General features: G+C 32.1%; 1 protein-coding gene across 2 annotated transcripts; it reads right to left on the reverse strand.

The window, feature by feature from the left end:
- Positions 1 to 9,702: 9,702 nt before the first annotated feature.
- LOC143068385 (muscarinic acetylcholine receptor M2-like) lies at positions 9,703 to 46,231 on the reverse strand. Of its 2 annotated transcripts, XM_076242393.1 has the most exons (4): positions 45,867 to 46,231; positions 31,719 to 31,871; positions 21,356 to 23,446; positions 9,703 to 10,257 (listed from the first exon to the last, which is right to left on the reverse strand). In XM_076242393.1, exons 3-4 carry the CDS (start codon positions 23,157 to 23,159, stop codon positions 10,091 to 10,093), a joined length of 1,971 nt encoding a protein of 656 aa, XP_076098508.1. In that variant the 5' UTR covers positions 23,160 to 23,446; positions 31,719 to 31,871; positions 45,867 to 46,231; the 3' UTR covers positions 9,703 to 10,090. The 2 variants fall into 2 exon arrangements, with proteins under 2 accessions (XP_076098508.1, XP_076098507.1); XM_076242392.1 differs by lacking the exon at positions 31,719 to 31,871.
- Positions 46,232 to 72,089: the final 25,858 nt, after the last annotated feature.

Raw genomic sequence — 72,089 nt, forward strand, 5'->3', positions numbered from 1 at the left:
CATTAAAAAGGTAATTAAACATATCAACAGACCACCAACCTCCAACCACCAATAGCCGATTCCGTCGACAACCTCGGCACATAAACCAACAAATATCAAATGAAAGAAGTATAACCAAAAGTATTGAAAACTTGATGTATGATAAGTTCTAATGAGCATCCACATATCGGTTTTCCTGTTTTTTTTTCCACTGCATCAGTTATAACGCTGAATAAAACTTAAACACTTAATTACGCAGAAATATTCTAAGAATAAAAAGCTAATTAACAAAAGACGAAAGTAACCAAATACAAAACCAAAGTTCATTTTTTCGAAAAGAAACCGAAAAAAATATGACAAAAAAGACTAAAACATATAAACGGACAAAACAAAAAACAAGCATCAATTTTCAGAACACTAGAAAACGAAAGACTTAGTAGTACGGACCCCCCTGAAAACCAACAGTGATCTCAGGTACCCTGGAAGTGAAGGTAGATACAGCTGAATATGTACAACCCGAGGTGTTGATCATGGTTAGTACATGTCAGTCATATATCTTATTCGGGGATGTCACATAGTTGGAAAGAAATCCGGATTAAGGTTTCGACAATAAGAAAATATCAGTGATCATATGTGACACAGAAAGGTTGTAGAGATTGGCCGAATATTGATGGCGTCTGTAAAACATTTAAAAGCATGGCAAGAACCAATGGTTCATTAGTTTTACATGTAATCAGCAACGCTTTATATGAGAAATCACGGAGATATATTCTCTATGTGCAAGCTCTGCTATAATGATTCTATACAGAAAGAAAAAATAACCATTCGGAACCTACAATTATTTCCTTTGTGGTAAAGATTGATCTTGGTTAAACTACACGGTCTATATTTCTATATAACTTATATCAACTGCTTTTTTTGTTTGAACTGTCACAGTGGAGAAAAATCGCGAAAAGCGTTTTGGACGTCTGAAATTAATAAAGTGTTTCTTTGAAATTGCTTCCATGCTAGCAGGCTAACTAAACCCTTCCCCTCTTGATTTACAAACATACAGTAACAAAAACACCATTCAATTGATAAATAAGATATTTTCTAGCATTTCATGAGACGTTTGTTTCATTTATTTTCAAATGGAGATAGAGGGCTATGGTTCTTTTTCCAGCCACGAATGAACCAAAAGTGTATATGATTCAAATATACGCAGATGCTCGCTTCACTATTTTTATGATAATTTACCTGTATGTTTAAAAAAGAATACGTATTCCCCAAATAAACCTGCAAAGTTTAAGTCACATTTCGAAAGCAGTTAACATTTACTCTCCAAAGTCAATAAGACATGTGTCCTTTTTCATCAAATCATTTATTTGGTTGAGTGAAATCTGTTATATAATTTATTTTTTTATTCACTCACCTAACACTCTGTTATCTATACAGACAAAGATAAAAGGTTGAATTGAAAGATTGCTAATTGTTCAAGGTGTCAGCACAATTTTTGACTTTTTACCAATTTAATGATACACAAAAACATACAGAACTCCCGGAACATCTAGCAACAATTTCTTATAAAAAGTACTTGATATTTGAAAAAAGATTCACTTCTGTGTTTAACGAATAACAAAAATGTGTAAAAACTAAAATTATTCTCTATGGAACAATTGTAAACGATTGTCACGTAAACAGCCAATTATGATCTGCAAAACTATTGTTATTATCATTTCCATGTGACCGAAATTATCATATCAGTTAAAAACTCGACAAAAACTGGTAATTAAATAAATTACTAATAGTACGACTGAACAATACGTGCATCTGTTCTCACGTGTTCGTCCTTAATGTGTTAGGCCAGATGCACTACGTCAGTTTAAATGTTGCAAATACCAGAAGAAAAGAAAATCACCAGAGTTTTCATATCTTTGGTGATTTTTTACCATTAATTCATGATTTTTAAGGTAACAAAAAAAAAAGAATAAGTTAAAAAAATTGAATAAATAATTCAAACTTGCCAGTAACATGTTTGAACACACTTGTATCAAACTGTACATTATAAATAAAATTTTTCGACAGCTATAAAGCTAATGAAAACCGATCAAGTAGTTACCTCCATGTATATTTTTTGATCCTCTGAAAAATGTCTAATCTTATGAAATTGATTTGTAAGTCATCAATTAAACTATGAATCAAAATATTATCATTATGTCATTATTGTTACTGACATATTGGTTTTAATTTTTCATAAATTGAGATATAACAAAATTGATATTCGATACATTTAGATTTTGGCATTGCTTTAGATGATGCTTTTTTACTGTTGATAATGTCTTAAGACTTGATCCGCTGATCAAATTTTCCGTCTATGTAAACAGGGTTATTCAATAGCTGAAATCGGTTTTGAAATAGATTTCAGAAACTGAATTTACTTTAAGATCGGTAGTTTGTGTCTCTTGTTGTTTTGGTTTTTTTTTGTGTGTGTGTCGACCTGATAAATTAAACCCTTTTCAGCTCATTCAACAGGGAATTCTTATATTGTGCTGTTACGTCACTGTTAAAAGTTTTTGAAAAAATGATCGTTTATGAAAAAATGTGTATTCTCTATGTACTTGTGCGAATGTATTTTGTTGATTCAAGATTTGTTATTATTTGTTTCGTTTCTATGCATTGATATATTTAATTCCCTACCTGAATCAATAAGTGTCACATTAAAGAAACAATAGAAGAGGATGTACTCACATTTAAATTACCACTGAAAGTCATTTCCTGAATTGACTGTAAAATTTTGTTGTTATGTCTTTTAAGTGGGAGTGGGGTGAATTTTTAGTACATGTTCGATACAACATTTGAACCACAGTGATAAGTAATGATGGTCTGGTAATTAGAATATGATATTTGGCTAGTATAACAATTTTACATTTAAACTTCGATAAAACTCGGATATAAAGTTGGAAATAATTATTGAATTCAGGACATAATGTGTACTTGCAATAAGTGCTGAACTATCTCCGAATAACACCAAACAAGCACTCATTCATACAAAAGAAAAGAAAATCACATAAGATTATAATTAAATTCAAATCAGAATTCAAACAACACGATAAAAACTACTGCATACACATTACATCTTTGCATTGTGATAAAAGAAGAAATATGTATAATGCGTACTAATTGCAAAACGTTCATTAAAAATACTTCTACAGACATAGTGCTGAATTATTTGACCACAAAGTTTTCGACAAGATGAAAGAAAGGAAAAATTCAAAAAAGCAACACACTTCTCAGGCTCTTGTATGTGCAACTGTTTCGAAGGTGTAATTAACTTTGTTTCAATAAAGAAATTATAGTTAAATAACATGTCTAATGTATGCTGCAAGTCCATTATATATTATAACGTATATTCGGGGTCAATAAAATCAAATTAACAAATGCTTATTTAACGATTAAAACATAGTATGACCATTGACGTCACTGACACGTTTATGTTAGGCTCTTAAAGGAATGGAGGAATCAAAGGAAGTCTTGTTCTTTAAGTACAAAATTATGAATCAGAATTGTAGCAGACGTATCTTAAATACCTTTTATGTCTTCCAAATGCACTCCTTAATACTCTTCAAAACTGAAATTTAAAATTAGTAATTGTACAATAGTTTCACTTCAAATGTAACATATCATCAAACAATTTGTTGTCCACCAAAATTCATTTATTCTGATGCGAATGAGTTTAATTGAATATAAATGGTTGTTAAAAATCCTGGAACAGTTTAAGAAGTCAGACATATAAACTACTTACTACGTTAAACGCATCTATCACATCCCAGAGGATACAATAAGTACACTTAAGTCGATCTCATATCTTAGAAACAAGACAAAGAGATGATTTTTTTATATCCCAATTATGAACTTTTCAATTCTAAGAAGCACCATTACAGTTGTCAGTTTATTTTCAATATCTGAGTTTGACTGCCCCTCATGTATATTTCGCCCCTCTTTTACAGCAGTGTGGAGAATATATCTCCCAGTTGATACGATATTTCAGGGCTTGTATTTCCTATCATGTTTCTACCTGATAGAAGATTTCTGTTCACAAGTAGGGTATTAAACCAGTAGTTTTTAGTGGCGAGGTTGAAATCGTATTTTTTACGAACGATATCATGATGATTGACCGTTATGAAATATCTGTGTCACAGGTGACGACGGAAATGTTCCAATTGTCGTAACTGAAATACCGCCCTCTTTCCCCGATCGTATTCTACCGAATAAGACTCAAAACAGCTAGTATCGTTACATGAGTAAAACGACGGGTGCCAAATGTGAAATAATACCTTCTTATCCTTCCGAAGCGTCTGAGATCACACTCAGTTTTAGATGGGGTTCATTAAACTTAGATATTTACTCTTGTTAATGTTGTGTGTTGTGTGCTTTTGTTTATCTTTTGATCGATATCTTTTGCCATACCGTTGTCAGTTTATTCTTAGTTTATGAGTTTTACTATCCCTTTGATATTTTTCGCCGTTCTTTCACTAGAAACGCCGAAAATACTTTATCTATTACATGACTTATACCAAAATGGTGACCCATAGTTGTTTAAATTCGCTTCAATTGTGATCTCTTTTGAACAGTAGTGTCAATGCTTATCATATAACATATCTTCTCTTCATATATATATTTAGTTGTAAATTATTAAAATGTAAGGGTTAATATCCGGCTGTCACCCGTACAGCTGATTTACTAGATTTAAGGAAAAAACCCATAGGCAAAGGTAATTGAAGAACCATATAATTTTAAACAATACAAAAGCATGTAATTGATTCTGCAGAAATGCTGTGGTTATGTGAAACGAGATCTTAGATACACGCTATTAATTACATAAACAGAATTCTAAATCTATTGGACAGTGACCAAGTGAGGAAAATTAATTAATTATAGGAATTTCAAAGACTTTTTGACTACATGAAAACATTAATACAAAACAACAATTAAAATGCAAATATTATGTAAGCAAAATTGAGTTCACATGCGTAAGGAACAAACTACCTTCTTTTTAAAATGACGATACGCCATATTGTTTTTTATTAAGAGTAAAGTTTTCAGAAATAAATTATAACATCTTATTAGAATTGTGAAAACACTTTTAAATCCTTTGCACATATCATATAAAAAAAATAATAAATCTTTTCTTTGTATGATATCAAATTATTGTATCATACCAATGTGTTTTGTAATTCATTAAAACATGACATATTCAATGAAAAATTATTTTCCGTTGTAATGAATTGATTTTAAATTCCTAAGAATGGACAGCAGAAAAGTGATCAGGGAATCGTACAAAAAAACTGGTGAGAAAATACTTGATTTGCGTTTTTGGAGGGAACCTTTTTTCGTTAATAAGATAAATTCTAATCTATGAAAGATATCGTTTAAAGTTTATAAAATATCTTATGAAATATTAGGGCTATCTGAATTTGATATCGTATATGTACATTATTTTTTTATTATACAGCGCCAATGATAATAATAAATTCGCCACAAGCTCATTTATTGTTAGCTCGCATTTGAGTAACTCGGTTTTTACCAAAATTATGTACGTAAAAATACGTGACGTGTGTCTATTTTCTGTGTTGGTCTTCAATGTATTATGTATTCGGGTTTTGATTTCTGTAATTAGTTAAGACGTCAGTTTTATCATGTAAATCTTTTATATTCATTTGATAAAATTTACTGTTTGCAATAGCATAAATTGTTCTATATAATAAGGAAAAAGCAAAAACCCTAGCCGTATTTGGCACAACCTTTTTCAACTTTTGATCCTCAGAGCTGTACTACTTTGTACCTTTTTTGACTTTCGAACTTTTATATCTGGGGGTCACTGGTAAGTCTTGTTTGGACGAGGCGCGTTTTTGACGTAATAAATTTTAAACCTGTTGCCTTTTGTTATCTATTATTCATGTGTTTCTTTGCCAAATACGATCTGCTATTTATTTGTATTGTAGTCCTGTATTATTATGTTGTCATTTTAATGTTATAATTAACAATGCCATCAAAGTGCGAGGTTTGGCATGCCACAAAGCCAGGTTCAACCCAGCATTTTTTTCTTTAAAAATGTCCTGTACCAAGTCAGGAAAATGGCCATTGTTATATCATAGTTTGTTTCTGTGTGTGTAACATTTTTACGTTGTGTTTCCGTTGTGTCGTTTGTTTTCTCCTATTTTTGAGTGTGAATTCTCATTACTATAAGACGTGTCACGGTACTTTTCTATCCCAAATTCATGTATTTGGTTTTGATGTTATATTGGTTATTCTCATCGGATTTTGTCTAATGCTTAGTCCGTTGCTGTGTGACTTACATTTTAATGTTGTGTCGTTGTTTTCCTCTAATATTTAATGCGTTTCCCTCAGTTTTAGTTTGTTACGCCGAATTTGTTTTTTGTCCATAGATTTATGAGTTTTGAACAGCAGTATACTACTGTTGCCTTTATTTTGCGCAGTGCATATGCTTTATCTGTAGGTGAATTTGTTCATTTTTTAAAACCCCATGCATAATGAAAAACCTCCTTATCTTTTATCAATATGGAATAACAACTAATATTGAAATCTCACACGTTATTTATTCTGTTAGTATACATAACCTCCAAATCATACAAATTGACGTGTACAATGATAAAACAATAACCATATTAAAGACTGGTTACAACTTCTTCAATAATATCCAATGCAAAAAAGAGGGACGAAAGATACCAGAGGGACAGATAAACTCATAAATCTAAAATAAACTGACAACGCCATTTCTAAAAATATAAACGACAACAGACAAACAATAGTACACAAGACACAACATATAAAACTGAAGAATAAGCAACACAACCCCACCAGAAACTTAGAGTGATCTCAGGTGCTCCGGAAGGGTAAGAAGATCCTGCTCCACACATGGCACCATACAAAGAGTTCCTACAGCCAAAAATGGCCTTAGATGTATATGGCTTTTATATATTAGGGAATTTTGGTCACATGGCTCTTCAATTATTTCGGTTCCAATATTTAGCTTCGAGCGATCCTGATGAAGGTGAATTCATAAAAGCGCTTCGGACGCCTAAAATTTTTATAACGTGTTGTTTTAATTTTTTTAAACACTTATTTGAACATATTTTTGCTAATAAACAGATTTATAGAGTTGGGATTTAAAACTCTACGTGCCAAGTTCAGTGTTTGTGCTTTTACTTTTTGTTTGCTCTCATAGTTAATGAGTGTTTCCTTCAGTTTTGGTTTGTGACCGGGATTTGTTGCAGTTAAATCGATATATGACTTTTGAACAGCGGTATACTATTATTGCATTTATCAAGCTAGTTCAAAGCCAACTACAACTCATAGATCGACCAAATAAATGTGAACCCTTTATCACATCTTTGATCCTAAGTATTTTGACCACAACTTCTTACTGGCTCACCTGACAAAACACCACTTGAAAGATGTTTAATGTTTGTTTTATTTTTTTTTTAGTCAGTTGTGTTGCATGTCTGTGGTGTATGTTTACAGTTTTGATAGTTCGATCGCTATTAAAGTTTAATTTACCAGTTATGTTTGTTTTGGTTGTTCAACAAATTTGTCAATATAACGGAACTATAAACAACTGTCATACCATTAAGATGACATAAAACCAGGTTTTACCTTCCAGTTACATCGGACATCGCCTGTAACATACAGTTATGATTATTGTTTTCTATTCGTTAAGTTTGTTGATATAGCACATCGTTTGATTTATTCAGTTATTTATGGATTTCTCTCTTTTTGCATTTATCTTGAAGTTTGGTGTTTTTGAACAATAAGTGCTGATATTGACTCGTCATATTCACTGAAAATAATCAAGAGGTTATAAACCTACAAATTGAATATGTCTACTTTAACTTATCTTAATGTGATTCAACTTTAATATCAATCGTTGTCCTTTTATACCGTGATGAATGGGATAATTTGCTTATCCGATTGTTAATTTTCCCTTTCTTTTCGATCACATTCCAGTCGCTACCTCTTATGGATTGTACTTGTTACAACTTGTTCGATATGACAGTGTTTGCATTGGCGTTAAATTATTGAATGGGCGTAATGTGTATACAAGTATTAAGAGGAATACATATATAAGAACCTTACCGAAATGTGTAATTAGTTTTATCATAAATATGCCGTGTAAGATTCTTCATGCAGATATTAGATAAAATTGGTATTTTACATACAACTTTGTAAGGTTAAATTACCTTATTATATTATATTATATTAGGATTTGTACTTTAAAATTTCTTTCTGGTTTAATAATATATTTCTATATAAAGGCAACAGTTGTATACTGGTATTCGAAAATCATAAATCGATTGAGAGAAAACAAATCCGGGTTACATCCTGCTTTATGACAATGCTGAAATTATATTGCTAAAATGACAAACACTACGTGACAGAAATACAGTACAAACGCACGTTAGAACATTCATCACAGAGAAACGTACAACCAGATAACATAATACTAGTAGTCGACCAATATGCAAACTGCAGATCAACAACGAATATATAATATAAACCACAAACACCAGAGAATATAAAAAACAGTGACGCATTTACGTAAATTACATGCAATCTCGTAAAATTTCTTTAAATGTCTTGTGTGTTTTCCCTTTGGAATGAAAAAAAAAACTAAATTGTAATATGTCTTGTTTGAATCAAGACTAATTGAAATTTTTCACATGATGTCACCATTGCCTTTATGTAGAAACTTATTTTGGGCATATCCCTACTATTCATGGCAAATCTTCTCCAAAGTACACCAACCAATTGCAGAGTGCAGGAAGACATATTAGAAGTTTTAGATTGATTTCAATAACTAAGTGTATTCTTATTATTATCTATTATTTTTGTTTGTTATTTTTATAGACATAAAACCTCGTAAGTTGTTGTCTTTTGTTAATTGTTTATATTTTTCTGCAATAGACAAGTGTCTGTTTAGTATTATATTTTCAACAGTTTCTTTAAATTTGTGATAGTGTTTGTATTTTATGGTTGTTTCCTTACTTGTCTATTGGTTTTTGGTATTATTCTTTGTTTTTGTCTCTCTGTAGTTTTTGATTTGAGTTATATCTCTACTAGCCTCTTTTCTTTCCGTCTGCTATTAGCTCCTTTTTAATTTTCTGTGTCACAGTCTACGTATGTACTTCTCATAACAGGTTAAGACTTTCTTGTTGTCCTTAATATAGTCTCTAAATTTAGTGTTTTTTTTTCGACATTTTGATCTTGATTTTTGATTTACTTTGTTCCTAACACATGCTTGTGAGGCCTCAGAATACTAACTGTATTATCACTTATGCCACTTATCGTGTGTTCCGAAGTTTTAATTATAATCAACACTTATTCTAACTATTCTGTATAAACAGATGTTTCAATTGGTCGTCTGATCTGGATTCTATAAAGAATATATATCCACAGGAATGTGAATGTTAATTAAATCTGAATTAATTTCAAGAGATATGATAATATGAAATATGTATCCAAAACCAAGCGAGAAACAAATTTTTCTGGCCTCACTAGTCTCAAGTACGAAGTGGCTTTTTATGTTTGACTAAAAATATGGTATGAAAAATCTAAAGATCCGACAAGGACTGCTGCTATTATGTTGTTTGAGTCTTTGCTTTTCCTTAATTGTTAGTAATAATTTGGTGGATGATTTACAGTAACTAGACATGCAATCAACACAAGAATAGTTTACTTTTATTTCGTGACAACACATTCAAATATTGATGTACGTCATAGTAATTCACACAAATGGAAACACAATAAATATTCTCCTGCTGTTGACGTTAATATTGGCAATATTATTACGTCTGCTAATGTTTTATGTTGATGATGACTCAAAGATTCGAATTATGTGTTTTTTATTTGAAATGTGTTAAAAAATAACAATCACTTATCCATGTTATCTGTAATCTTTTTCTTTCATCTCTAGCATATGTCAGCTTCAATATATAAAAAATAAAATGACTGTCGTTTCCTTACAACTCCTTGCATATGCACTTCTTGCATCAGCTTTAAATCTAAGCTGCTAAATGCAAATAAATCGACGTCATCAATCAAACTTGATTTCCTTTCATCGATGACCACAATTAAACGAGTACGATGACACCATATGGTTCTTTCGGTTTCTTTTGTTGGAACTACACTTTAGTATCCTTAAAAAAGTTTGTCTGAAGTTGGCGTTGCAAAGTGCATAACACATAGGGTTTACAGTGCTGTTGATGTAGCAAAACCAGTAAGCTGGAAAAGAAAATATTAATTTTAAATATGTATTTAAAAAAATGATGAAATCGAATGTAGCTTGAATACCATATGATATTCTTGAAAAGTCCAAGACAAAAATTGTATTGACTGTCATAAATGTGAGAGGTTTAGCTAGCAACAACACCCCATTTTTACATAAATAAACGCATGTACCAAGTCAGGAATATGACAGTTGTTATTCATTCGTAAGATGTGTTTGAGTTTTTGATTTGGCCTTTTGATTAGGGAATAACCGTTTTGAATTTTTCTCGGCGTTCTGTATTTTTGTGATTTTACTTTTTATTCTAGGCATCAATTGAACATGAATCATGATCTAAATATTCGAGAAAATTTCTGTACAACCACACACGCATTACCAGAGTTTGTTTTCCTGTCTGTGAATATTTTCGGTTGTTCTTAAGAAAGATTATAAAAATTCTTAAAATAAACGTTAGAAAAAGATAAGGTGTTATGCAAAAATAACAAACAATTGTATATATCAGTCATTGAAATACTGATAGAAAACTAAATATTTTAAAAACATTTGGACAACTTAACTCAGCAAACATGATAACAGGAATATATGACTAAAGTAATTTTTCTGCAAAACACTGTAAATTAAGAATTTAGATTGATTATATCATATTTTGTCAATCAAAAATGATAAGAACCATATCGTTAATATAATGTCAAGTTTAGCTCAAATAATCTAAGAGCAAGTCATATTTCAATCGGTTATTAAATTCCGTACTGACATAAATAAATTTTGGAAGACAGCAAGTTTTGATTAAAAGACGGCAGGATCAAAAGTTCTTGTGGTTTATTAAGAAATCAACTGGATGTAAAAGTAGAAAATTGTAAAATATGAGCAACAGTATAATTCAACGAAAAACAGATCACAAACAAACATAAAGTATTATAGATTTAATAAGGGCTGACTTGCACTATATGGCATTCCGTGGATGAGAGCCCAAGACAATCAATGATTTATGTATGCAAAGTTTTGTCCCTGTTATGTAATCACAATCATAATAACTATTTTGCAGTGCATAATGGACAAATTTAAGAACAGAATTAATTGTATGATGGTGCTCTCGAGAATATTCAAATGTTTATTTTATACAGCAAAAAGATATATAGCTATGTTAGAGTTTAATTTTGTTGGAATCATTGAGAACAAATAGCAGTAGGCATGTCCCTACAGAATTCTACATTATGCCATTATATTCCAGGTATTATTGTATTGTCTTCTGAGTTAATAAATCTTGTATATGAAGGCAAATCCCTATTCATTTCATGAAGTGGCCAAATGAAACATTGACAAAAACATATTTACTTTTACATGATAAGAATCCTCTTATAATGTATATGCATCTGTTTTGTTAGAAAGTCTTGGAAAAACTATAACATTTTTTCTTTGTTTACAGAACGATGAGTTCTGACATAAACCAGCGGATCTTAAATACAGTAAAAATAACAAATATGAAGTGATGTTTTAGCAACACTTGAGTTGATATACAAATCAAAACATTTCATAATTAATTCGGAGATTATACTGAAATAAATATCATGGTTGGTCGCAGAAAATGTAAATATTTTTGAAAAGTTTGTGCAAAGTATGTCGAAGTTTTATTTTCAATTTGACTTATGCAAGTTAAATTTTTTTTAAAAATTCATGAACTTTAATAATCTAGTTATAAGAATTGTGTCGATACCACATTGCAAAGTTATTTCATTTCGCGTTAGAGAGGGACCTGCATTCTTAATTTGAACACAATTATATAACGTTAAGAAATTAAATTTAATCATTATGTTAAATTTTGACCATACAACAAAACGTTAACAAAAAGGCCGACAGTGCTCGCGTATTCAAATAATCCAGCAAGAGCGGTACCGACCAAGTACGAAAAAATGGTATATGAATTTCATATAAAAAATACACGTTTTTAGAATTATCTTAATTAGATGTCTAGAAACTAAAGTTTCGGAAGCCACTACTCGGTAGTTTTAATCGACCTTGACTGGCTGTAAAGGCCTCGCACGGTTGACTTGATTCCCTTAGGCATTTGGTAAACATTAAAATCTTTTTGTTGTTGTCGTCAAGTTGGAAAAGGTGCAAGTTTGGTTTTACGTATATCGATTTGGTTAGTTAACTACTGTAGTTTGGTTTGAAGTATACTGTTTTGACAACGGTTGTTTCCGATGCCTTGTTGATTAGCTGGGTGTCTTATTAACAAGGCAATGTTTACAAACACCACAGAGACAGGGTCATTGGACGTCTTCGTGATATAACACTTCCGAAGCGTGAAAATAATTGAAAGTGTCTCATATCTCTTAAGTTTTTGATTTTGCCATTTAATTAGGGACTTTCAATGTCGAATTTTCCGTGGAGTTCGGTATTTTTGCTTTTTTAATTTTCACACATTGTCTAAACTGTCACCAACAAAAAGATCAGCTCAGACTTAAGACTGTGTCAGACCAATGAAGTCTTAAGTGGCAGTAAATTTATCACCTGTAGTTACAAAATAAAATCTATCAAATAAGAATTAAGATAAAAACACTTTTTCAAAGGGGCATTTTTATCAGATTTTGTTACAATTTCCATTATTCATAATGTTTTATTACATTATGATTATAAAATGGATTACATAAAAGTAATTGATGATTAATGTTCCAGCTTTATTTAGTTGTACAAAGTAAATCACTGTTTGTTGTTTCAGTTGATTAGCTTATGCTGTAAGCAATTTCAAATTACCACATGCTTACAGAGATGAATGCATGATACAGCAGAACTATTTTTTTAACTTACAATTGGAAATGCAAGATACAAAGACATACATATTTTGACGAATGTTTGTATAATCACTGCGATGATTGGATGTTCGATTGTTGCTAACTCTAACTCTCTCTTCGTTTAATTTTCCTTTATATTTGTTACACATTTTTGGTGATAAAATGTTCTGACATCTAGCACCTGCGTTCTAGGTAAAATGAAAGCAAAGTACAAATTTGTTTTGCTTCATTTCCAACCTAGCATCATTTAGTATTTTGATAAAAAAAAACCTTGTTTTATGAGTTTGCATTGAATTAACTTTTTAAAGAAGTCCTATTAAACTTCAGCGTTTGTTTCATGACTAAAAAATCTGTAAAGTTGTTGAAAAGTACCAAGTTTATATGATAGATCTAACTAACATTAGCCCCACCTTGACGTCGATTGCTATATTTTCTTCCTATGTCCTTTTTCTCGCGGATGTTTTGTCGGTTGAATTTTCAGAGTAGAAAGGTTTAACCTCTAATTGTCCACATAATTGAACCTTGTCGTGTTAGTTGGGGAGTTTCATTCCCGATTGTTTCAACGTTTTCGTGTCGTCGATACTTATACAGTTTAGAAGATTTCAGTTATCACTTACAGTTTCTTTTTTAACATTCATCGTTTCCTTTAAAAATGTTTCAAAAAGGTTTTTTTTCTTTCTCTGCTATAGTTTTTTAATGAAAATTTCAAAACCAAAATTGTGAACACAAAAATGTATTTGTTATCACTTGTCGTTGACCTGTTTTGTTTTATTATTTTCGTCATGGTAACCAGAAATATTTGAGGGATGATATCGGAATTTTTTAAAAATTGAATTATGATAATATGATTGCCCCTATGATATTTAAATTAATGCTGCTTTTAGAAGCAATCTATAAGCCGAGTATCTTTGAATACTTTATCAACCTTTGGGTGGATGTCACTGTTGACGAACATATATTCCCCGAGGGTATCACCCGTCCAGAAATCAGCATGCACTTTTGTGTGGACGTGGAATATGATTGAAACATTCATTTTCCGTAATTTTGCTGTTTATTAGATGTTAAATAATTCGAAACTCTAAGATTTTCCTATATCTCTATGCATTGATTGCACATAATTAACGCAAATGTTCTGAATTTCCCTTTTTATGCTCATAAGCTCATTTGATTCGAATGCAACTGATGGATCTTATGAAACGAAAGTTTCGTTTGGTGAGGCAAATTATAAACCTGTTATCTTTAATGAGTGGTTACAACCATTGGGTCGATACCTACTTAATGCTAGTGAACGTTTTGTCTTCTAGGGGTATCACTAGCCCTGTTTTCAGCACGCTTGTGATGTATCGTACGTAGACGTCTGATGAACAAAAAAGTAAAATCACAAAAATACTGAACTAGAAGGTAAATTCAAATAGGAAAGTCCCTAATGAAATGACAAAATCAAAAGCTGAAACATATCAAACGAATCATAACGAATGTCATACAAAATTCAGGTATCTTCGATGAGTTTGCAATACAACATGAACTGTGGTTAGCTGCATTCAACAATTAAAACAGTGTAATTATTGTGTAACATGCGTCATAATTCTCTAAAAGCCTTGTTATCGTTCGTTTATTGTAAATAACAAATAATTGATACTTTATTATAATAACATTTAATTTACGTATATTCAATATTTCCCGACAACTCTTTAGGATGAAAGACAAATACAACTGGAAGTGTGCACTATACAAAGCGATTAACTACTACTCTTATCAACATATCGCACTGTTCAAAGGTTAATATATAACCGATTTAGTTTATCAAATTTATTTTCTATTTATCTGGTTTTTTTTTTATAGAGATGGCACAAATTAGTTCCATGTAACTATACAATATGATAAACATATAGCACATACTAAAACCATTTAAATCTGTAGGATACGTTTTAATACTTTCTTTCCTGGAGATATTGTGGTGACAAAAATGTTGTGCCAAATGACTAAACGTATAAAATTGAGAAATGAAATGGGAATATGTCAAAGCGACAACAACCATAGAACAGACAACAGCCGAAGGCCACCAATGGGTCTTCAATGTAGCGAGAATTCCCGCACCCGTAGGTGTCCTTCAGCTGGCCCCAAAAAATATGTATACTAGTTCAGTGATAATGGACGTCATACTAAACTCCGAATTATACACAAGAAACTAAAATTAAAAATCATACAAGACTAACAAAGGCCAGAGGCTCCTGACTTGGGACAGGCGCAAAATTGCGGCGGGGTTAAACATGTTTTACATTTTTTTTGTCTAATATAGAATTAAAATTTAAAATAAATATTTAGATATTATACTTTTACCACGTTGTTTAAAATTTTATCATATATATATAATATATAACTTGCTGAATATCAAAATATAACTCTGTAGACTCATGTATTACTGCCTTCCATTTCTTTATTTAAACTCAATATGTATTTTTTGTATGTATGTTTTTAATTGTGGTATATTTGATTAAAGAAAAAAAAACATATTTTTAAATGAGAAAGTTTTATGCTTTAACTATTTGTTTTAACATTACCATAACGAGAGGTGAAAAGCAAAGCTGTCAATCCGAGGGAGATTTTTTTCCATTGGTCTTTAAACCAAGGGAAAAAACAATTAGTCGAGCTCGACAATTTTCCATGTAAACATATACTCTGGGAACCACATGAACATTTCCGTTCCTTATGAAGGTAAACCAAGAAAAGCGCTTTCGACGAACGAAATTATAAAATGTTAATGTTATTAACTAACAGTGGATCAATACCACTGCGATCGGACTGTTTTTTATTCGAAGTTATCGTCAGCTCAAAGGTCAGTGATTTGGTACTGATGTGATTTAAACAGATTTTTCGAAAATTGGCAGGTTTAATTCAGATAATAATGAGTAATTAAGGTTCCAAATTGCTCATGCAAAGTTGATCTAGGCCGAATTTGACCAATCGTTTTAGACCACATTTGGTTATATAGCTATTTTCGTTTCTACATTTCTACTACAATGTAGGTTATTCATCACTGTCTTGAGAACGTTTGAGTCTGAGCGTTCTTAATGAAAAAAAAATACAGAAAGCGCTTCGGATACGCGAAATCAAGTAAGTATCAGTTCCTTTTAACTGTTTTTTGAAAGCTAATATTTCATTTCCTGTTTGAATATGATGTTTATATACTTGAGTGAAGGCACAATTGCACTATGTGTTGAAAAATAGCTAGGAATGTATTAAAAAAGAAGCGGTAAATCTCAAATGAAGAGAAAGTGCATTTCCCACTGTGATAGAAATTTTGCATCTTTACTCAAATGCACCCATTACTGAACAAAAATAATTTAAGGTGGTTTTGTTTTCAATTAACTCCGTTGCAGCGTGGTTGAGTAATTAGAAGCCCTACAAAATCATGGCATATCAATCTAAAACAATAAACATACAAGACAAATTGGTTCCTTTGGGCATACAAACAATCAATTGATGTATTAGGTAATTTCAAAACACACAAAACGAGCATCAAAGCTATTCTCTAAAGATTTATGCAGCTGAAAAGGAAATAATGCACGATATTTTATTGTTGAACGATACATTTTGCAGCTCATTAAAGTATTTGTATTTAATAAAGGTCGTAATGAAAATGATATTAAATTAAGCTGCTAATACTGTAATTTATCTCCTTTAATAGGGAAAGGAGATACACGCATTTTTTTAAATACAATAACCGTACGTTTTTCATTTTCTATTAGAATTATTCTGTAAATTTTCTTCTGTGGTCATCAGATTTCAGAAATTAAGAGTTCTGGTATTCTTATCAATGCAAATGCAGGACAAAGGACAATGATACATTACATATTACCGCAGTACGGCCTTGTACAATAAGTAAAACCAATCTTGCATAGAAAGCTTCGAAAGGGGTTCGTGGATAAGAAAACGTGAACCAATTAAAAAAAGAAAACTTGCGGCCTGATTCAAGATAATACCATTAAACGAAATGCAATTACGACAGACGATAACTAACAACAACCACAACAGTATCATGCGAATAAAATGATTAAATTATGAACAAAATATGTATATTCTAGTTGACCATTTACTTTATCTTTCTAAATTGATATTTCCTTATACATTAAATTTTGTAATAAACACGAGAAAAATCGCCAGACGGTCGTTTCATCTACAGCTCTTTATCCTAACTAAAAACCGAGAATAAAAAATGCGTGACGAGCGGTCTGTCTAAAGCTCTTGTCAGCCCTACTGAAAACAGGAACAATAACATCGCATGACGGGGGTTGTGTAAATGTATGTGTTGTTGTCAGCCTGCAATCATTTGAAAGTATTTGATTCAATTTCTTTTGGTGGTCACGCAATTATTAACATCAGCTTTGAAATAACAAAGGAATATATAAATGAGAAAACAGAAGCCCGGGGTGACTTTCTTTATGTTTTAACGATACGATTTTGTCTTTAAGCATCATTGGAATCAAGTTGAAAGTTTCAAAAATCATACATTCTTGTTGTATGCAACATGTCATGTGTCACGGAAAGTGCGTTGATGTCTCAAGGTAACATACTCTTGACTCTATTATAACTAAAGAGGATATAAGGTATGCAATAAATATTATACCAACCTCACGAAACAAAAATACAAAAGACATCACAGTGTCTTACAAAAGAATAAATGGTGAAAAGATTAAACGGAAGAAATACTTCATTTGTTTAACAATCCGAAACTAAACTAATATAAAAATAAAAATAATGAAAAATCAAATGTAAAAATAAATATAAAAAAAAGATTGAAACACAAACCACAAACTAATACATAAATAAACCAACATATACAAAAACCCATTTTGGAATGAGAAAATAAACCATTGACAAAGTTCCTCACTAGGAACTTATTCGCAAATAGGTGTTTAAGATCCTAACCGCGTTTGATCTCAATCAGAGGAGTATCATAAAACATACGGAAAATCAAAGAACACATAATAAGCATTGGTGTAGTACAGCAAAAACAAAATTTCAATCCTGGTATTTATGATGACTTTATTCATTAGACACATACTGGTGTATGTGTCTTTTTAATTTTAATTACATAAGTGAGATTAAAGATTAGAAATATTCCTGAAACTACGTTAACACATATCATATTTTTTTCTTTTTTTCTCTCATTTAACCGAGAGGCCAGTGTTCTATTAATTATAATTGTAAAAGTACGTCATACATGAACTTGTTTGCTATTAAATAATGCAATTATAGTATGATTTTATTACATTGTACATCTATTTTAAATTATTTTCTGTTATCAAATATCAACCGATTTATATGGAGTTGTTATTTTTATCAAAGCTGAATGAAAGGGATACGGTAATAAAGATTAAAAAAATATGGAAAGGATACATCATCAATTATTAAATCTCGGGAAATGGGTCAAAATTCATTTACATGTCTCTGGGCGCAACTTACTATGTACAAAAAGACGTAAGCACTTAGTGTTAAGTAATAAATGTTGCTATATATAAGCAAGTTTAATGGTCTCTAAAAAAGAAGTGAAACATAAAATGTATATTAGATGTACTGTAGGAGCAGCATAAATAGATTATGGATGGCACAAAAATCTGGCATTTCTAATATTAGACCAAATGTATAAATAAAAGTGATAATAATTATGTGAATATAGAATTTTGTATTAATCATTGTTTCAGTTTAATTTTCCGCTGCACTTCATAGTCACTTAGATGATGAATGAATTTGTCATTTCCCATCATGTAATTATTCGCTTAACAATCCTATTGATATGGTAGGACATAGTCAATTGGATAAAATGATTAACTGGACCTTGGTACACGTCATTGACGTAATAAACGACGTTTTCATCACTTTTTACTGATACTAATGAAAAAATATTGCAATTAAACCAACGCGCTGAATAAATGAGTTGATTCTTTTTGATAACAAGCAATTTCCCTCAATATCCTTTAATATTTTTTCCAACTAAAATTTATTTGCAGTATTTCTTAAACTTATGGTTGCAAACAATTAAATATTTCAGAACATTGTGGATTATTTAAAATCTAAAGAAAAAAACAAATTTTTTATAAGATTAGAAAGGCACAGAAGAAATATAAGGTGGCAAAACACAAGTCCAAGGAAAAAAACAGATAAGACTTTTACAAACAAGTAAATAAAAATTTAAATATACAGGCGGCGGGTCGCGTCGCCGATTTAGATAATATATTTCGACTTTGAATATAAAAAAATATGGGCGATGTGATATGTGTTCTTTTTCAAGATATTCTACAAAGATTGTTTGTAACCGTGGCTTGCCATTCAACTAATTTCTATAACAATTGATAGGAGAACTAATAATAAAAAATAAAACGCTTGAACTATTTTCCTGCAAATTCAATATGCATGCGTATGATATATAGAGTACCATTTTCACTTATGGTCAATATTATAAATTAACTGTTTACCAAACTTTAAACATTTGAAATACTAATGCTTTACTTCCTCAGGAATAGATTGCTTTGGCTGTTATTGAGAAAACGTTTAGGAATGTTTGGTCCTTAATGCTCTTATACGTCCTACTTTATTTGGCCTTTTTAACTTGGTTTGATTTCAGCGTTACTGGTGAGTCTTTTATAGACGAACCGCGCGTCTGGCGCAAATACAAAATTTCAATCCTGGTATCTATGTTATGATGAGTTTATTTACATCTACTGCGACGATTTTGATTTTTGATTTAAAACATATTTTATTCATTAAGATATGAAAAGGATTGAACATTCCCCTTGGGGAATAAGACCTCCACCGGCACTATGACGATCCACTGCTGGTGGAGGTTTTATTCCCCGAGGGTATCACCAACTCAGTAATCAGCACTGTGTTGACATGAATTATCATTGATATGGTCATAAATATAAATTAACCCTCTACAAATTATTTTTTTTTTAAATCTAAAGCTTTTCTACACGACGCTAGTTTCACTGATGATCAAATAAAGGCAACAGTAGTATATCTGTTCGAAAGTCATAAATCGATTGAGAGAAAACAAATCCAGTTTACAAACTTTAACTGAGGAAAACACATCAAATGTAAGAGGAAAACAAAAGAAACAACAGAAAAACTAAAGGGCAACAAAAAAACAAAACAAACCCAAACGACAATGCAACACACACAGAAACGAACTATCAGATAACAATAGCCATTTCCCTGACTTGGTACAGGACATTTTAAATCTCGTAAATCGACGAAGAAGACAAACAGAATATGAGGGAATCGAATGCAATCCAAAAGGTTCTAGATCAGGTGCGTCGACAGAGAAAGCTTCCCATGCTATGAAATGCCCAAATTTGATGTTTTACAGTGTTTAAAATTGATATTTTTTTTAATAGTGTATGAAAAAAGTAAAATCACAAAAATACTAAACTCCGAGGAAAATTCAAAATGGAAAGTTCCTAATCGAATGGACAACAACTGTCCTATTTTTGACTTGGTACAGGCATTTTCAAATGAAGAAAATGGTGGATTGAACCTGTTTTTAAATCCCTAAACCTTTCACTTGTATGACAGTCGAATCAAATTCCATTATATTTACTAAAGAAACAAATATTTAACAAAAATGCACAAAAATCATTTATCAAATTTTAAAACCACATCCATCGCTTCGCGTGTTTGACGTCAGAAAATGTAAACAACACACAGGAAGAAATATAAAATAATTTTGTCGTTCAAAGTAGCTTCACGGAAAAAAGATATCTCATCATTTTTGTGTACGAAATCTTTAAGCAAAATATCTTTTCTTCGGCAAAGTTGTAAATGAAACTTGGCTACAATAGGAACACTGTTCAAATTAATTGTTTTTGTAGTTATTCCATATATGAAAGACCGAACACATGATATAAGTGACATAAATTGATTCTATAAGATTATCTTTTGAACAACTGAAGGATTTTATTTTGTATAGATTATCATACTTTGAACAAAAATATCATAAAAAAATTGCAAAATTGTAAAATTCTTGGTGCATGGACTCTCAACGATAGAATTGCAGCGTACACACTATCACAGCAATCACGCCCACCAATAAAACACTTATTAAGGGCGTAAGAATATGTAATGTAGGTTAACCTAATATGACTATTAGGTTTTTGTTCCATTTCTGCTTGATGTTTGTATTTTTTCATTAACTTTCAGATAGAATTTCACGATTTGGATATTGGATCAAAACTAATTATAAGCTTACCACATATATGATCACCTAACTTAGAAAAAAAATATTAATTTTCAAATTACTTACAAAATTGGTAAAATAGTCCCGGAACACATCCACTGCAAAAACTTTCGATGATTGTGGCAATTTGATAAGGAAGCCAAGTTACTACGAACGCTAGCAAAATTGCGCTTAAAGTCTTGGCTGCTTTTTGGTCTTGCTTTTTCTCTGAACGTTTCCGTTTTGACTTTTCTAGTTTATATGCTGCATGTGTAGCTATTTTAACATTTTGTGCATTTTTGTTGGCGTCAGTGGAACGTGTGCGTCGCCCAAGAGCGGGAGTACCAACAATTTGTGTTAAAGCTGATCTCTTAAACTTCCGGTCATTGTTTTCACTAAATGAAGATTCTTCGAAATTAATTCCATTATGTGTTCCATTGACTTTACTTGTTACAGGACTTGCTGGAACAATTTTTTCATCGCTAATTTCTTCGTTGTCGTCGATCATCCGTATTGTTGGATGAACTTCGGAATTTCCATTTTTGCTCTTTGGAATGTCAATCACAATTGTGTATAAAGTATTAGCCTCATCCTTTGCAACTTTTTTCAAAGCCTTTTCTATACACGGCGAAGAATTTTCTTCTTGAATTGTACCAGTTGAATCAGGCGACACTAATGTTTTTGCCGTCTCGGCTGCCATTAAAGGAATTACTAGATTTGAAGAATCACTACGCTTAGAATATCGTCCAAAACTATATCGCGATATGTGTCTAAATTTATAAGACCCGGAACGATAGCTTTTGAATGATTGCTGACTGGAATCTGGAAAAGAATTAGCGACCGGAGAAAGTGGTTCACTTGAACTTGACTCTTCAATTTCGTAGTCCCTATCTATTTTGCAACAAATCATTCTTTGCCAACATGATCTATCCTCCGGCGGTAATTCCATTTCAGGAATATACAGTCCTTCTATATCTCCATCAGATTCACGATATTTTGGGTGATAGGCTATATCCTCTTCAATCGAACATGCAAGCTTCTTTTCTTTGAAACTTTTGTAAGCTTGAAGCATTGGCATGCGTTTTTGTCTCTTTTTTGTTTCTCTATATATTTTTAAATATAAAGTTGTCATTATGATGACGGGTAACCAAAAAGCAATGATATGTGTTCCTATAGTTACAAAAGCATTTGTGTATAAAAATTGTATGTAACAATCATCATCTGGTACTGTCCGTTCTCCTTCGATATGTGGCCAAGCAAATATCCATGGTGTCCAAAGGAGAGTGGAAATAACCCAAACAAGCACAATCATTAGAACAGCTTTTCGTCCTGTTCGGTTTGCTCTATACGTTAGTGGACGTGTAACAGATAAGTATCGGTCAAAACTTATAACTAAGAGATTAGCAGCGGAAGCATTGCTCATAACGTAATCCAATGAAAGCCACATGTCACATAGTAGAGTACCCAGCGGCCAATGTCCCATTAACAGGTAGACAGTATACAGTGGCATTGAGATGACGCCAATCGCCATATCAGCCACAGCCAAACTTAGTAAGAAATAATTTGTGATAGTTTGAAGCTGTTTGTCAATCCTAAATGCAATTATTACTAACAAATTGCCACCTATAGTCAACGCAGACAATATAGCAACAACAATCGACACAGAAATAATTTCTAGTAATGACTTTTCAACATGGCTGTTATTAAATCCCTCTGAAAAGTTGCTTGTAACATTTAAAATGTTGGCGGTTGAAAATTCTGTGAATGCTAACAACGAATTGCTAGAAAACTGAGAAAAATTATCGATGTTTAAATCATCTAAAGTTGGAATTACAGATGCAAAGGTTTTACTTGTGTTCCATTTCTCCGTGGTAACATTATCTACACCCATGATACACAACTTCCCATGACTTTGTTACACTTTTTACTATTTAACAGAGATTGTGGACTTGACCTTTATTTTAACGGAGATTTTCAACTTACCTACAAGTGACTTAGTGTATGTAGTGAATGAAAATGTCACATTAAAAAATAGTTTGCTTCCTATTAATCCATATGAAAACGAAAAGAATTTTTGTCATGATTGAATCCATGCATCATAAAGTGTAATTCTCCAGGGCTTATTTTCATCCTTCTAATTAAAGTTTGATAAACAGATTCAAGTTGTGGACTTCAAACCTAGAAGTAAAAAATCAAATGATTAGTGATCAATAATGACTGCAATATCAGGTAATATCATTCCAAGATTAGACGTTAGAAATAACATCAAGCCAAGATAACAAACTCAACAAATACAAATTTTATGATTGGTTTGGCAGCAATGTTTCTTAGAAATTAATTGAAATCATAACAACCGCTGCACGTTATTTTAATTTCTCAATTGCATTCTGTTATTGTTGATGTAATACTGCACATACTTTTTAACAAAATGCTTCCTTATTTTTTTCTTTCTAAACCAATAGAATTATGTCATCTACTGAACTGTTTATACATTTTTTCCCAGCATAGAAAGTATTAGTATGAATTATTATAACTTGAAAACAGAATTTCAATTGATAAACGACATGACAATTGACTGAAATCCACCACATCCAAAGTTTACCCAGTATCAAATTGTCCATGACAATATATATTTGTTTCAAAAGATTGTGTTATCAAAACTTTTACTTACATTTCCCAACAAGCTTAAATCGTCCCATGAATTTGATTTTCTATCTTAAAAGAAAGATGTTACAAAGTCTTTGAAAGAAAAATTAGTAACCCAATAAGCACTCGTCAAAAGCAAAAGAAATTCAGATGTAGCTGACCGTTCAAATACGAAGAACATCCAAGTTTTAGGAATAATAGAAAGATGCTATTAAATCTCGAATGAAAACAGAACAAATATTAACTTAGAAAAGAAAGTCACATATATCCGATAAATGAAAACAGGTTGGTACTAAGAATAATCTGACATTTCGTGCAGGTAATTAAAGCTTGGTAAATAGTCTTTTATTTCTAATAATGGTCTATCAAATTGAAAACTATACTGCTTAACTGACATTGATCTGACGTTTTGAATGGTAACAGTTTTAGTAAAAAACTGCTTAGTATAGCAATTTGCTCCAATAACGCATTAAAAAACATTTACTGAAAGATCTAATGGATTTGACCAATCATATATTCCCAAAAGCTTTTTCTGATATACAGGACCAAAACAATATTCAGATAAAATCATTTCTACAAATATTTGGCAAAACGATTGATCGTTTCTTATAGACATATCAGAATCTTAACTTTTGAAATGACTATAATTCATATATACATATAAAAACAGCCTTATTTAGCCGTCGGCAATGCCAGCTTTGTCTATGGCGCCATACTTCAGAATTTACAATGACATGGACTAGAACAACCTTATAGTTATACTCGGAGAATATTTAAACCTGATATACCCATTTCAATGAATATTAAATACATTTTATACTAAGAATCACTAAGAAAAAGATCTGATCATCAAAACAATCTCAATTCAGTCTTATAAACGATTGCAACAAATGCCATTCAGGTCTTTGACAATACTATACTAAACGAGCACTATCATATGACATTAGTTTTGTTTAATTTGACATGCATAAAGAAAACGGTACAAAAGTATCCATTGGGTGAGTGCTATACTAAAAGAACACTTATTCATATGAAATTGTAGTTTTGTTTAATTTTATAAGCAAAAAGAAAGGTACAACAGTATCCATTGAGTGACTGGAGAGTTCGTATTCACATCATCTTTAATAACAAAATTTATCATAAAATGTAAGAGACTTACACATCATTGGTTTCTTAATTATAAAATATGACAACCTTGACTAACTCTGAAGTAAATTCAGGTCTGAGAACCAGGGAAGATGTAGTACAACTGTGTGGGATGTAGAAACACATATGTAGTCATCCCAGAGTATGAATGTGGCGTTAAATTCAAGGCACATGATACATCAAAACTATATAAAAAAATTATCCTTACAGAAGGTTTAGCCATTAAAATAGCACCTGTACAACGTTCTTATTAAACTCTTTTGTGAAAGTGTTGTTGAGAGATATACATTTATAATTTTGGGTAAAGATATCGTGTTCCACCAAAAATCGGTCGTAAATTGGAAAACGTTTTGTTTTTGTTTTTAATACTCAAATAATGACATGAATTTCATTTCATCCAAATCATTAGATTATTTTTGATATTCTAAGAAGAATTTCTTAATGTAAATAACAGTGATAGGAATTTACAGATAGCATTTTGGGGGTGAAAAATGTAAGGAACTGGGCAACAATTTAAAAGTTTAATCATTGTGATGAGTGATACTGAGTTAGTCAATGCGGTGGGAATGTTATCTGACTATTGTTAAAAAAAGAAATACCACTAGCTTAATACATCAATTTTATAAAAGTTAGATTGCAATACCTAAAGAGTACAAATTAAGTTCATTTTCATAAATTGCTGTCAATTTGTGGGGGAAATAAATTGCTATTCATGGGGGGATGCTTTTTTTTTTGTCACATAAGAACGAAAGGGAATTAAATTGATTCGTTTTCATTATATAAATATTATGACAAAGACATAAAGTTATGCAAAATGTTGTAAATACTATCATCAGCATCAACGGTGTATAGATTGGGGAGACATTTCACACATAGTTTAAATTAAGTCCGTCGACTTATCCAGATTCATGTTCACCAGGAACTTTCACTGTGACAGTTAACATATTCGGATCAACTCATATTTTGGTCTTAAAGTTTCTTGTCTTAATTATGCACGAAATATATGTCACTGCACTTTAAAGAAACTTAAGATAAATCAATCAGTACGATTTATGAATAATATAAATATTTAAAAGCAATTGTCGAAGCTACAAGGAAGTTAAACTGTCGTATTTGAACTGAAGATTGAAAAAGACGGGTATAGGATTTTATGCATAAAAACACAGTACATATCTGATCATATCTATTTTCAAAAATATATCGTGTACAAGCTTACATCTTACAATAACTAAGCATGGCACACGTTTTACTTTAAATCACAACGACTATAAAATAGACGTTTTAATTCATTGACAAAACTTAATACTATTCAACATGCCATATCACTCATGTAATTACGACCATCTAAAGTCAATCAATGCAAGGACAATTTATATTACGTAACTATCAATAGTAACTATATAGCATTAGATATGGCTAATACCAAGTATTCTAAACATCAAAAGTATAATTTTAATAACAGTAAAGACAAGATGAGAAGATAATTCACAAGAACTAGTTATTTCCTAGAAATGTCAATTGGCAGATGGTACCAAGAGCTAGAAATCAACAGCACTAAAGAATTCTTGAGAGCAAATCGTAAATTCTAGTGCACTGTATTATTAACTCGCAGACAATTGGAACTCACTAATTCAAAACCCATTAATTCAGATGCTATCATCGAAAAAAAATAAACGAATCAGAACTTTTTTCAATCATCCTGATGTATCAAAATCTTGACAATTACCTCTTCACAAACAATTAGAGGAAAGAACTTTCGTTCTAATTAGCTTAAGAATACAGAGACGCAAAAAGTACTTTGCAAACAATGACCTTAAAAATCTTATACGTAGTGGAATCAGAAATGGAACTCAATTGACCTTCAAAAACATATATCTACTCTTTATGTCAATGCATTTACCTAATTGTTATCTTCGTTGTAGTTAGACTTCGTGTTGCCAAAGAGATTTAGTAGTCAGTACCATTACAATATAAACAATATAAACAACATGTAGATGTGGTATGATTGCCAGTGACCCAACTACCAATCAAAGCCTATTTCCATTCGTTTTGGTTACTAAATAAAAGAACGTTATCACTAAAGAAGAATCTTTGACTTGGTGGAATTTGTAAAATTCGTCAAAATATGAACAGATTTACGACAGCTTAAGTCCTAAAATAAAGAGACTTTCGCTGCTCGAACGACTACAGCTAGCCAAGTGCCTTAACATTTAACAGTTATCAAAGGTACCAGACTTATAATTTAATACGCCAGACGCGCGTTTCGTCTAAATAAGACTAATCAGTGATGCTCAGATAAAAATAGTTATAAAGCAAAACAAGTACAAAGTTGTGAATAGCATTGACGACCCAATATTCCAAAAAGTGGTGCCAAATACGGCTAAAGTTATCTATGCCTGGAATAAGAAAATACAAAGTAGTGTGGCAAGTTTTTAAACACTTTGCATACCTTTTTTTTTATAAAAGATTCTTTTAAGCAAAAGTTTACGCAATCTGTTAAAGGACACAAATTAATTCGCTTGTCTGTAAAATTTGAGCCTTGATAAGACAACTAAATATTCAGTGTTGTAGACATCAATATTTTTCTATGATAGCTTCATCAGATAGTGTAAACAATGAACACTACAATAGCAATTAGCATCATCGTAGTGTTTATTCTTTTGATTATAGGAGAATATGTTCCTATACGCATTCAGCTTCATATTATTTATAAATTCATTGAAATTACTGTTTAGAGGGCAATGATAGTGTATACTACAATGAAACAATTGAACTAAGGATTCCAATTGGTCTGTTGGAGACATGTCTTCTTAATTTTAAAGGACACCATCATGATTCGGTTGACAGTTATAGTATAGATGTCACAGAAGACCATGAATATGTTCCATTTTTGCACCACAATTCAACCTTTTCCTTAATTATGACATCACCAAATGCGACTTATATCCAAAGTTCTTGTTTGTATTATCAACACGACGAGTGTCGCTAGTGGAGCAGAATATGCTTTTTCTTCCTTAGCAACTGCAGAGTTCAGTTTCAATTCTTGGCGGGTCTCGTGTTCCTCAGTCTTTACTTTGTGTCTTTTTGTCATTTTTCAATTTGTCCGTTGTTTTGTTTGTTTATCTGTAACTTGTGATTTAATATTGTCCCCTTTAGGATCTTATTACTTTTTTTTTTAAACATTGGCAATGTTTTACGAATAGATCGTGAAACACAAATCACCAACCTTCATTATGGTCGGATAACTTAATCCTATTATGTTCCATATATAAAGGTGAAGAAAAAAATATCAAACCATAGATATACAATATGAAACGGGTCAAATGCGAAGAGAACTTTTTCCAAGGTAACAAAGATAATAAACAATCGAGAGAACTAACGCGTTACTCGTTCTACTCTAATGTAGCCGATAAAAACGTCATTAGCAGCATATGACGGTCTTGAATATTAATCTTATCAATAAAATTAAACGGAAAATATGTTATCTAGTTTTGAACGTTTTACCACCAATTTGTCGATATGGAAGATTGACACTAAAACAACTTCAAAATCAATGTAGGCTCGTTTATCTTATGTTGTTCTCTAGGATTTCAAATTATCATCTAATCTCAATCAGGTGTTGCTTTGTTAAAATACGTAAAAGCAAAATAATGACGTATTGGCCATACGAATAGTTTTGTTAATATTAAAATTCAATTAATTGGTGTAAATGGGACAGGCCATTAAAGGTGACAAGAGTGATAATAATAGAACCTGTATCCATTGTCAAACATAAAAAAATGGAATTCAAACGTCTCTTTAACCGGACAATTAAAGTAAAATTCTAATAGAACGTTTGATTTGGAATTTGTTTCTGTCTGGAATTCTAAAACGAACGAAAATAAATAAAACGAAATGGAGATGAAAACGTCAAACAACATTTGACATCAAAACAAATCATACGTCTTTAAGAGTGCACGGGCCCGCAATCCATAGAACAAGATATAGACAGTTGCCCAAGCCGAGGCAAGTTATTAATATACTTATATCCATTTGTTCCAAATATCTTAAAGCTGAGGTGTAGACTTAAAAAAAAAATTTTTGAAAGAGGCAAGAGATACATTAAATCTCATATCAGTCGAAAATACACTGACAACGTCATGACTTTTGTAACAAATTCCTTGTCCTTGGGGAAGTATCAGTTATAAGAACAGAAAAAAACACTCTTCTAACTTCTAAATATATTCTTTAATCTAAAATGATACATATGTAAAAGTTTGGTTGAGAGGACGTTCGTACATCGTGTTTACAAATCTTAGCAATACCGAATATTGTAACAACTACCCCGCATATATTTCAATAATTTTTGCAATTCATCCGTTTTTTCTTCCTTCCGATCACCACAGTGATACAAACAAAATGGAATGCAGAAAACCCAAACTATCATTATATTGCTCAAGTGAACCCTTTAATTCGTATTAGGTTCATTAACAGACATCGTCTTTATTCTCAAGGTAATGTAGCTTATCTTAATTAATATACATCTAAATGTCGAATTGTTTAATCTTCTTTGTCTGCACAGATTCTTGTAAAGGCCAAAGATCGATCGAAATATCGAATTCGTGATCTAATAACTCATAATATCTACAACGTGTTTACATTATTAAGTATATTGATGTACTTTTAAATATATATATCAATCTCTAACAATATCTGATTTGGATACGAACAAGTTTTAAATATCATTAATTATTTTACCATTTCAAAATAAACAATTTTGCAAAAATATTTTACAAATTCCTCAGGAAACAGCATAATCGAGAGTTCTGTTGAACACATAGTTAATAGTAAGGCAATTTACTTTCTCTCTGATCCTGAAACATGTGATTTTGCTTTGTTTTATATGAGCAATGGAACGGGAATAATACTTTAAAGGGTGCGAGTGTTTGAAACGGCATTTTTTTGTTACAACTAACTAATTTTCAGGACTTTTTTTTTTAAACAGCCTTTGCTTCATGTACCCATATATAACAAATAAAATAAAATTAAGAGTCCCTTTTACATACCTGTTTATTAGCAATATTCCGAACTTAAATGGTCCGGGACCCCCATTTGTTTTCGACCAATTTGACTCACTCTCTTTAAAATTTAAAATAACAAAAATACTGCACTTCTGACAGAAACTTCAAATAGGCCCGAGCCATCTTAACCGAACGTGAAATAACATTTGATAATCAAGTTGTTCATTTGTTGCCGCGTACATTTTCTTTTCTTGTCTCCCTTCCGTCTTATTTGCTCTACATGGACAGTATTGTCAAAACTGGTGTGGAATTATCGATTTGATCTTATATTGGTATTTTGCACTATATATTATAGAAAATAAATATATGCAGTATTATAATAGGAATGTATTATTTTGTATTTATTTCAAAACAATCATCGATTTCATTATCATTTCTGTAATAAAAATGCTAATGAGCATCCTTATGAACAAGGGCAAGGATAATTCCTTATTATATGTGTATTTAAATCTTAAGCATCTTAATTTTCAAAGGCCAGTTATTATTCAGTGCGTTGAAGTTCTTTCCGGGAGTTCATTAAAATTGCATAATCTCATGAATTTTACTTTCCAGTCACAAGTTCATTCTTCGATCAAATAATTCTTATCAGATCAATTTACTAGTCAAGTAATATATTATTAACAATATATCCGTGGAATTGATTCCTCATTTAAAAATGTCTCAATGAGCACATTTAGTCAAAAAAATTAATGAACAATGAGAGCATAACCCAAGAATTCCGATACGTGTACTAATTGTCATTGAGACGAATAACCAACAACACAACACATGTGTAAAACATAGATCAATTTACATACTGTTCAAAACTACAATAAATTTCTTAATCGTAAGTTGATGAATAAAAATATAGTCTACCAAATATCTGCCCCCACTTACTTCTTCTAAAGATTGAAAAAATCTTTGACCTATAATGTTTTACTTTTACAAATTGTGACTTGGATGGAGAATTGTCTCATAGGCACGTATACCAAATCTTCATATATTTAGTTATGTTTGCATGTGGTAGTGGAAAAATAGGTTTTGAGAACACTACTATCCTGCTTTTTATTATTTTTAAGTGAAATACCAAAAGATATATTGAATACATTTTTCAAAAATGGACTGGCTAGCGCTGCAGTTTCATTCCGAAGAAATGTGAAAACACATCGTCCAGCCTGATCAGAATTGATCATACCTTTAATAAACTATGCACACTCTCCATGAAGTTGTATATAGCTCTAAAATATTTCGGGATAAATATAAATGGGGAAAGACAAAAATATACTGAAGCAAATATAGAGTCCCGATAAACTATAAACTGTAAATCAATTGACGTATATAAAAGAAAGGGAGTGCTACTTGACATCAAATCTTCTTTAAAGTGGTGCATAAAATAACTCACTCGAAATGAATACATCGCAAAATAGCAGTAGCTAAAATAACTCACTTACAAAGAAAGGAAATTATTAACGGTGAAGTCGTTTTTCATATATTTTCATTTGAAGATCCCCCCCCAAAAAAAAAAAAGAAATCGTGTACCAAATAAAATGAAAAATCGGTCATTTTCAACATTGAAAAAGTAAAAGTAAGATTAGACAATACTTTTTATGATTTAATACCTTTGTTTGAACTTGGTGAAGTTTTGCCATTAGCTGCAATTCATAACTGATAATGAGATATTTTCGTTGGGTCCTTATTGGAATACGCAGTAGTTTATCTCAAATACGAGCTTAACAGTAACCAACAAAAACTAGTGGCCTTAATCTTTATTCCTCAAAAAGATAACGGGTATTCGGAATCAGAAATACTTTTAAATCCTTCAGCCTTATTCAATATTTTCTGTTATATAACACTCTGTACATTAATTTAACAAATCCGATATTATAGAGAGGAGAGTTAAATTAGTACTGTTTAACGAACAGTTGTTAATGTTAGAAAGGCTAAGAACAACAGCCTGTAGAATATTTAAACAATTTATATCACCAATCCTATATCTCACGCTTTGTAAACCTTCTGATTCTAGTCTGAGCAATCTGACAGCATATTATTGTATTTGTATTCAAGCATGTGATCAGAAGTTATTCGAATGTCTTCTGATGACATCGAGCAGACAATTAACTCATGTCTTATTTAAACATATGTTTCAGCTACAATACAAAGAAAAAACGCTGCTTTTCTCTTTTATAGTTGCATTTTATGTGTGCTTTTGTGATAAAAATTAAGAGTATTATTTAGTATGCTTGCTGTTCCTCGCGATAAAACCGAGCATTTGATTTTGGTCGAACGCCCTCAACCTAATAAATAAAAGATATTGATACAAACGATGTAATTGTTCAGCCATCTCAGTTGTTTTTCCTATGGTGACAAATCTGAGTTTTGTTTGTCATAAAATAACATAGTAAAAAATTTCCATTGACTAAGAAATGAAACTAAATAGATAAGCTTCTCATTGCATCTACAGCTCACATACCGGGTAATTTCCATGTATTGGTGTCAACTAATTCAATAGTGTCAGGATTTCCTGTAATACATTCTTTACTAGAAAGACTAGATAGGAAGTTACTGCTCTGGTCTATAATACGATACAATAACAAAGTAAACATCAACAATTATTGAGTAAGATCAAGCAGGAAGATATAATAAGTATCTCATATATCGGACAGAATATGCCGTTTTCTTTAGACAGTAGACAGAAAAATCGTGTCAACATAAACTTGGTATCAACTGAAAAAGGTAAGATTATATCTTCTTCTATGGAAACAGATATAATGTGTCAACATATTCAGCACCACTCATAATTAATTGGAATTTGCTCAGCTGTCCAGTTACGGATTGCAAAGATCGACAGGTTGAGTATCTCTTTGTACGATTTTTCTAAAAGAAAATCAACAAAAAAGATTCCAGCAAAAGATTAGACTAGTCATCATAGTATGCGTGTAATAATAGTATGTTGATTTTATACCATAGATTTTTAAGAAAGGGATACAACAAATATAGCAGTCTGCTTCCTTCTTTGACTTCCAACTAGCAATTGCATTGGTTCAATTGAAAATGAACCGAACAGAGAATTTAATTTTTCCCATTGTAAACTTTCCGTTAAGAACGTTGCTTACAACAAAATCACTGAATCGTGCATCAATAAAAAGACAACGACCCTCCATTGAAAGTAGACTAGTCCGAAAGATAATCAATCTATCTGCCTTTAAGACTAAATTTCTCCGAAAGAGAGGATAGTATACTTAATTCATACTGACTTCACAGTTCAGCTTACAAGCAAGCTAACCAAAGATTTTACCTTTACCTACGCACTCAATGCATTCTGCTGTAAATCAATATGAAAATAACCCCTGCTTGGTTAACTAGGCCATCACAAAATAACAGTCTGCAGAAAAACACGTCATCCTACCTTGATACATTATTTAGCTTTTACTCCTTCATGTCGGATTATTAGCTCAGAGGCAACAGCTTCAAGTTTTATGGTTTTTGGATAGATCTAGTCGGGGACCCAAACCCATATCCCTTTTATCAATATCAAAATTTGCCTTTTCAGACGCTCACAGAATTGAAAGATCATCAAATAAACTGGTAGAATGCAAAACGTATTGCATATCACAGGCTAATTATTCACAAAGTAGCATACGAAATAAAACCTACTCAAATGTTTATCATGAGAAACGTTCAGAGTATTGGCTATTATGAATAAAACCCAAAGACAGTATACTTTTTAAAGCTTAGTCCTGTTTATTCACAGCTGCTTTTAACATGATACTATCAAAAAGTACTCTTCATAGGTAGAAATAACGCGAAGTTGCCGAAGTTAAACGCTGTCTTGTGTGAGGGGGAAATAACTTAACTGACACACGTATGATTTTAATAGGCTTATAATTATACTATATACTGTGCATTTTTGCTTCTTTACTTGTTTGATTTTACTCCCCTATAGATTTTCTTCAATTTTATTGTGATATTAACCAAACATCAGCTGGAAGAAAAGACAAGACAATCTAATTTAATTTAAATTAACATATTCTTTGAAAATAATTAGTTTCTGAGAGATTGTGTTTTTGCGTCGTCTCTCTTGGAAGCCTATCAGCAATTGCACTTTTATTGGAACCATAATTAAAGATGGATTTTTTGTCATAATACATTCCGCAGCTGTTTTTGGTCAACCAAATGAGAGAAAAAAAGAGTATATGGAGCAATATTTATTAGGTTAAGGTCGTTTTCATGTTAGAACTTTTTACGTTATGAGGAAATTAAGGCAGACTATCTTATCAATTGGATTAACTCGAGGTTCGAGAAGACTAAGCAAACTCCAGACTTACTTCGCAGTTATCCTTTGATACATATCACAAATTTCCAATCTTCTCAACAATATGTTTTATAATATCAGTATGACTGAAACCGATGCAAAATGTGGTACATCTGAAAAGATTCTATTTTATTTTGACTAAATCCCAATCATTACAATATAACGGATGTTGATGTAAAACAACAGCGAATAAGATGATTGATAAATGCATTGAGAATGCCAGAACTAGATAATAATATACATGTAATAACAGTCTAACGACTTTAATAGAAACGGCGATCATTAGAAAAAAATACATGCGTGAAGACAAAATAATCTGAGTGGGAACGTTGAAGTGCTTCAGCAGGGTATATAGAACATATGCATATTTCATGACTTCAATGAATGGTAATTCACAGTGTCCTCTCTTTGATCAAAAGCATAAGCTTACAGGTAAGGTTCAAATGACCATCTTTCAATGATCGCTTGTGATTTAAACTTTATAGATAATGATCTAAATGATGATATAGGCCTTAAATACAAAGCAACCCTCTGCCAAGAAAACCTATTGGGTTTCTACCTTAGGAAACTTTTAATGTTCACATCATATGACATAGATGATGTATTTCATGACTAATCTTAACAACAACAAAAGGTTAACATATGATATACACTACTAAAAATGAACAGGCTATATAAGTCTATAGATGAAGATGAATTATAAGTTATAATTATCCGCCCACACCTGATAGACGAACAGATTAACTTTTGGAAGAACAACAAGTACCATATGTGCTATTCATGTTCACAGTTAAATTGAAAGTCTTATCTACTTCGCTCAAATATCAAATTGCGGGGGTAATTTCATCAGGTAAAAATCAATATCTAAATGTTTACACAAATCCTACCAGGACCCTGACGTGTTTCTTCTCGAGTATCTTTTGTCACAAATAAATTAATTCAAACAGATGCAAAAATGGCTAATTTCTCTGTTATGGCTTTTTGTTCATTCAAGTTACAATTTGTCTATTGAGGCCGTTAACACAGACCAAAACTCCTAACGCACTCAAAAGATTCTACACTTGCACTGATTTTAATTTGTACTGAGTTGGTTCTTCATAGATTTACACTACATTATTGCAATAAAGTACTCAAATGGAGTGTAACTCTTTTAAAATTTGTCTTTAATTAACTTGTACAAATTACAAAAAGAGAAACTTCATTTTTTTCCAAAGTCACAAAGTATATATAGTATGAGTATAACATAATTTAACCGAGAAACTGAAATTGTTTCTTAACAACAAATTCAGCTGTAATTAAATCTACACAATTTGTCAGGCTTTTGTCAATATGGTTAAGAATAATTAGCTCCAGAAAAGGAAGTAAACTAATGCACTTGTAAACCTTTGATCTTTTAATACGTTCTTAAATTGTCCAAACCAATTATGTGAAAGCAAATTTTGTAAGTTTGCACAAAATTCATAAATCGAAATGCAAATGTAAATGTCATTGAATACATTTGAATGTAACACAAAACGAGTCATTTCAGAGAGACACTCATTTGAAAAAAGAAAGATTAATTGATTGATTGATCATTGCATCGGCGCAAAAGGCTATATCGCGGCGAGAGTTCCTTTTTGAACGATATCTTAGCGATATCAAGAAATTGACATACCAATTATCAAACACTTTTTAAAAATACTACAGAGGAAAATAAACCAGTGAAATAAATATTTTCGAACCAATTATTTCAACAGAGATTATTAAAGACCTGAGCATAAACACCATACACCATATATTGACAAACAAGAAGATGGAAAAATCAGCCGCTGTATTATATGGTCATGAACTTGCATGATTTTTAACACATCCAATAAAGGTTTGAATGTGTCATTTGCCTCTGGATATTTACACACAATCTTATTCAAAGAGAATAACAAATTAACAAACCAGGATTATCAGCTATGATTATATTGTTCAATTAGTTCTGTAGTTTGTTATAAATATCCAGAATGACAGTTAAACTTTGTTCGACCCTATAAGAATGTGTTATCTTCCAAAAAGAAGTCAGAGAATACGACCTTTTTTTGGTACAATTCATTTACCTATAATGTCTTCTTTCATTTTCGATCCAAAGAGAGTAAGATCTAATGCTCACCCCACGTCAGAACGAGCGCACTGCCATCCATCAACATTCTGTTATTGATTAGGCTGAATGCAAAAGAAATCACTATCTAATAACGTCAACATTGATAAATTAAATCTGTAATGCAATAATATCTAATGAATAAAAAACGCCATCGCTGCAGGATACCTTTAAAATATGCTATATATTCCTTATTTACTATTTTAATTTCATTCGAAAAACAGCTATTTAGTTGCTTAACAAATTTCAAATTATACGATATTTATAAAGATCTAGATTTAAAATGTATCAATGACGACTGAGAATTTTCCACTTATTGAATTTAGAATAAAACCAGCATTCAATGGCTACAGAGAAGTTATTAGTATCTGAAACCATTGAATATGTGGGGAGTAATATTAATTAAGGTTGTTAATGCATAAAATATTGGAATAAGTTCTATGGATCGCCTGCAAATTGTTGATATATAAATACCACTTTCAATGCATGTACGCACGCACGCACACCCGAACAAACAAAACAACTTAATGTTATAAATCGTTGATGAAGTTGATTTGCAATATCTGATTTATTTGATAAAAAAAGATGTATAAAGAAAAGGTCAATGTTTGCTGTTGATGACTATATTCAAATATACATGTGTTTTGGCTTATGATACTCATTCTTTGATTTTAAACGCACATATATACTTAGTTTGAATGATCTTTAAAACAAAAGTATCATAAAAAGCCTAGTATTGCAATACCCCCAGGATCGGTTCGATCTGCATTTGTGGGAGAAAAAGAGAAAAAAATATATATAAAAGCTAACATTCATTCAGACGCATATTTTTGTGGAAGATATATTACAGTCTGATGAGATTTTGTCAATACTTCAAAATATACTCCAACATGGCAATAAAGTACAAGCACAGGAATCATTACTTCATAAGTTCTAAGATCACATGACGGTTTTGTTGTTAGATGCATATGTTACAGTGTCTCAACTCACAAAAGACATGTCGACTGTGTATTCCTATTATTTACACAGGTTCTAGATTGTCAGATGATACAGGCACATTAGAAGATGATTTCAAAACGGTTTTCTTCGCCTATATAGTCAATAATGTTTTAAAGTTTGTTGCATTGTACTTGAACTTATATGAAATTATAACTTACATCGGGTTTCTATCCATTTCAAATGTCCTAATATACGTCAATCTTCTGTCATATACATTTGACAGAAGGTTGCATGTTTATATTCATTTTACATGCAGCCCAACTGATTATTGTTAATACGCCACAGATTTAACTGCAATTTGAAAAACTCACTACAATTTCCATTTCCGCCGCATAATAATTTTTACACAAGATAAAAAAAAACTAATATACATGATTGCATTTTAAGGTTGTGTCGGTCATTTGTATAAAGCAATGGTTAACTATAGTGATCAGATATACCGCCTTCATTCATTCATAAGTAATACACGTAAATACTTCTATCTTGATTAAAGATAAACAAAAGTACAATACAGATAAACTCCAAGTTTATCATTACACGATGTTTTTGTCATAATATATAGAAATATCTAGCTCTTTTCATCTTCTTCGTAAACGGACAACTTCAGTTAAAAAAAAATACATTGACTGCATGCAAATCTATTTTTTAAATTAAATTTATACATAGTTTACCTTGAGAAATTAGAAGCATTCATATTTCATTCAAGTTCAAATGCAGCCCCATTTTTCGCAACAATCAAAGCATAGGGTCATGCGGCTTTTTTTTTTTAGGGGGGGGGGGGGCATTTACATGGCCTTGTCAATAAATCAATAAATATTTACTTTTTTTTTATTATTATTTAAGTTACCCCAGTTTTGATCCATCTATCAAAAATAGTTATTAAAACCTTAACCTACCAGTCAATTGAAGCACATGAATTCAGTGTCCCATTATTGGGCGATCCTTGATGACGTATAATTATTTACAATATTAGTCCCCTAAAGAGCAAATTAAAAGAGTTAAAGTAGCTAAAATACTTTTAACATTTTTCTAAGCTGGTATATATAAAAGAAATCTCGACCGCTGCCTGTCTACATAAATCGAAAAAAAATGACAACTACTAACAATAGGAAGACAATGAACACAATATACCACAATAAATTTGAGAATGGAAATGGGGAATGTGTCAAAGAGACAACAACCCGACCATAGAACAGACAACAACAGAAGGTCACCAACAGGTCTTCAATGCAGCGAGAAACTCCCGCACCCGGATGCGTCCTTCAGCTGGTCCCAAACAAATATATACTAGTTCAGTGATTAATGAACGCCATACTAAACTCTAAATTGTACACAAATACTTTGTAGGTCTAATTCGACACGCGTGTATACTTTATAGAACGAGTCGACATGTCTGCACGTTTTGTGATGTCAACACCTGATACAAAAGGTTTCCTTATCACGGACAGTCCAGAATACATCACAATTTGATCTCCAGTATAGATTTCGTGTGTGTGTTCTTCTGATACTCTAGATAAAGATAGCTATGTCTATGATCTGTTTGATATGTTATAAGATCACGACTTCATCTGTGTGCATTAATAAAAAACCTTGACGTCCGTTAACTAATTATACTACCTATCGTATATTACAAGAACACTTATGAAGTGCTCAGTAGCACTTTCAATGAGTTTCTTTCACACAAAATTAGTAACAATGCATTTTTAAGCAAAACTATAAATTCATTCATTTTAAGTGGTTTGAAATGATTGCAATATTTGTACTGTACTAATAATAAATTTACAAAAATCTGAGGGTCGTCATGACAGAACAAAACACATCAATGTCGGATTTCTGCTTTCGTACAAGCACTTTTACTACGAAAAGATTTTTGTCCACTTTAAATACCACTTGATAAGGACCCAGTAAAAAGGAAGTGTTATTGTTTGACGAATTTTTACACCCATTCTCTCTTTAAATGACTTTAGTTAACTTTATCTAATAGTTCATAAGTATTTCTCGTTGCTTGTTTTTATATATAGATTATACCGTTGATTTTCCCGTTTGAATGTTTTTTCACTAGTATTTTCTAGGGCCCTTTATAGCTTGCTGTTCGGTGTGAGCCGTGTTGAAGACCGTACTTTAGCCTATAATGGTTTACTTTTATAAATTGTGACTTGGATGAAGAGTTGTCTCACTGGCACCCATACCACATCTTCCTATATCTAATGACCGGACGTGAATATGTACTTATACATCTCAAACAGACAATTGGTTGTCAAATTTGTTGTAAAGACAGATTTGTTGTCGCTTATGGGTCAGTTTTTCATTCAATGACATTGACAGTATTCGGTGTACATTAGAATAGAGTTTTTATAAAAAAATATTTACCAAAATAAAAATCTTACCAAATAGGCCAACTTTTGGTAAATAATTTCCATAGCGTATACAACAATGAATTAAAAGTTAAAAAAAAAAAAAAAAAAACGCTTGATGCATCAAGCATTATGAAATGTAAATTTTCTGCAATGTATCAAATATATAATGCGTTTAAAAACTCGGTGAAGGTGAATGTCTTGTATTCAGTCAGGTCAGATGTTCCATGAGTTTCATGCGATAAGATATAATGAGCATTTTTTTTTATAAAATCCAAATAAAACAATTTTACTGCACCAGATGCACAAATCGATTAATTATGACTTCGGTAATGGCCTGGTTAATATTTTCCTAATACAAACACTGAAGAGTTGTAATTACACAATAAAGGAACCAAAGTATAGCCAAACCAGGGCAAGGAATCAAAATACATAAGGGAGATACATCCTTAATTTCAACTGACTTCTCATGTTCTAGATAGAAGTTTATTCTATATAACTCAAAGTACAGTATATACTATATGTAGCTGGGCGTTTGCTAGATTAAGGGCGAAAAAACATTTTGCATCTAGAAACACCAAAAATAATTTCAACTATCAAAATTCAATGCATGGATCACTAGGATAGATAAGAGGAAGGTTGTCTATAAACCAATGCTAATTCATGAGATATAACTTTGTTTATACAATGCGGGAGATATTATTACAACACTGCACAAAATATAAAATGGAACAGTAAATGATTGCAATCGATTGTATGTATTCTTGTCTATCACTGAGAACCGGGGACTGACCTCTGGGGTTCTATTTTGGTGAACTTGTGTTGTTAGGGTTGTTATCTCATCGACGTTTATCTTGTTACAAATTTATTAAATAGAATATATAGCATTTGTATCTACAAATATAGACAAACACGACCTCTTTTAGATAGATAGATGATATGTATCAGTATTGCAAATCTGGGTCATAAGATAAAAATTATAAACGCCAGAATGACCATCAACATAATAATTCTAATTTGTTAATCAGTCTAGCAAAGAGCTCTATGTATGAAAAGATGTTTCTACTTAAGCATTTCGATGTTTTGATAGAACGATAAACCATGGTAAGGAGCACAATAATGATTATAAGATCGTGTGTTTTACAGATGTTCTGTGGGTTAAGTTGCTCGTACTTTCCATCCTACAGAATAAGCGATAATCCATGTATTATTAAAAATGATACAAAAACTAAAATAATGGGGGAAACGTACTTGTATAAACCTAAATTGAATTACATAGAAACAGACGTCCTGAACTGAACTTAAAAAATTTTGCTGTTATCAAAATACATAATAACTTCAGAGTGAGTATAGCTTAAGCACAGAAGTAATTTATACTTGGTTTATGGTAGCAAAACGTCCAAGAGCCTCTTCGAAGCACTAATATTCTCCAAATAAAAACGTGAACATTGCTTTACTTCGCATAGTCTGTATCCAAAGACTTCATTTACTTCTCCAAATAAATAGCCTTATGAGAACGATTTCCACGTATTGAGCTTCTGTCTTATTATGCAGGATATATAAATACTCGGCCACGTTTTGTCGAAATGGGGACATTAAACCAAAAACCTCGTTTAGGGAAAGTGCATAGGTCTCTACAGGTTAAAGATTACTTTCATCTATATATCTAGGCACAACCAACACAGTCTAGTATTCAAGTGGGAGTAAAAATAAAATCCCGCAATTCTTCGTCGAATGGACCTATTTGATTTATTACTCTTTTGTTCTCGTACAGCCTAAAGAATGAAATATTAGCATATGTAGGTTTATTAGACAGTAATTGGATAGTATAGTATCACTAAAAGTATTTCGTACAGTACCAGCACTAATATTTAGTTTTATAGCATTGATGAAGCCTGAAGTAGCAATTTGTAACTCATATGATAGAGCTGCTATGTTAGACGGCATATAAGGCTGATTGACTCTCTTCACACTTTAAAATTGTTGGATGTGTATATGATTTTGCCTCTTGTAATGATTATTTTCTCAAAATCTTACATTACATAAATAGGTTGAACAAAAAACCTACAGTAAAACTGTTTAGAAAAACAAATAAACAAAACATTATACTGACATTCATCTTCATAAAGCTTGTGAATGTCAATTTGCAATCCTTAAGTGTAACTGTGCTAATTTCTTCCTGTCAGAATAGCGCGGTATCTGATCAATGGAGTAACCCTACCATCAGAGATGAATTAGAGAACAAGTAACTGTAGATGGGTATTTATTAATTTGTTTTGTTAGCTTTGGACCATTTGTTTTTCATTTAAGAAAATTTCATTCATTAGTTATTATATTCATGAAAGTTTCAAATTAAAGTAATATTTTAATCCGTTTTTCCAACCGTTATCAATACAAGAACTTATGTCTTACATTAATGTTATAGGAAGTTCGTTATAATAAGTTTTAAAATAACAAGATTTTTTATAAACTATAAATAATTTATAGCATATGAATAATGAAACTTAAAAAGCAAAACGAAACTATAGGTCATTGTCCTCATTTTTCAGATATAAGCCATCGGAGATCATCGAAAATTTGTCGGGAAATGATTTTCTATAGATTTTTCATAATTTAACATTGGCACATTTTCTCTTTCAAAATCCATTAAAAAAATAACAAGGATTTGATGAAATGTTCAAAAATGTTTTTTTAACTTTATGATAATAAATTTATATGAAAAGAAATGAAGGGGTTAGCATTCAAAATTTTAAATGACACAACATAAAACCAGAGAATTCTGAATACCTAACAAAAAGTCAAAACCAATAGCATGAAACATCCTTAAACAAACTTGAAGCATTGTTTGGTAATGATCTCTTTGTGGTTTCAATGCCAGTAAAAAAGACCGTTGAAAAGATGAAACGTGTAACACAAAAGTAATTTTTGTATAGGATCATAGCTTTAGTTTAAAATCTTGGTCAAATAGATTTTACGTATAGTTGCACTTTAGAAGGCGTTAAGTAAATGAAAAATGTTAGAACTGTGCTTTTGGTCGATTGTATGTCCCTATAAAGGCAACAGTAGTATACCGATGTTCAAAACTCATAAATCGATAGAGAAAAAACAAATCCGGGTCACAAACTAAAGATTTACAGATCTTAATTTGCCAACAAAGTCTCCTTGAAATTCTTAAATATATTTTTTGCTAAATGTATTTGTTAGAATGTTTCGAGTGTAAGACATATATGCATACAAAATGTTATGTAACTAAACTACTTTGAAATAAATAAAAGATTTTAACACTTGTTTAAGCCAATATTAAATTATCCTTTTGTTATGTATAATTCTGCGGAGTTGGAACAAGTTACACCCTGGATCGCAGTTTCGTGCACTACATTTTTCCAAGTGAGAAATTGAAGAGTGCCTTATTATAATAGTTTAAGGTTGTAGTTTTTGTTTATCAATAACATATTCCTCAGAATAAAAGAATAGATTTATGTTTTATTTACCATGATTGTTCAAAACGAAAAATGTTTATTGACATATGTAAGTGTTATCTTTACCAAAAATACAGTCCGTTGGAAAACTCAATATGACATCCAAAATAATCTGCTTCAAATATCATCGACCATAATCATATTCATGGTAATTTGATTTCACATGGACAGTTGTCATGAATCCACACAGTCTACGAACAATAGCAACAATAGATGTGCAATTATTTCCTGTAAATAATGCAATCATTCATATTATGCTCAAAATAACGCGTCATTCGTTCTTTTGTAATGGTGTGTAGGAAGGAAGTGAAAACTAATTCATTTCATGTCTCCTATATTATGACATTTTCTTTCAGTGTTGTTTGGCTCTGTACAGGGACAAAAAGCTGTTCCTCGTGGTTAACCGTAGACCTTAATACGAGTACTGGACTATAACTATGTAGATTGAATTAACAAAACCATAGTAAAACAGCGGACTATACGGTATGGGTTTTCTCGATGTTGAAGGCCGTATAGTTGCTTACATCCACTTCATTTGAACTGTGATGGATTTGCTCATTGGCAATCGTAACACATCTCCTTATTTTTATCTTGACAAGTTGATAACTTTGGCCCCTTCGCAATAAAAAAGCAGACATAAAAATTTACGCTGTGATTTATAATGAATACATTTTCTACAGTATTTATCATGTATGTACAACAATGTCATTAATGTGCATACGAGCTACAGTCATAAGCAATGATAATTGTCTCTATCAAATCTTCAAGATGCAAGATTTCTACAAGAGTATAGGAATAAGTTATACCAGATTATATTGTTATTACAATTTCCAATCTCATTTTGTGACTAAACCCCTATGTTATTGTTACGTAATTAGTATACAATAGATTTACTCCGCAATCTTATTAAATAAACGGTAGACTGTATCGAAAATTTAAGATAACACATTGTTTTGAAATATTTAATAAAAAGAGATCTTCATAAATTTCGACGTCATAAACGTTTTTTTCTGGAATTACCTTTATCACGAACGGTCAAACCTAAAATAGCAAAATTTCTCTTATGTCAACATTGTATTAGGAAGTTTTAATTTGTAATGAAGGATTTTAGAAACAACTATTGTTAATCATGTCAATACCAAAACACAGACCACTGAGCTGATGATATCTCTATGAACTTACAGTCCACCAGCCATTGTGGAAAAAAACTGGAACAGAAATTCATCATCATGTATAAATCTTAGAATGCAATGGTGTGCTTCATTTACAATTTTTTCAATCCATTTTCATTTACACTCACATTTATTCTCTACAACAGGAATAAGCCGTTTTGATGTATATAGGTCGAGTTCAATAACAGTGTTGTTTTACAGATTTTCAGATTACAATTTTAGATAAAAAAACAACCTTTTATATAAGCAAATACTTTAACACTACTGACTTGTATAAATGTTAAATAAGTTGGAGAACCAAATAGTTGAGTGGAATACATACTATTCATTCTTAAAAACCAGGACATTTTCTGGGTACAATTGAAGGAGAAAAAAATCCTTGGTCTGTAAAGGAAAATAGGGAAATAGCATTGATATTATATGAAAAAAGAAAATCTAATACTGTCGAACAAGTGAGAGGTTCAGCGCTATAACACCAGGTTCTATCCACCATTTTAAACATATTAAGAAAATGTTGTACTAAGTCAGGAATATGACAGTTGTTATCCATTCGTTTGATGTGTTTGAGCTTTGGGTTTTGTCATTTCATTAGAGACTTTCCGTTTCGAATTTTCCTCGGAGTTCGGTATGTTTGTGACTTTACTTTATACTATAAAAAGAACGGAAATGCTATTCTTTTATTTGCTTGATTTTTAATAGAATTCGGACTTTTTCAAATAATTAGATACATTCAATTTCTTTTTAATTCAAGACATTATGATAGATTTTTTACATTAAAATTTTGCAACACTCAAATTATGCAGTTTGCAAGGTTACTTCAACGTTAAAAAACTCTAATCGGCAATATATTACAGAGATAACAAATACAAAATAATATTTTTTCCAATTGTAGAAAAATATGTAAATCTTTTTTTTCTTTTGCTGTTATGTAAAGAACAATCCACTTTAAAAAGTGGACCGCTGTCGTCAAACTTAAGAGTGAGATTATTTATTATGCTATCAATCATACTATTAAAACAGATGTCATGTTATTTCCATATTATGTCAACGAATTGTTTTAAAGAAAAGCAAATTTTTACAAATAATGAATAATAAAAAAATCATTACTAAAGTCCAGGACAAAGTAAGGACAAAATGTTTGAAATAATGCTCAAATTGATAAGTAAAAAAGTCATTACAAACGTACAGAACGAAGAAGGGCAAATGTTTGAAATAATGCTCAAATTGATAAGTAAAAAATCATTACAAAGGTACAGAGCAAGGTAAGGGGAAATGTCTAAAATAATGCTAACATTGATAAGTAATAAAAGAAAAATAATCTCTTACCTGTAGTAATGAATAGCAGCTTAATAATACAATTGTATGATTGAGAGTAGCCAGATAGATGGTTCCAATATGTGATAATTGTTCATCACTGCACAACAACGACTGATCGCCAATACTCTCACATTGATTTTACTCCGTCTTAGTTCATCAGTGTATTACAGCTCAAAAATGTTAATTACAACTAAATACCTGGACTTGAAAATACTCGCATCCTAATCTGTAAAAATCGAAATCAAAAACGCGTGAAAAATCTTAACTTCAAAATTATTGTGACTATAATTGATATCTAAATGAAATCTAAACACTTTCAAGTTATAATCACATGTAATTTATCATAGTTTTTCTCAATGTTATAAACCTGCGTTTTGGTCTGACCGTAACGGTTAATTATAGTTTATCTCAAACATACAAATACTAATGGGATTAAAGGTGAAAAGAAAGTGATTCTAAAATAAACTTTCTATACCTAAATTAAATTTTAAGCAAATAAATTTTATGGATAATTAGTAAGCACAATGTACTTTGAAAAGTATCGAATAAAAGTTTATTTAATCAGAAAGCAAATAAAACTTGTATAGAGTTTTTTTTTAAATATCTTATATTCTTGTACATGTGGATATAAACAGTACTTAAACGTTAAAATTATTGTGTAAATAATGAAATAGTTCTGTGCGTGACATGAACGAATGACAAATTGTTTTAGTGAATTATCTTTATTCTTGTAAGCACGTAGAATTGTAACAACATTATGATTTGTGACATAAGAGCATTATATAATACATACCAATGCTACATAGCAGTGATTTTGATCATACACTACTAAATTTTTACACTTTTTGTAATAGAGAGAGGCAATTTGAGCGAGGGTCGAAATATGGAACGAAATTAAACTACGTTGAGCATTTGGGGACTAGCAACCTTACTTCAGATTAAAGGTATATGAATGGACAGTCAAGTTCTGTAATAATATCATTTTTAGCATTGAATATTTGTAAAATTTGAGATGCTGTTTTTGAGAACTAGTTAGTAGACTATTTAGAAGTCATCAAATAGTCTTCTGATACCTTTTGAATCATTTTGCTTTCATCGATTAACTGTTGAATATATGATAGTCATAAGAAGCCAAGCGTAAATTGGTTAACTCCAGTTTAATCTTACATGTGACCGATATCCATATAAATATTCAAAAATCGTATTGCATATCTTTATATACTTTAAAATGAAATTAAAAAAAAGTAATTTATCACAAAACCAAATACAGACTCAAGACCTTTTATGATATCTTATAGTTAAAGTTAAACAATGAGATGATTTCAGTGTTCCCATTGTCAACTCTCCATTTTTAGTAATAGCAAACCCGCTTTTTGGCATTTAAATGTCTCAATTGATATGTCCTCCTAACGCAAAACTTCTCCAGTTGGGCTATGAGAAACAACGACTGAAATCGACACTGTTTAAGGAGGTAGATGTAGATTAAGGGAAATAACTCTTAAACTTCCGTTTGTGTCAACCATTTTCATAAATATATTCTAAGCTCCAAGGTTACATAGATTATTTCCAATCTGGTTCAGGTATAAATGCTTAAAATACATTGATGAAACTTGAATTTTACAAGCGTATAACTGACTTAAAGAGTTATCTCCCTGAACCAAGGTCTACCCCCTTAAGTATTACGACCACCACATCGTTAATGGTTTACTGATACGACGTGTTTGTGTCGTCTGATCTGCAAATTTGCCAATTCTGTCCAATTCCTATCATGAGTCTAGCAAGGCGGGTGATATATGCATAGTAGGAGACATTACTCTGTCGACGCACCAGGTCTCGCTCCGTTCGGAGTTGCCATTCCCTAAATTTTATTTTGGTTTGTATATTAAAAGAAAAGAAAGTATAATCACAAAAATACTGAACTCCGAGGAATATTCAAAACGGAAATTCCCTTATCAAATGGCTTAATCAAAAGCTCAAACACATCAAACGAATGGATAACAAAACTGTTTTTTTTCAAGATTTAAACATCGATAAACTACTGTTGCCACTGTGACTGTTGCCAATATGACAGTTGCCACTGTGACTGTTGTCAATATAACAGTTGCCATTGTGACTGTTGCTAATATGACAGTTTCCACTGTAACTACTGCCTTTTATACACATAGATAAAGTCAACTATTATATAGTATATCACTGTTCTATAGTCATAAATCGATTAAGCAAAATCAAATCCGGATTACAAACTAAAACGCAAATATGCAAAATAAAAATCCATAGTTAAAGTGCACTCATTATGAAAAAAACAAAACAATCGTCAATCTTTCACCAAATATTGACACTCTTTTAATAAAAATCTATCTTTTAGGCGTAGATGGTAAAGCAGCAGTTCAAACAATAAAGAAACTGACCCTTTCGAAAAAGCGGTGTTCATCTCAAGTTTCAATAGTAAGGTTCATCTTTCATTATCTTGTTTTCTGTGTAATATATTTGGTCTGTTACTAACTATTTTATCTTTTTCGTTTGACCATGGTTTGATTCGCTTCAACTTGTGGTTTTTATTGCAATTTTGGTATCACGCACCCTCTAATTAAACCAAATTGCAAATTCTTAAACCTTATTTGAATATTTCTAAAAAGGAATTAAGCTCCAAAACCAAAGTGCAAGTATCGTCAGTGACATCTTCAATAAAATACAAGCGTAACCAATGATTATTTCCTTTAGTTTGAAAATATATGAGCCTACATTTTGCAATTTTCATCTTTTGTAAGTTGAAAACACAACATTGCAATGGCTTGCGCCAACACATTTACAACGATTGGCATCACTGGTTGCAAGAACATTCGTTTTGTTAAGTTTGAAGAAAGCAAAATTTAAGGTGTCTAGGAGAGTACAATGTTAGAAAAAAACAAACCGATTAACTAGTAATATCAATTATCGTAAAAAGGATCGATGATACACAAACGAATTGACAGTTTTCAATGGCTATCAGAAATTGCTAACTGAAATGAAATAGTTAATCAAATCGTTTACGATTATACCCACTACTACATTGAAATGAATAACATACTTTATTCTATATCCCACGAAAAAGACATAATTCTATGTGGCAAATATAGAGACAGACATCAGGTTCATTGGACATCTACGAAGCACATTACGAGGCACTTAAAGCAATAAACCTCGTCATTCATCAATAACACTATATAATATAAATAAAACGTATTTATTGCTTATGTTTTTACTGAATGTCTTAGTTAGATAAAAAGACAAACCGATATAATTCATTAAATTATCGGAGGTCGTATTAATGTGTGCTTTACATGATGAACAAATGGTCAATACTAAATCAATATAGTCCAGTTTTCAATGCAGTGGACACCATATAACTAGTTGTTTTTCTATTCCAATTCCCATATTTATCTGTCACATATAATGATTTTTTTGTCAGGAAAAATTATATAATGAAATCAAAAATGTTAAAAATGTAGGGAGAGGGACTTTGATACCCCCCTTCTAGATTTAGATAAAGGGTTACTTAACTATAGGGCGCAATTTAGTCAAAATCATTGTATTCTAGAAACTCCGGAAAATTTCAGGACCTCCATAAATCGAATTCATGATCAGATTTAAAAATCATTTTAACTTCCATCGTCCATAATTCAATTTCGCTTCATACTAGACGTTATCTGAAATGGCATTTTAGCAACAAAAAAAGGGATTTCTATATGAACAGACAAAGATTATAACTTCAAAAGAAACATAAATGTCATAACATAAATGGTTGGGTTTATATCACATCATATATGTAGACATTACAAATAACGGGTTCTTATCTGTAGTTTTGAAGTAGATCTGGTTCAACATGAAAGTACCAAAAGTGCTGGCGTTTATTCATAATCTAAAGGCAGTGGCTATTCGTCCGGCTAGCATTCGTCCGGCTAGCCGGACAAATAGTCAAAACATGTCTATTCATCCTGTAAGCCGGACAAATAACATTTTTATGGTATTTTGCTATTTGTCCTGCCAAAAATATAATGGTGAAGATATAACATCGTGATTAAGGAGAAATACGCTGAGTATAGTCATGAGAACTTTTGTTTAAAATCGTTTATCAACATCTATGCAGCAAATACACTTTTGAATTAGTTACAGATAGTCTTGGCCAAAAAATGTGCAAATAATTTCCTTTTATTCACCAAACAAATTAAAATGCAAATGTATATGCTACAAAGTATCTATACTATTAAACGAGAAGACCTCATTTTGTGTGTCGCTTCTCTTCCTTCCACGATTAATTAATCACCATGCCTCTGTGTTCTATAGGTAACATGCATAGTCACATTTGTCATCCATTCTTATTATTATTCAGATTGAGTTATTTTTGGAGAAAAACGACAAAAAAGGAGTCCGGATATTGATTCTGTCATCGGACTGACTTTTAGTCATAGATAAGAATTCCGGTTTATCACAACCAATCGTATTATAGATAACAAAAATCGAAAAATAAATAAGCCAATAAGAGCGTTCTCCATATCATTGTGTTTAGATCGCAAGAACCACAACTGTTATACCTCCTTAGAGAGTACAATTATTTTACGCGTTTTATCTACATGTAAAATACGATTATGCTACTTTAATATATAGATCCTCTCTGTATTTTGTCTACTGTTTTCTTTGAAATGTTTACTATTTAAGGGGTCATACCAGTTGCATATATATTAAAATAAATAATACATTTGGAAACAAGAATGTGTCCATAGTATACAGATGCCACCTCGGCACTATATTTCCTAAGTTTCGGGTTGATTGGACTTCAACTTAATCAAAAACTACCTCGACCAAAAACTTTAACCTGAAGCGGGACAGACGGACGGACGTCACGAACGAACGAACGAACGCACGGATGTACAGACTAGAAAACATAATGCACATAAATGGGACATAGAAATTTATTGTTGAAAGTGAAAGTAGTGATTTGGCAAAAATGAAATTAGGGCAGAGACTAGAGGGAGGCAGGACCTTTTTCGGGACTTCGGGATCGGGTGTTTTTAAGCTCGGGATCTGGGGATTGATTAATACGGGATCCGGGAATATATTTTTCGATTTCGGTATTTCGGGATATGAATTTCTTTAAATTCTGCATCTCGGGATTTCATGTTTTTAAGACCGGGATTTCGGGATCAGGACCCCTCCGACCACCCCTCAAATTAGCCTTAGTCGGTCTTAGTCATTTATACAAGATTCATATCCTACCATTGGCATGTTAATAAGGCTATCAAAAGAAAAAAGCACTGATGGATCCGATTGTCCTAGAAGCATACATTATAGACTAATAATGGTCTATGTATAAGTAGTTACATTTATTTTATGTTTGAAGCGGTGCAAATTTTTTGATTTAATTTGACTTTTACCAAAAGATGCATTGTAGCAACGGAGAAGAATAATTGTGGTATGAGGCCAGAAACACGAAAATAGTTGAATTTAACAGAAAGGAAACAAATATCGGACTTTGGAAAAAGGGAGAGGGCTTTTGATACCTTTTCTGAAATTATACATGATACATAATTATCTTTTACAAACATCATCCTACAACAGTTAACAAGCTGTATGCCCGCGATTTCGCGGGTGTGTTCTAGTATATTTTATTCAGACATTTTTATTCTTCAGGAGTTTTGGGGAGGGCAAACACGACTCATTTTGTTTTTTATTTGTTCTACCTATGAATTTCATGTAAGGTAAAGAGTCTGACCACTGATTATTGGCTTCAATAGACATCTATGATTCCGAAAGAAGATTCTGAATTTATTGTTTCCTTGAATATAAAAAAGAAGATGTGGTATGATTGCAAATGAGACAACTCTCCACAAGGGAAATTTGTTTCAAATCTGGTCGTTTAAAATGTTTGGGTTTTTAAACTCATAGGAAATAAGAGAGAACGGTAGGCACGTGTAACCTTCCCCAAAAGTAAGATTGAGTTTACTGTGATAGCGATAATTTGTGTAAATTATGCATCTTCATTTGGAACTAGTTAAAAAGTGAATTCTTCATAAATTTGATACTTTTGAACTTTCACTGACAAACTGTTTGGTCATAAATTGTCATTATATTGTGAAACTATTCAGTATTTTGTCGTAATGACGTTACGCACAGTATTGGTGAACCCTACTAGTTCCGCGTTTTTTCTTCCTAATTTGAGCATGTCTTTTCGATGGCGTCAACTTAGGCAGTATCCTTCATCATAAATTAGTTCAATCGAAAATACCTCCTTATTTCAAAGACCAGTCTGTACCAATCATTTCTTATACCTATACCAAACCTATTGCAACTAAAATTTTCAATTACAAACACGTTTTGCAGGATCTCGATATTGACAACTTCAAGTCTAAACCTCCTGATTGCACTTGTGCTAGTTTCCAATTCACATATAATCCTGCTGGCCACGTTATTACTGGTGACCTCAACATTGTTAATAACACTTCTATACGAAATGTGTTATCGAAAGGTCCGAAATATCGTGAGCCTAAATCCATCAATTGGAAATACAACTTTAAAATTTTGATGGACTCAGTTGAGGATTATGCCAGGCAATGGGCTAAGCGCGAGAAGGAAGACGTAGACACTCTTTCCGAATGGATTAAGGCAGTGAGGTCGTTGATACAAATCAGAATTAAGAAACTGGATGGGTCTATCAATGCCCATGCTACGTCAATCTTTAAAGACCCAAATGTTGCGAAGCATCTTTCCTACCTCCATGACAAATATGTTGTTGTCCCCGCAGATAAATCCCCAAACAACATCGTTTTTGTGTGTAAAACTCATTACATTAACTGCTTGATAAACGAATTAGGTATTGACAATTCACTTGGAAACTCAACATATACCCTCACGACACTTACCAAAGAGGAAATCCTGGATAATCATAGGTCTGTTCTGTGTTCCTTTTGGAATTTCAACCAAAGATGAAGAACTGGATCTGCCATCACTATATTGGATACCTAAACTACATACGTGTCCTTACAAACAACGGTATATTGCTGGGTCTTCCAAGTGCTCTACGAAACCTCTTTCGAAATTATTAACATCTATTTTATCAGCAATCAAAGACGGGCTTCAAAGTTATTGTGAAACTGCCTATTCTAGAGGGGGCGTGAATCAGATATGGATACTCAAAAATTCCAAAGATCTTTTAGAGTACATACAATCTAACTCTCTTTCATCGTGTAACAGTATTAAAACATTTGACTTTTCTACTCTTTACACTAGTATTCCACATTCCAAACTAAAAGACAAATTGAAAGAGTTGGTATTGCTTTGCTTCGTAAAAAAGAATGGCCAACGTAGATACAAGTATCTTGTCTTAGGGAGGGATAAATCCTACTTTGTAAAGGATCACTCTGATTCGAACAAAAAATTCTCTGAAACTGATATTATCAAGATGCTTGATTTCTTGATTGACAACATATTTGTTACGTTCGGAGGACGTGTTTTTCAACAGACTGTCGACATTCCAATGGGAACAAAATGTGCCCCTCTACTTGCCGACTTGTTTCTTTATTATTATGAGGCTGACTTCATGCAGGAACTTCTTAGGAAGAAAGATAAGAAGTTATCAATATCCTTTAACTCTACTTTTCGCTACAAAGATGATGTTCTTTCACTAAATAATTCAAAATTTGGGGACTATGTGGAACGCATCTATCCAATCGAACAAGAGATAAAGGACACTACAGATACAGTTAAGTCGGCCTCATATCTTGACTTACATCTAGAAATTGACAATGAGGGTCGGTTGAAAACAAAACTTTACGACAAAAGAGATGATTTCAGCTTTCCAATTGTGAACTTTCCATTTCTAAGTAGCAACATTCCAGCAGCACCTGCATACGGGGTATATATCTCCCAACTGATACGATATTCCCGTGCTTGCATTTCCTATCATGATTTTCTTGATAGAGGGTTGCTGCTCACAAGGAAGCTATTAAACCAAGAGTTCCAAATGGTGAAGTTGAAATCATCCCTTCGTAAATTTTACGGACGCCATCACGAGTTGGTTGACCGTTATGGAATAACCGTTTCACAAATGATATCGGATATGTTCCTTACGTCGTAACTACAATCCCCTTCCCTTTCATAAATGTGACCTACCGAATTAGACTATTTACCGGATGTGTTATCACATAAGCAACACGACGGGTGCCACATGAGGAGCAGGATCTGCTTACCCTTCCGGAGCACCTGAGGTCACCCCTAGTTTTTTGGTGGGGTTCGTGTTGTTTATTCTTTAGTTTTCTATGTTGTGTCGTGTGTGCTGTTGTTTGTTTGTCCTTTTCATTTTTAGCCATGGCGTTGTCAGTTTGTTTTAGATTTATGAGTTTGACTGTCCCTATGGTATCTTTCGTCCCTCTTTTAGAATAAATGAAAACTGGTATGATATGTAATGCCTAAAAGACTATAGTTTTATAGTAATATCTTTGAAATAATAAAATTATAACAAAATTAAATCAAATAACCCTAAAGGGAAAAAAACGTCAAAAAATATGAGCGTAATAGTGGAAGATATTAGCAAGCAAAATCAAGGGAATTGTGCAAATGATGATACAAGCATGAAAATTAGCACGAAGCATCATTATTATATCCTTTTTAAGAAAAAACTGCTGGCCATAAGAAAATTTCATTTTTTCAAGATGGCCAAAACCTTTTCTAAAATGGCTGATTTTTTTTAGATTGAAATACTTATTTTTCTGGAAAACGTTTTCTTTGACCGTCTCTGAGTAAAAAATACTACCAGGTTTGATGGATACCTTCTAAACATGTGACGTTTGTACTAGAAAAAAATATTTGACATGTTCTTGGTTTGCGCATGGGTTAAAATGTTAAATTCACACACACACATTTGAATTATATAATTACATGCTTAGAGCTTTTGAATTTCTAATGATGTTATGAATTTGTTTGATAACATTTTTTAAGGTTATGATACACATGCGTTTAACAATTTCGCGCATGCGCAAACTATTTATTAATAAAGAACGAATTACACGCACTGCAAGGGCACAATGATGGAAATCGTAGTTCATCTAACAGATGAGGATTTGAATATCTTAAACATATCTTGATCGTCATTCATTCCTCTAGGCATCTAGTATCTATTCGAGTATGAAGTGTTGCTTTTGATGCCACTGTTTGGAAAAAAACGCCCTTTCAGTTGTAATGATCAAGCATTCGATGGATAAGATGAAAAAGGTGGTTAATTTTCTAAATATCGGGCAAACAGTTGGAAAGGCCAGACTTGTACGAAGAACATACGTTTATCGTCATCTTTGGTGGATTGTACATTAAAATGGCTTGTTTTGCGTATTCAATTATAATCTTGGTGCCTTTGGTGACTATTTTACAACACTGGGTCGATGCCACTGCTGGTGGACGTTTCGTCCCCGGGGGTATCACCAGCTCAGTAGTCAGCACTTCAGTGTTGACATGAACATCAATTAAACAGTCATTTAAATAAATTTCCTGTTTACAAAACTTTGATTTTTGCGCAAAAATAAAGTATTTTCTTATCCCAGGAGTAAATTACCTTAGCCGTATTTGGCACAACTTTTTGGAATCTTGGTTCCTCAATGCTCTTTAACTTTGTACTTGTTTAACTTCTATGGCTGGTTTATATGAGCCTCACTGATTAGTCTTAAGTAGACGAAACGCGCGTCTGGCATATAAAAATATAATGCTGGTGCCTTTGGTGACTATTTTAAAATTCTGAGTGATATATTGCTATACACCTAGAATAGCAGATGCTTTTCATGTATGTTCAAATGTAATTAGGAATAGACACGCGCATCAGATAACTTCATATGTGGTTTGCTTGAATTGACAATGCCAGCCGTTATGAAAGCATTAACACAGAACATATAGTTCATGACTCTGTGACGTTCAAGTATGACTGGGATCAACGGGTGTAAGGAAAGCGAGTCATATCGACCATAGTTTATTTCTGGCGTTCAATTATGAATAAAGAACTTCATGCTCCTTCGGTAGTACGCTCATTTCACGAGTCAGATATCGTAATTTACAAACAGTCCATATCAAGCATGATACCAATGTTGGTCTTGATCGTGTAAATCATGCTCGATGTTACTCATCTACATCCAAGATATGGCTTCCCTTCAACAACATCACCCACACGTGGCTATGAAATTTGCAAATGGTAATTTTTACTGTACGTAAGACAAGCAAGTTGATTTCTTTAATTACAATTAATCAGACACAAACACAGAATAATAAGTCGTGAACGGCGATGTTGGTACCATACGTTTTATCGAAGATCCCTTCGAGACGAAAGATTGTAGCTGGACCAGAAGTCAGTAGACTGGTAGATGAATTTGAAAGATTTAGTGGTTTGAGTCATTCTACAACAGAAGAACGACGTCATGAAGACTCTACGAAAAACTTTAAAGGCTTTCTAAAGTGATGAACAAGTTTTATAATCCATTTCTAGAAGGGTTGTCAGATTTGTACAAAATTTACTCTTTTAAGGAAATTGTTGATTCAGAAGTAGGTAAGATATGTATTTAAACTCCAAGATATTGGGCCCAAACAGCACGATCTTTTGAAGCAAATGCGAAACGAAGGAGAATCTGCTTTTTTAACCAGATGAAAAAGAACATTTCCATATCAGAGCCGTAAAATGAAATTTGACACTTCTTTTTCAAAAAACAAAGCTAGAGAACATGAACACTGATTGCGATCTCTTTTCAAGATTTTTCATTTCTTCTTTAGTCATTAAAACCAAACTGCTCCTCCGTCTATGTGTCAGGATGTGGTATTAAATCACAGCAAATTGGTATACTTTAAACATTCTGCGATTAGCCATCAACTGATCCAAATTCTGACGCATTTATCGTTGGTGGGGCAGCAATGGTTAATTTATTGCCACCACTTGGGGCAAACATATTTGATGATTATGTAAAGGATATCATACTGCCTTACATAAATCTTCCTTCGATAAGTATCCAAGAGAAGACATTGATTTGTTGTTCACTAAATAAATTATTTAAAGGCTGGGACAAAAACAAAAGGTATAGTACCGGTGCTAGACGGAAAGTTGTTGATTCTGGTAGAAAGCCAAGGGTTTGGAATAGTTTTCTCTGTGAAGATGATAACAAAACGGAATTATTCAAGTTTCTTGCCGACAAAATTGCTTCTTTAGAGACTAATGAAAATGTTTATGCTACTCAAGTTGAAAATGTACTTTGCAATTTCAATACGGATACTTCCCAGCTATCCCCTTGTAACCGTGAAAAAGCAGATACAAGAAAGATTGTCAATGATAAGCATACTGCTGAAAATGATTGTAAAAAGTAGTTTTAAGTAGTACAGATGTAACGGATTTCGTATGAAGACATATACATGGACATCATAGAAGTATTTGTTTGCATCATGTACGGAAACATCACCGTTTGCTGTTAAAATCGTTTGAAAGGAAGCAGCGGCCTTATTATGCTATTCCGCCTACCACAAAATCATTATGATGACCTGTGGTAGGCGGAATAGCATCATAAGGCCGCTGCTTCCTTGCAAACGATTTTAATCTTCTGGAGCACATCAAAGGAGAAGCATACATCAAGGTGGACATGTTTGGGCTCGTCTGGATTTATGCATTCGACAGGTCCATGTACCAAGACATGACCACAGGAGTTGGGTTAAAGAAAAAAAACCCCAAAAATGAAAGATAACTGGAAACCAAAATAGACTTCTTTGCTGGCCGCTGATCCTCATGTCATGATTTTTTTAAATGCGGATGCCAGAAATTCAGCTGTCTTGGTAACTGTAAATGCTACCTTTCAGGCGTTCCGTGTACATGTTTGTGTATTTGTAACTGTAAGATAACTATAAGATAAGCAACCTGTCTTTCTAAACAAACTACATATGCATTTGAACTTAAAACAAGAGCTGTCAAAATGACAGTAAACCGAATTCTTTAACATTTATTTGTGTTCTGGCATTTATCAATATTACAAGGACCAAAACTCCTAATAGGAAATTTTAAAAGGTTTGGTTGAACGGTTCATGAGTAAATGCACGGACACAAATTTTTTAAACTTTCAAGAACCGTAACTCCTGAACGGTAAAAGTCAAAATCGTCATTATTGAACTTGACCTCCATTTTGTTGTCAGTAACAACATATTAAAATTTTAAAAGGTTTGGTTGACTGGTTCATGAGTAAATTCACGGACACGACATTTTTTAAACTTTCAAGAACCGTAACTCCTGAACGGTGAAAGTAAAAATCGTCATTATTGAACTTGACCTCCGTTATGTTGTCAGTAACAACATATTAAAATTTTAAAAGGTTTGGTTGAACGGTTCATGAGTAAATGCACGGACACAACATTTTTCAAACTTTCAAGAACCGTAACTCCTGAACGGTAAAAGTCAAAATCGTCATTATTGAACTTGACCTCCATTTTGTTGTCAGTAACAACATATTAAAATTTTAAAAGATTTGGTTGAACGCTTCCGAAATGATGAGTAAATGCACGGACAACATTTGGGTGCTGCCCGCCCGCCCGGCCGCCCGCCGTACATCTCCAAATCAATAACCGACATTTTTGACACACAAATCCGGTTAAAGAGCAGTTCTTGCTCTTGTAGAGTTGATAGAAATGACAAAATTGACATTTTCCACATTTTGCCGCCATTTTTGGACCGGAAGTCACTCATTTTCTTCATGTAGGTATTGTTTTTTCGTACTTTCGGAACCCTTCTTTAAGTTTTATCAAAACTGACATTGGATTATACATTTTACACAGGTTTCTAATGACTTACGAAATGTAGCCAATTGGATATGACGCCATTTGCAAAATGAGCGGTGGCCATCTTGAAAAAATGAGAATTTTTTTTATGGCCAGCAGCTGAATTTTTTTAATTATCATTTTGTCCACCCATATACCAAATTTCATGCTTGTATCACGATTTGCACAATTACATGTATGTCCATAATATCTCCTACTAAAGGAATTACATAAATAATTACAGAAAAAGAATACGTGCTGATTTAACAAGTACACCAAAGAGTGACGAGGGAATCCCATTTTCTAACAGAATGGAGAAAGCGAGGTAAAAAAAAAATGAAAATAAAATAGAATGACATAAAACAAATTGTTAACAATTAAACAATTAAATATTCAAAACCTTAAGACTCATTCTTTTACCCGTGTACTGTGGGACTTAGACATCTATTACCGCATTTATTTGAATTGGGATTTGTGAAATAAAAATAACTACATGTACCAAATAAATGGATGAAATCTATCTTAAACCAAACCCGGACATTAAAGGTGTTCTGACAGTATGCCATTTCTTGAAATAAAAAAAAACAATGAAAATAAAGTAACTTTAAATAGTTTTTTTGTATAAAAAATTAGTATATCGAAGCTAGAAGCATTAACTAGTCCAAATACACATGAATGTAGATTAAGACAAGGGAAGAAATAGCTCCCCTTTTCATGGGAAGAGTTTTGTTATCAATAGACACAAGGATTCGTTTTTGCAGGTTATATATAAGGATAATCCTGATCACATACAAACCGAGCATTCCTTTTTTGTAACATATTTAAGCGGAAGTCAAACTTACGACAGCGGTACAGGCTACATTAATTTATTAATTTAAATCAGAACCCCCACAACCCCAATGCATTCTATAATTATAAATACAAAAAAGCTTCGTAAATGTCTCGTAAAAATCATCATGGGTTTATTCAAATGAAATGACCTGTCTTCTTTTTTTCCATGTCAATCAAAAAATTGAAACAAGCACTTCCAATAACTCCAAATAAACGAGCGGCAGTACTTTCTGCATACGTTGACTGTAATCGAATTTTAAAATCACCAGGAGTTAAAAAATTTCATGATTCGTTTGAAGAAAGCGTAGAAAAAATGGCGATTCGTAGTATATGTAAGATGTAATTACGTCGGTCAAACACAAGAAAAATGGAGAAGCTAAAGCTGCATTAAATATTCTAATTTCGTCTGTTAGCGGTGAAAATATATCCGATAGAAAGGAAGCAACGAAAAGTTTGGCAAATATATTAGTCGTAAATAGTAGAACTTTCAGAAAGGGGAAAAAAATAGAACCAAAGTCTTGCATTCAGAGCACTCGTCATTTCTTTACACGACTCGGAAAACCAGATCCGATGCCCTGACAGAACGAACCAAAAGAATTGTTCATGATTTCTGGCTTCAATCAAATGTCAGCAGACCAACAAATAACAAAAATGACATCAAACGAGTAAGAATTAGCCCCAATGTATATTCCTCTCATTCGTGTTATATTTTAGAAAAAACACAGACCGAAGTATTTCTTCAGTTCAAGAATGAATATCCTGATGAAATGATGGGACAAAGGGCGTTTGCAAAATGCAAGCCGTATTTTGTAAGAACAGCACAGTTTAAGGACAAAGTTACATGCTGTTGTCGACAGCATGTTGAGATGAGATCGCTTTTTAAATCATGTATGCAATTTCGTAAAAGATTACTGTCCAGGGAAGGAAGCAGTGAGGTAAAATTGTATGAATCTTTGAGTGAGCTTGTAGATGATACTTTATGTACTCGTTCAGCAAATACACATCAGCATAAGATATCGTGCTTAGATAGGCTGTGCTCTGAATGTGTTGTCTGTAGATTTTCAATGTTGCCAGGAGAATTAGATGAAAGTGATGTCCAAATTTCTTGGGAACGATACGAATACAAAAATGTTAAAGTTAAAGGTGATAAAATGATAAGGAAATTGGTTCTTTTAGAAAAAGTTCTTCCCCTGCTAAAATGTTTCAATACTTAAAAAAAATTTTAGAGACATTTCCTGCACATCAATTCCGTGCATACTGGCAATCTAAGCAAATGAAATCATTGGTTGAAAATCTTCCGATAGGTCATTGTGTGACAGTTCACGATTTTTCTGAGAATTATAAGTGTACTGAACAGAATGACATTCAATCCTCTTATTTTCAGAAATTAGAGGTTTCACTACATGTTACAATATTACATAGACATTCAGTTCTCGAATATGACGGAAAAGATAGCACCGCGGAAGAACCAAATATTGTCACTGAACAGTTTTTTGTAATAAGCCCAGACCAAAAACATGATCATCATTATACACATTGTGTGCAAAACTTGGTCTCGGAATATTTGAAATCTTATTAACTGTGAAATATCGGTAATGCATGAGTTTACTGATGGGTGTAGCTCACAATATAAAAACCGACATTGTATGGGAGATGTAAGTTATTCCTGCTCCGATTTTGGATATGCAAAGATTCTTCGAAACTTTTCGAAACATCTCATGCGCGTGGTCCACAAGATGCAGCAGGCGGGTTTATAAAGAAACAAGTTGATTTAGCAGTTATTCGTGGTACACATGTGATACAAAGTTCAAGCGACCTATTTGATTACGCGCAGAGTAATTTGTCCACCACGGCAGACTCTTCTAAATGTTCTCGACGAATTTTTCGATATGTAGACTCCGTTAATCGAGATCGGGATCGGAACTTTCTTCCCGTTAAAGAAAACCGAAAAATTTACCAAGTTCGATCATTCGATGACGGAGAGATTTTTGTAAGAAAATTATCTTGTTATTCTTGTCAAAGTTGTATTGTTGGAAATTATAGCACCTGTATGAACGATGCACAATTGGGAACATATAATAAAATAAAACTGGTGAAAGAATCGGAACATAATGACTCTGATGCCGATTCCGATAACGACGAAGGGGTTGATGACGAGACCAACATTTGTGACTTTGTTTCAAATGGAACAATTTTTGCAGTTAAGGCTGATGACACTGATTGTCCATATTATATTTTAAGAGCAAGCAAAGACCCAATAATTTTAAGAAAAACAGCTACCGAAAAATGGGGTGCCTCGTATCATCAGGGAAATAAAGTTATACATGGTTACTACTTTAACACTATTGATAATAACCCATTCAAATTGAAGTTATTAAAACGAATTCCGGCAATCGTTCCCGCACTTTCAGTTATATACATTTGTTCAGAGGTTGATATTGGTGATAATGGTCTAATCAATTTAAATGAGTCTCGGCATGGCCGAATTCTGCGGTGCTTAGACCACGAATAAAATGTATTTATAAATGATGTTTTTTTTTTGTCCATCGCCATTATGGAAATTTTCCTTTCAATCATTCAAATATTTATTAAACTTCAAACCTTCAACAATTAATATACTTAAACAACAACACGTACATACAAAATCTATAATTTGTAAACTGCAATTTTTATTGACTCACAGTAGACACAAAAGAAAAAAAAAACTTCAAAAGATTTAGATGCAAACGTTGACACAGGCTTCAATAACGTTTTCTCAACGTTCCGTCGATGAACGTTTTCTGACGTTACAAACGTAGCACCAATACTGTGCGCATAGTCTATCATTTTATTTGCAATATTTGTCCGTCAAAGTAATTTCATTATGATGTAACGATTTTTTCTTTATAAAGCTTTTTGTATTATAAGTAACAATTTAGTATCAAGTATTTTTTCACACAGTCAGAAATTTGTTTCAAGATAATTCTTTTTGTAAAATAATAGTTAAAGTCACAGCTTTACATAGTTCTAAATCTTTTTTACGTAAAGAATGATTAATCAGTGTATGTAAAGTGCGTATCCTAAAATATCATTTTCACTGTATATGCCACAAATTTCTGATGAAGAATGATAAATAAACAGACCATTTTATTTTTTTTTGATTTTTGAAGAAAATAAAGAAAATTAGTTAAAATGTATATGTTAAGAAATGCATAATACTAATAAAACAAAGTAAGAGATGCGAACGGGGTTTTATCGCGCCTAAAGCCATCCAGCTGTGAAACATATACCAAAATAGGTGAATATCTAGGACATTTCACGAACAGCTCGTGCAGGTGATTTATAACTAACAGGTAAGATGTTGTTGCAGAAAAAATATTCATTTCAACACAATTATTAAAGTTGTATAACGTAGAATAGGTTTTGTCATTCAGTTTCTTCATATTGAACTAAATTCCACTATGATGCTTTCTTTATGCTAGTCATGTTTGCTGTCGAATAATGATACTTTTCTTTCATTTTCACTGTAGAGCGATTCATTAATATTGTATATGCGCTGCATTTTCACTATATGATTTTTTTTTTTTTTTTATCTATTACAGCTTATTTTTTTTTTGTAGAGCAAGACTTTAGTTAGCTTGCTTGCTTTGGGTTTTTTTTATTGTACAATCATTATGATCACACCCAATTTAATTCAAATATTATAATTATATAAATACAGGTTAAACGGTGTCTTCCCGATTGTCCCACTTTTTGAAATTACAGGTAAAAAAGTAACGAAATTTTGTGGGACAATCGGGAATATGTTTGTGGGACAGTTGGGAAGTTTAAATGTGGGACAATTGGGAATTGTTTTGAGTTGTTGATTTGTGTGTCATTTGGTCTCTGGTGGAGAATTGTCTCATTGGCAATCATACCACATCTTCTTATTTTTTTATTGAAGTCTGATTCTTCTGTATATAGTTGGTAATGAGTCTTGTCGACAAAGACAAAAGGAATATTGGTAAAATAATCTTTAATAGTGATTATTTAAAAGACAAAACTGGTCAAAATCTAGACAACAGCTTCGTTATCAATAAAGAACGTTGTTGGTTCAGGTGATTTTTTAACAGTCTAATCAATAGCGCAGAGAATGTTGTTAACATGTCCTCTGAAATCCCTAGTAACATTGCAAAGGCACTAGTAGAAACATTTCTCCATCAATAATTTCATATATAGATGCTGGAACATATTAATTGACTGTTAGATATACTCAGTTCCCAGATAGAGGGTAGAATATAAATGAGTTTATAATTGCATGCATTATTTATTTATTTATTTAAAAACTTTACAAAGAAAATGTTATTAAAATTATGGTATTGACATTTGTTTTATAAATATTAAACGTAACATTGTAGATATATTTCATAAATCAGAGATATAATATTGGTTTTATATTAAAAGTGTTTTTATCTGGTGACTTTTTTTTATATACTTTTGTAAAATTAATATTTTATACCTTTATAAAATTAATATTTTATACTTTTCTAAAATTAATATTTTGTACTTTTATGAAATTAATATTTTGTACTTTTATGAAATTAATATTTTGTACTTTTATAAAATTATGATATTTTATACTTTTATAAAATTAATATTTTATGTGCAATAATAATTCTTGTTTATTTTGCAAAACAAACAAACAGTTACCTTGTTTATCTAAGAACATTTTACTTCATAAAATAATGTGGGACAATCAGAACTTTTTATGTGGGACAATCAGAACTCTAAAATTTTAAAAAGTGGGACAATCGGGAATAAACCGGTTAAACTATGCCTATACATATTGTTTAAAGATGTCAATCTTATTTACAAAGTTTGTGTAAACAATTATACAAACAAAGCAAGCAAGCCAACCAAAGTTTTGCTTTACATGCATTAGGAAATTGACTGTAAAACCTTAATTTAGCCGATTTGCTAAAACAATATATAAAGTAAGAGAAGGATTTGATAAAATTAAATTACGGAGGAAAGTTTGGTTTTAAAACACTCTAATTAATTCAATATAGAAATAACATTTCTTTCAAATGTATTCCATTTAATTTCTTATAAATCATATAGGGATCTTTATCCTTGTTTTTTTTATCCATTTCCATGACACTTCACCACTAATTACGTACATCTTGATTTAGATTGAATCGTTGGTTTTCCCGTTTAAAAGGTTTTACACTGGGGCCCTTTATAACTTGCTGTTCGATGTGAGCCAAGACTCCGTGTTGAAGACCGTATTTTGACGTATAATGGTCTACTTTTATAAATTGTGACTCGGATGGAGAGTTGTCTCTTTGTCACATATGACATCTTCTTATATCTATCTATGGCTCAAACCGAAACAAGACGGGATAAAAAGGGATAAAAAACACACTACTTCTTTAATATATTTATAATGGGCTTAATATGAGTCAGAACAGAGTAGAATAGTGGGTCGCATTGGGGTATAAGCGTGACGCGGGATTGCCGGTTTTTTGTAAGCGTGACACGTGAAAGTTAAATGATTGTGTCGTGAAAACGGGAAATGAAGTCTAGCGGGACACGGAAAATTACAAAAAATGAGAACTGCATAGTATAAGCCGGATACGGGAATCTGACAAAACAGTAAGCGGGATACGGGAATCTGACAAAACAGTAAGCGGGATCCGGGATCAGAACCCCCAATGAGACCCTACAATAAGATATTTATTTATCTTCATCCCTTTGTTACAGTCATTCCTTCAATAACAAATGTATCCCATGCATGCATTTTTATATTTTTGGTCCCTTTTTCAAGTTTGTGGGGTCCAAATTTATAGACAAAAGTCCTTATGGATATTTGGGGTTATTTGACATGCTGAATTTAACCGTGTATCTAGTTTGGGAATTTTTTGCCAAGTTACCGAAATAGCCCACGTAGAGGTCCAAAAGGTCTAAGATCATCAAAAATGAATTGTAGCATGCATGTCGTGTACAATTACCCAAATGTGCATGGTTTGACCTCTGCGGTAGTATCCACTCGCAGATCTAGAAATTTTCACAAGTAGTGGCCCACTGACTGCCTAAGAGGGAGCCCGCTCCAGTGATTCCCTATATAAGTAACCAAATGTTTTCCCAAAAAGGGGGGGAACTCCCTGTCCCCCCTAAATCCTCCTCTTGTATCGAGCTGTGCATTACGGATCACTTTTTTTGTATCAAGGGTGCTCTACGTCACGTACCAATGCAAACAAAAAAGTTCGGCCACACACCTTACATTTCATGTTTTAATGACTGTGGATAATTTATGTCACATGCCGTTTCACCTTATACAGTAAAAATCATGCAAGCAAATATCGAGTCAAGAACATTTATTCTACCAAAAACTATCTTTTTTCATAATACGTAAACAAATACAGTTTTCCCATGATCCTTTATTCTACAATAGACATACCCGCATATGACAGTGAAAATGAACTAGCTGGATTCGCACTTTATATACACTGATTAATCCTGTAGTCATTTCAATTACGGTGCTATTTAGCCTTAAGCTCAAACGACAGATTTTTAAGGTCTTTCCTCTCCGCGAGGAAAGACCTTATTGTTTTTCTAATGTTTTTAAGGTCTTTCTCCTACATGGGAAAGACCTTATTGTTTTTCTAATGTTTTTTTTTCTTCCAACATTTTTTTCACATGCCCTCCCCCCGTTTCTATTGAAGTCATCAAGACCAAATATTGACCATCGATAGATCTCATTATGAGGTATTACCAGATGAGGCTGTGTAGGATTTCATTATCCCCTTTGAGAGTTACATCCCCTTGAAGAATTTTTTTTATTTGCATTTTTCTTAAAAAGTATTAGAGATAGAATAGAATTGAAAATGGCAGCATGTACAAGAACAGATGGCAATGTTAATAAACATAAAAAAATTGTAGGTTATTTTCCCTGATAAGAAGTTATTTCCCTTGAAAAATTATACATTTTTGGAAAAATTATATTTCGTGAACTGGAAGTCGTAGAGACTTGGGACCTTCACCAATAATCTTTAATTTATGTGACCTTTAATATGCACCCAAGGTCAAAGGTCACCGAGTGCAAAAAAGAATTACGCTGCAATTTCAAGCTTACATATTAGGAAAACGATAAGGCTTTGCTGCATACATACAGCGTATAAAATGTTCCTCTCGACGAGCTCTACATTTTATATGATAAGTCCAAAAAAGTCCGACTGTCTGTACAAAAGTTACAACGGGATGATTCTTAAAAGTATAGTATTTTGTGTATATCTTTTAAAAGGTAGTAGATATCAACCTACTATAAACTCCAAAGATGATCAGTCATTCCAGACCTTCAATTTGAGGTCAATGTCAGGTCATGATGAAATTTCACCTTGACCTTCACAGTATACTATGACCTTGACCTTGTGATATTTGAAAGGTCAAGTGGTCTTGAGTTGAATGGTGGTAGTCCCATGTCTCTACGACTTCCGGTTCTTAAGTTTGGTATTGCATCATATATTTGATGATTAATTGTGACCTTGGTGAACTTTGAAATTGTCCCAATTCTTCTTCTATAATGTTGTCCTTTAACTGTAGATCATTTATCTGTTAACAGATTAGAGATATCTATTGTCGTTCTAGAGATAATTCAGTTTGAAGTTTTGCGAGCTGAGGCATGTATTTCTGAATCAACAATAGCTTACCACTTAAAAAGTAATATAAATTGAAGAGGTTAACATAGTTATATGTTTGACCAAATACCAAAAACATTCCATGGAAAAAAACATCAAAAATTCAATTTGAAATTTTCAAGTTTTGCATTGACTTTGTAAGTTTCATAACTTCTATTTATATAGTTGATATTGCATCATTATTTGCACTTTGTCAAATGGGGTCATCTGATATATCAAATTGAAGGTCTTAATAAACTCTATTTAAAAATGAAAATTTTAAACCCCCTTTTCATCCCAGAGGGACAGATGGGGTCATTTAGTGCAAACATTCAAATTTCTCAGATGGTAAGGTTGTCGCATATCAAATGAAAGAACATAAAGCGTACATTTCAAATTTCAAATTGACGTCTCCCAAAAATGGGTTGGATGGGGTTATTGAGTGCAAAAACAAAATTTCTTTTAAGATAGGGTTGTTGTATATCAAATGAAAGGTCATGATGTGTACATTTGAAATATCAAATTCCCGACCTCAAAAAATTAGTTGGATAGGGTTATTAAGTGCAAAAATCAAACTTTCTAGAACATAGAGTTGTTGCATATCAAATGAAAGTTCATCTACTCTATATTATTTATATCATAATTCCGATCTCAATAATGTAGGCGGATGAGGTCATTAAGTGTTAAAAGTGGAAAGTTTCAGAAGGTATGTTTGTCGTATATCAAACGAAAGGTCGTACAAGGCACATTACGAAAACATCACTTTTACAGGAAAGACCTTTCAATTGTTTTACAAACAATTGAGATACTAGTTCTTATATTCTTTTGTTAATCCTTATCGTATTATTTCATTGTCATTCGGTTATCTCGTTTCTGTTATTGTAACCATGTAAATTCTTGAATTAAATATGTTTTTTTGAAGTTCTAACAAAATATGTACTATATATGAACTGTTATTTTCTCTGTAGCTATGTTCTAGTTTATGAGAATAAATTCATTCATTCATTCAACTTCAGTGAGAGTCCGGCATTCGTACTGACAACATCCGCTCAATTTGTCCATGTGTATCAATTTGTAAAAGTACATCAACTTGTTCGTTTTGTAAAACTACATGTATTTCATCCTGAATCACTAAATTGTTAACTACTGCATATATATAGGACTTGTTCTACAAGTGGAGTTAAAGCGAGTATTCACAGTCAATTGACTAGATCCTTGTCTGCAATCGGTCGTGGGTTGCAGCTGGTTCTCAACTTCACATCAGTAGCCAGTCTCCCGATTACATTTAGGGACGACATCAAAAGTTCAATGTAGGATAAAAAACTTAATTCACATAGTTTTTTCGCTGACCCCCCTACCCCCCTTCTAAACTTAATTTGGAAAAATTGATTTACCTATATGGATATATGTAAAATCGATTTTAAATTAACAAAACTTGCAGCAATGTTGACCCACCACCCCCAAACTATTCGATTTAAGTTTTTTATCCTACATCGATCTTTTGATGTCGCCCCTTAGATCGAAAAATATAGAAACAAATGTTTATTAAGTTAAACAGAATAAAAAAAGGTGGGTTATCCCAACCCTGATACTAGTATCTTATTCAGGCCGATTCGATGTAAATCATTGAATGTTCATAGATAATCGTTGTAGAACTTAGAAATAATACATCCAAGCATATTTGATTTAGTCATTATCCGAACTATCCGAATGCATTTTGCCTCCATGGGGTAAATCAACAATTTCAGTTTGATGTCAGGCTTTATTCCTCTCAGTTTACATGTATACTATAAACGCTATTGTTCTGGAGTCACTAATAAATAAAAAAAAATGTTTTAAAGCAATCAAATTCTCTCTAGTTTTCTTTATGACATCTTTAAACATAAATCACCATCTCCAATTCTCAAAACATCCATTGCATACGCGCGTTTGTTATCCGACACCTCATCCGCCGGGACACTTTCAGCGCCACATGACACTTTTATTGGTATTAAAGATTTGCGCATCCGCAGATGGAAGGCCGGACAAATAGCATTTTTACGGTATTTTGCTATTTGTCCTGCCTAAAATATAATGGTGAAGATATAACATCGTGATTAAGGACACACCGATATCCAAACATACATATATAGGGTGACCTAATTCCCGACTTGAAGCACAGCTAACTAGTATTAAAATCCCTTTTAATTCAATTGTTTATAGAGGACACAGATTTCTGTATTATACTTTTTTGACCTGCAGTGGCTGTAATATCGAATTGTTCATCGGGACTGACCGAGGGACTGAAAAAAATGATTATCCAAAATTTGAAATGACGTATTTAAGATAAATCAAATGGATATCAAAAAAATCATAATAATAGAAACAAATAAATTATTTTATTCCGATTTATCATTGTCACTTCTTTACGGTTTCGAAGACATACTTAAAGATCACTTACTTTGTGTTTATAGAGGCAATTTTGAGGAAAGAGAGAGTTCATAGAAATAATTGTTAAATCATTGGCATACTGTTTGACTTGTGTTATTCATGGAAATCATCTGATAAGTGCCTTACGTAATTCAAGTAATGTTTCTAAGGTTTTATTTTGATAATTTGTTAAATACATCAATCTAAAATCAATAACACTATTAATATATTTGAATTATAATGATGAATGAGGATAAAACTTCTATCCAGAACTAATTTTGATATTTTCGATAACATGTAACCGATATGAGTAACGCAATTTGATTTAAGCACGTATCAACTTCAAAAATACATCGTAATTCAAAGTCTGAAAAAAATCAAGATAAAATCAAGGCGACATAGAAGAGAAGGGTTGACATGGGTAGTCCATTTCAATAATCCCTTTTTTGTTTGATTTTTTTTTTCTCACTTTTCACTTTTATCTTTTTTTTTACCCAGATTCCACTATTTATATCCTGCATTTCCACCTGTCTTATCCCTATATTCAACATCCGCACCCCTTTTTTAACCCCCTCTATCCAACATCCCAGAAGCGTGTCATTTCTGTAGAAGACTACATTCTGTTAATTTTCAGAACGAACATTACAGCAACTAGTGGCATATTTCAACATGATCTTGATACTGCCAGCTCAAAGAACTACAGTCTGACATAAAACGATATTTAAAAGTCATAAACTTTTTGAGATTGACTTGTTCGTTTTTAAATCGGATTTTGTCGTGACTATATTGGATAATGTAACAAAATACATCTGTGATTTACTGATAGTTTATTGAATAGGAAATAATATCGAGAAAATGATCGTTTAACTACCCCGAAAAACAAAATGGACGACTCCTGCTTTGATTTTTATTGCTATTTAGTCAGATGAAATGAGTCAACTAGATACCTTACAAATAAAGTTGATTTTTTTTTTTTTTTTTATATAAATCAAAAGACAAATAGCACTTTTTTTCTTATCAAATTAGCATTTATACATTTAAATAACGACAATGGAGTGTTCAGAATAAAAAGGTTAGTAAATGCACAAAAGGTGATTCTTAACGAATGTCTTGCAATTTTGATAAAATCGTTGAACTCAGAGGAGAATCCAATCGGAAAGTCCATAATCACATGGCAAACTCAAATGACAAAACACATAAAAAACGAATAGACAAGAACTGTCATATTCCTGACTTAGTACAGGCATTTTCAAATGTAGAAAATGGTGGATTGAACCTGGTTTTAAAGCGCTAAACCCCTCAATTTGCTGAGTCTCATCAAATTCCGTTATATTTACATGCGTGAACTAAACAGACATAATAAATAAAATAGTCAAAATTTGGGTACAGCAGTCATCATCGTGTAACAATTTTAAAAGGAACAATTTAACAGAACACAAACCACATCTATCAAACACATTCATTGATTCGCGTGTCTGACGTCAGGAAATTTTATACGTCACATAAATTTGTCGTTCAAAGTATATACAAACAATTTAAAAATTTCAAATGTGCAATGTTAGCATACAGGGCTAAAAATTCAAAGTATGTAAGAATTAATTTCAGAAATAGACCGAGATTTAAAATAGTCCAAAGTTATATAAAATTTATAAGAATCCTCAAATAGTTCATTCCACTACGCGATTGACGTATTGAATAATTTTGACTTTTGTGGTTTAACGTATTTTGTAATTCATAATACAAATATATCATAATGACATATAATAGAACAATATCATATTGACGGGATTTTTAAAAGTACAGAGTCACGTTATTAAGAACCAAAGAAACACAAAAAGTCGCATATACAAATCACAACAGTAAAAAATGAAAGATAATACAAACACATTGACGGGATGTTTAAGTATCGAGCCACGTTAATTGGGTATCACATAAAACAATCCAACAGTAAAAGTAATATAAAATCACGTATCAACGATCAATATTATCAAAGCTGGAATGCTAATATTTTAAAATGCTTGTGAAAAACTGTCTATCTATAAATGTTTCAAACTAGATTTTTGCTTGGAGAATTATTTACAATATGATTTTAATACCAATATACTTACAAAACTGCGTAGTGGAAGCTTGAAATTATATTTAGAAACAGGTCACTATGACAATATTCATAGAGACAATCGTATTTGTAGATGTTGTAAAATGAATAATATTGAAGATGAATATCATTTTCTGTTGATTTGTCCTGCATATAGAACACATAGATGTAATTTTTTGCCAAAGTATTATTGTTCATGGCCAAATACACGAAAGCTATTTTTTCTGTTACAAGCTGGGTCAAAAAGCTTAACTAAAAATCTATGTAATTATATAAAAGATGCATGGAAACTAAGATTGCAAATTATCAGTTAATATATTACTCATATTACAAGTGTGGACACAGATGAGTGTGGATAGTATGTTTGGATGTTTGACAGTGTTTTATGATAAATGTAGTTCTATGATTTTTCTATATGTGTTATAAACTGTGTTGCACGATGACAACCAACCGGAGCATTAGGAGTATTGT

This window comes from Mytilus galloprovincialis, chromosome 3, assembly GCF_965363235.1.
Source record: "Mytilus galloprovincialis chromosome 3, xbMytGall1.hap1.1, whole genome shotgun sequence".
In the NCBI taxonomy this organism is placed as follows: Eukaryota; Metazoa; Mollusca; class Bivalvia; order Mytilida; family Mytilidae; genus Mytilus; species Mytilus galloprovincialis.

Coding starts and splice junctions, on each gene's coding strand:
- LOC143068385 (XM_076242392.1), bottom strand. CDS start 23,159: ATGGGTGTAGATAATGTTACCACGGAGAAATGGAACACAAGTAAAACC. Junction 10,258..21,355: donor GGGACTATTTTACCAATTTT/GTAAGTAATTTG, acceptor TTTCTTTTCCAG/CTTACTGGTTTTGCTACATC.